Here is a 72,089-nt window from a genome sequence, read left to right as displayed (position 1 = left end):
TACAATATCAGAAAAAAAAAGTTGTGAACTGCATTAACATTTTTATTACGTGTATTATTGGGATATAGTAATGGAATAAACACTGAACATTACAATAATTACATATTTTAAAATAAGAAACAAAAAATACCCAAATGATCATATGGAAAGAGAAAAGATAACCTAGCTAGCCACTGGATGGCAGAATTGCTCTATTTAACTATAGCATAACTAGGTTCTTTATTCTTCAGATGCAAGAGAATAAACAAATCAATCTGGATGAAAAGTAGTTACCTTATATGCAGTCTAGTAAACACAAGTAATCAAAATCTCACACCAAGTAGGAAGCATGGTTTATTGTTACATAATTTATGACATCCCTCAACCACTGCTAATTTAATAGATCAAATAACCAAAACAATTATTTGAGAAATTACCACAATAACAAACTTTGCTTTCATTTCTGTTTATGCAGCTCCATTATCTTTAAATTCATAAAAAAAAAAAAAAAAAAAAAAAAAAAAAAACTAAAAACACCTGAGAAAGTAGAAATATAAAGGTCTAACAAAATGAAATTAAGCTTCTTGCCCAAATGCTTTCAGTTTTTTTTTAAAATAAGTAATAGCTCCAAACAGTCAAGTTTTTCAGAAATTTTGCCCAGTTTGCTTTGAGGTCTCTGGTTCATGGCACATGGCATCAAATGTATTTAAATTACTTGATATTTTTTTTCTGAAGTTTTTTGGGTCTGTGCTTTTTCTCTTCCATTGGGGGAAAATTGGGAAAGATTTAATGCCACAGCCCAGAAGGCTATGACATATAATGTTTGCCTCCAATGAGGTACCAGTTATGGAAGTATTCGAAGGAAAGAGCCATCATGTAAGGCTGATATACAACCTTGGTAGTACCATAATAATACAGCAACAACAGCAGTATCCTTTTGATAGGCTTTGCTGCTTGCTCATTAGTGACCTCTGCTCAGCACTCAATTTTCAGCTGTGATTTTGACTTGTTTTTCAGGGACAGATATACACCCAGTGACAGCTGCAAAGTGGGTGGCCACCATTGTTTGCCCAAATCAAACAAGGAAGAAAGCTTAAGAACTGATGATTTAACTTATTGCGGTTTCCTAAAACAAACAAACAAAAAACAACCAACCTACCACCACCACCACCACCGAAAAAAACAACAAACAAAACAACAAAACTATAACACAATAACAGGGAGAGAGATTTGCTCAATCACATTGTTTTACAGTTGGCCACTTGCCTTTAATAACTCTGAAAGATGACAGCAGCCTACAGTTCTTAAACAAAGAAATTTCTCCAAGTTTTAAGTGGAATAAAACAGTATGTGGGTTCACAGGACATGGAAAGAGTGGTGTCCCATTGCCCTGTCCAAAAGCTGCCTGTTGCTGTTTGGGGCATCAGCCTGCCGATGTGCACATGCATTGCTTCAGTCTCTGATCTGCCAACCAGCCACACGGGGACATAAGAGAGGGTTTGTCACAGAAATATTGGGAGGCTTGAGGGGGATGGAGAGCAATAGTCTGCAGACAACCGGACTTCATCAGATCCATGACTTCTTTTTTTTTTTTTTTTTGATTTTCTTTCAAGTCTGAAAGGTGCAATCATTTTTCAGACGTACGCAAAAAAAAAAAAAAAAAAAAAAAAAAAAAGAAGGATTATAAAACTAAATAAATAATGATGCCCATGTAGGCTGTAGAAATCTAGAGCTCATAGAGCCATGATGGAAAGGCTGACAGCAGTAGATCCAGGGATTTGCATGTGGAAACAGTGGCAAAGGGCCAGTACCAAATCCCAGAGATGCTGCTCTCCCAGCAAAGCAAATTCTTTAATAGGCATAATTCAAAAACAGAGGAATAAACAGTATTTGTATGAATAGCTGACCAGTTCATGTGTGGAGGAGGGATCCCCTTGATGGGGAAAAGCAGTAGTACCCTTGAGACCCAAAACCACTGGATGAAACTGAAAAAATGCATGTACTTAATGTTACCGAAGACTCCTACACACACACAAGGCAAGAGCACAAAGAAAGAGCTTGCTTTTTTGTTAGGAGATGAGAAATCCTGGCACACCACTGGTAACTAGAAGACATTTAGGGGATCCTAATTTTTTCCTCCTCTAAGTGGTGAGAAAGAGGTAAAGGAGAGTATGATTCACTGACAGAGAGGGCTGCAGCTGCGCCATGTGAACCCCAGGACCATAGAGTAGAGGGCTGCGATGTTGGGGCACAAGACACAATGCCCAAATCCTGAGTAGGATCTGGGCTCATCCTGAGCTGGCCCCAGCTTGCCCTGGCCCCCAGGGATGGTGGCCCCACAAGAGTTTTTTTTGGGGCTTTCCTTGCCTGTGGCACAATGGGTGAGTAACTTCTGGCTACTTCTGCAGGGTAACAAATAACCCCGTTTTGAACCCAGTTACAGATACATGTGGGATTACTTGGACCTATTGAATCCACAGGCAAAATCAGAAAATTTTTGGTGTCTCTGAAATAAAAGCTTTGAGGATAAAAGCCTTCCATTCTGTACATTTAGGGCTTATTTCTCATAAAGAATGTAAAGCAATTGTCAAGAGAATAGAGCACATAGAATAAATATACTGTAGGCCTCTAATTTATTCTCAGAGCTTTATTGATGCCACAAAACCACAAACAGCAACAGATCCCTTCGTGTGAATTAAAGCTTATATTCAGTTACAACCATCTGTTCACAATGCATAGTTTTGAGGCCAGATTCATTATGGCCTAACTCCAAAGTTATAAATGGCATTTACATTAGAGTAACATTAGAACAATGCTTGGATGAATCTGGCTGTTTAATGTTTTAATAGTTTGTTTTTCTTTAACTGTCTGTGTTATTACCTGTTGGAAAAGTAAGAGTTGAATGCAACTCTCACTGCCATGACTCCACTAGAGGTAATGTGCTGCTGGTCCCTATAGCTGTCTAAGGAAAAGACTGTGACTGTGAGCTAACAATTGGAGTATGTTATAAAATACTACTGTTGGGCAACATATTTAGGGGGAATTAATGTTTTTATTGGTGTGCTAATCTGTCATATGAAAACTCAACCATGTGGTAGCTTTGTGGGATGTAAATATGGCATCTGTAGGAAATTTATGTGTACATCTCTACTGGCAAGCTTGTATCTTTCATGTTTGGCTCTCAAGTTTTATTCTTCTGGTCACCCAGAGGGCACATGCCCACCTAAAACAAGCCATGGAGCTCTCCGGGAGGGGAGACAGAGCCTTGCTCATTGTACACTTTTTTGTCCTTCCTGCACCACCTAAAGGTCTGTGCTACACGTTTTATGCACTAGTGACCCGCATGTCTTGGGCTGAAGGGCAAAGGGCTCTTCTGACATGGACAAGGACAACAAAACAGAGTAAAGGAAAACAGTTTGAGCTGTCCTTAAGGTGGCTGCCTGCCTGGGTTGCAACATTGACCAAGTTTCCTGTAACCATGATGAAAGCACAGTGTTATTGATATAAGCAATCTGCTATCGATTTAAGGCCTTCCAGATTTTGCCTACCCCTTTTATTATTCTGATGCAAAATGAACAATGCAAATAGCAGAACCTTGCTAATGGAGAGAATGCTGGCCTCAGGAACCTGTTGTTCCCAGGTTAGTACATAACCTACAACAGAATTAAGTTGTAAGTATTCTTTTTTCATTTATCTTTTATACATGTATATAATACCATCCCATCTCCAAGTATTTCTTGCAATCTTGCAGATAACAGACTGTGAGCATGTGGCTTGCCATCCTCATGACCTGCTGGGAAAGATGTAGGCCACTATTTAGCTATCTAAGTCTTATACCTGTGGACCTTGCCCAAGAAAGCATACATTGATTCAGTAGCCAGGAGCAAAAGAGACTGAGTTCTTGTTGCAAAGAGACTGAGCTCTTTAAGATGTAGCTGTTTCACTCATGCTTGAAAATGTGGGAAGACATAAGTCAGTAAGTGAATAATATGCTTCTATAAATATATAACTCATAAAGTAATTGAAAGCGGTTCTGTTTATTTTAGCTTTAAACATTGTAAAGTTAATTGTAACTCTTTTTTTTTTTTAATTATTATTTTATTTTTTTTTCGCTTGATTCAGTTCCTACAGGTATATACTGTACTGTACCTTGAATTTCAAGGAAGTTTAAATGCTTATGCTTATGCTTATGTTTTAGAATTTATTTTAAAGATTCAAATAACACTTTTTTTTTCTTTTTTTTTCTTTTTTTTTTCTTTTTTTTTTCTTTTTTCTCAGAGCCATAGAAATACATCCTTTACTAATCAAGCTAATAAGGAATATTTTTGGAACATATTCAGCTTCTGTCTAAATCTTGGGTTTCAACCTTTCTCTTTGTTTATTAAGCAAGTTAAAAAGCAATCTAAAGCCATCAGAGAAGGCACAGATGAAAAAGCTAAGTTAAACTCAGCTCATTCTTGATATTTTTGGTACATAAAATGGCAAATTAACATCAGATTGAGGAACCTTTTTTCTTCTATATATCAAAATTAGTGCAGTCTCACTTTAGACTGTCAAATGGCCCATTTTTGTGGGGGGCAGGAAAAGAAAACCATTAATAAAAATGTACATATATTGTCTTTTTTACTTTTTTTTTTTTTTTTTTCTCCTGTGAAATCAATCTACCTTCACTGCTGTAGAAAGAGTCTGCCTTCCTAAAGTTACTGTGAGTGGCGTTATATTCAACCTTGTTCATATAATCCCTTTGTTATATTATTTTGTTAATATTTAAAATAGCTTCAAGCCTGCAATTTGATTCTGAAATGTAATAAAATATTTGACAGTGGATTAAGCTTTCTCATAACGATACTTTTCCCTGCCAAACTCTATTTTTTTTTATAAACTATCAGTCAGTAGTTAAGGGTTCAAGCCTCTCCCTTGGTTATAGCTATCCATGCAGTTGTTTTCACCTCAAAAATTTATGAGAAGGGTTTTCCCTTCAGGATTCCAGTTTAATAAGAAAAATGTTACTGCTCCATCACCATAGTTTAGGCAATATTATAGAAACCCAGAAGGGGAAAAACAAAGAAAACAAAAGCAAAAACATTTTTGCATGACCTTGAGCAACACGCATACCCGGTTTATGGTTTCTATTGTGTTGGTTCAAGGTTTTTGCATGAAACACTAAACTGCTTTTTTCCTGGTCTGCTCAGTGCGTGTTAGTAACAGCTTGTGGCCATACAACTCCAGGCTACTTTCTCATAATATCTTAATGGGTTCATGCCTGCTCAGTGCGTCAGTGTGAAACTTCCAAGGAAAATGAGGATTTGGGAGGAGGTGGCCCTGGGGTTGGTGCAGCCTGGTTCCATCCCTGGCTAAGCAACAGAGACAGTGCAGAGAGGACATGAACCAAGCATTTGTCACTGGCGCTGGGGCACCTTGTCCTCTGCTTGGCTTTTAAATCTGGCATGTCTAGCTTCATATGGTGGACATCAGTCAGTTGTGATGTTTTTCACACGTGCAGTAAATCCCCCTTTAAATTCACTCTGAATTAACAATAGCCTACACAGTATTCTAAAGTACAGTGAACCAAGTTATGTTTTACAGCTTTGTGGACATAAATGATTGCCCTGGTGTGATGGACAGACTTCAGCTTAATAGGGGAAAGGGAAGAGAAGGGACATTTTCCATAGGAAATGTGAGTATAAACTATACGAGGAACATTTGGCACTTCTCTAATATGTCATATATGTTCCCCAAGCTTTTCAAATCCTTTCAAATTCTTGAGTGGAAAGAGAGCATGAATTACAGAAAAAATGCATAATATTTGCTCTATTATTGCTGCGTGACACTTTTGGCCTGAAGTGATCTTGTGAATTTCTATTTCAGATTACTATGGTCTTTCTCAAGAAATCTAATTAGACTTCAAAGATGTTCCCACTAAAGTAAATGAAGTCTATAATTGCAGCAGCAGGAATGACATCAGAACCTTTGGAAAGGAAAAAGATGAATACTACAAGGAAAAAAATGCAGGAAAAAAAAATAGGATAATGTTGACCATGGGCCAAACCATGCCCTCAGCTGTGTATATTATTCCCAGCCAGGGGATCTGTACATGCCTCAGAGCAGGATATAGTCCCTTGCTTTAGATGGCAAAACTCTTCCATGGCCGTATAAGAAAGACACATTCAAAAATCAAGGGCTGCAATAAATTTCACTGTACTGAATTTCTGTATATAGCTATTTGTTTAGTGAAGAAGATCCATCTGCTTTGTATAGCAGCTTGAAAATGGCAGCTTTTCCTTCCCAGAAGACTCTAAGCAGATTCGTTGCTAGCAGTACAGTTTTTCCCTTGCATACAGCAGGCCTCTTGAAGTAAATGCAGGTAATATGGAAGAAGAGAAGAACCAGGTTCCACATTTATAACAGACTCACAGACCTATTAAGGTTGGAAGAGATCTTGCAAAGTGTCTAGTACAACCTCCTGCTCAAAAGAGGGTCAACACTGTATCAGATAGGGTTGCTCAGAACCTTGTCCATCTGGATTTTGAAAACACTGAAGAACAGAGACCCTACAGCCTCTTCAAGAAACTTCCTTCAATGCTTAATTACCCTCAGAATGAATATTTTTACTTCTATCCAGATTGAAACTCTCATTTCAACTTATGTCCATTATCCACCATGCACTATGGAGTGCTTGTGTTCTTGATAACCTCCCAATAGGCCATTGCAAGCTGCTTTTCAGCCCCCTGAAGCCTTTTCTAAGCTGAAGAAACCCTGATCCCTCAGTCCCTCCTCCCTAAACAAATGCTCTTGTCCCAACTGTCTTGGTGGCTCTTCACTGAACTTGCTTCAGGTTATCAGTCTTTCTTGTACGGAGGCCCCCAGACTGGATGCAGTATCTAGATGTGGTCTAATGGGTGCCAATTAAAGAGGTGCAATCACTTCCACCATTTTCCCAGCTATGTTCCTGTTAGTACAGCACAGAATGCTGTTGGCTTTCCTTGATGCCAGGGCTCACAGCTGGCTCACTCTCAACTTGTGTCCACCAGGACTCCCATATCCTATCCAACAGAGCTGCTCCCTAACAGGGAAGACCCCAGCCTGGATCAGTGCAAGGGTTTAGTCCACCTCAGGTGTGGGACTTGGCATTTGTCCTTGACAAATTTCACAAGGTTCCTGTTGGCCCATTCCTCCAGCCTGTCAAGATGTCTTCCTTAATCCAAATACTTACCCCATGTGGAAAAGCCTGAGAGATTCATGCTGTGGAAAATATCTTAATAGATTTCTGCTGTGCTGAGTCTTACTTTCAGAGCTATCCCTATAGTCTTTTCTTGTTTTTAAATTTTCCACTTCTTAGGATTCAACAAACGTAGGAGTGCATTTGGGCCTGCACTGTGCCAAAAGGAATCTCTTCCAAAATTTTTAAGTTCAGAACTTCAGACCTTGAATGAAGCCTAGGAGTAAAATCATGATTTCCTACCCCAAAAGACCATTTTTAAGGTGTCCCTATAGCAGAGAACATGATAACGAGGACATGGTAATCTTTTTATAACTGTTTTCAGGTATACTCTTGTTTCTATCTCGTTTTAATTTTTGTCTTAGAAACAATCCTTGTCTTTGTTATAGCTGTGTCTAATTAAAAAATCAGTTTATTTATAATTCTGGGATCTTCATCTACCAAATGACCTGGTTATCAGATTATATCTTTGGCAGTAGGACAGCCTAGGGACCTAATACAACAGCTTCATCTTCTGTGTGACTCAAGCATACTCCCTTAACTCTGGCCCCCAAACTTTGAAATCACCTCAGATTTCTAGGCCCTTTATAAGTTACCCAACCACAGAATCAGGTGTTTATTTATTTATTTATTTGACCTCCTAAAAATACTTTTGCAGAAGCTCCAAAGATAGGAAGGTACAAAACCTTAATGAAGCAGAGACTGTACGTATGAATCCAGGTTTAGATACTGAATAAACTCTCCTGTGAAGCCCGGGGAATGGACAGAAATTTAGCGAAGACATAGCAGATTTTCTGAGAAACTGTTGGGATGCTGTAGGTACCTTTCCCACTGTGGGAAGTTGTGGATTAGCTGGTAGGCAGAAAAGCTAAAATGAAACAGGAGGCTGAGCTAGGAGCTGAAGAGCTTATTTCTGTTATAGGAAAATTAAAAGTATTACAGTTCTTTCAGTTATAAATTTTATCATCTCCTTAAACATCTGTTCCCATATCCATCTTATATCCCATTTACAATGTTTTTTCCCTTTTCTAGAACCCTCTATACACAGCCAAGATGCTAATTAACCAATCAAGTAACAAAACAAGGGCATTCAAGGACAACAACCCATCTGGGAAGAGTTTGGGGTGGGACGAGTGGGAGGAGGCCACCCACTCACAGGTATAAAACCAGGGGCAAGGGAATGATGCCTTTCTTAATTAGGGCCAGCTCTAGCATGGGGTGAGTAGGAGTCCAGAAGTAAATAGCTAAGCAAGATTTTTTGCTCTTGTAGACAAGACAGTAACAGAAGGAGTTGGTGACTCTATTTTTATGCCTATTTTGTGGTGTACGCACTTAGGGAGACTAATGGGAGAAAGAACAGCTGACAAAAGGGACTGCTTTAGGAATTGCTCTTGCTCCTGTTCAAAAGGATGAAAGGAAGAAAGAACTCTAGAAATGCTGTTCTTGGGGGTAGAGAGGGATGCTTATGAGTACCCACCCTGTGGGGAAACCAGTGTCTGCATGTTATGGTAAATTGGCTGACCCAGAGGAAGATAGACTGATGGAGATGTTCACTGAGGAAACCTTATGTAGCTGAGCAGTTTGGTCTTCTAAAAAGCAACTTACTGCTTTTTAAACTCTCTCTGCTGAGAGCTAGGCTTACAGAGGAGATCTCTAAGGATGTAATATTAACAAGTGAAAGGAGATGTGACTATAGCATCAGGTTTCCCTCAGCTAGATTATAAGCATGTGCCCTTTCTTAATGAGGATGTCATTCTGGGTGTAGAATGTAGAGAAAGGAAGATGCTCTCATCCAGCAAACAGACTTCTTCCTCTGGGGGGGGGGTGGGGGAAACAACAACAAAAAAAAAAAACACAAAACACCACAGATGGAGACCTGGACTCTGGGAACTTTCTCTGAAATTCTCTGAAACATTCACTGAACCCTATGCAGAACTGAAGACAGAAGAAAGGCAAAGTTGTAGTAGCAGGAGGGTAAGATCTAGAGAAAATTTCTGATTCTCTGAACCATGGATACTTGCAAACAAAGCAGAAACTATGAAGAAAAGAGATTGCTGCAAGGAATATTTCAACAGAATTAAAATCTCAGGAAAAAAAAATTGTTATAATAACCCTTAATTAGCAAGATTTCAGGTATGTAGCTGCATATGAATGTTGCTATAAATTTTTATATCCTATAAAACTGCAATAATGCAGGTGATGGTATTATAATTCTGCTATGATTACAACCTCTTTACCAAAGCTTGCTCAAGAATAACATTTCCCTTATCTTGTTAGTTCAAAGGACATTGCAGACTTAATTTTGTTGGCAAGCACCTGCATTGGCCTGGAGAAGCAGTAGTAATGGGGAACTAACCAAGTAGGGAGTAAAATTTGGCAAGATAAAAGTACATGAATTCCATATGAACTAGGTCACCAAATGTATCAAATAGCTTAAATGATAGTAATTATTCAGTAACACATTTTCCTTCAAGGTATTTCAAATAATGGTGACAGCCATTTGTTTTTTTTTTTTCTTTATGAAATAACAGTAAACTTTTCATTTACATATTTGACAAAAAGCCAGCTACCGAGACAAAATTTCTGGGCAGTACAGTGAATTCTACATTGCATGCTTTTTCATGTAGTGGAAATCTGAATAACTTTTTCAGTCAGTGAAAAGTAACGGAAGAAGTAAGAATACAATAGTTGTTTGCATAAATACTCTGTGATCTGACGGGGAACATCAACTAAGACAAATAAAGCTTTTTATGTTCTGGCTAACAAAAGGTCCTGTAAGATACCAGGTTTTGAAGAAGGGAGACATGTTACAAACGTTAACTGTCTTGATCTGTTATATCTGATAAGCTCACAGGGGAGCTTAAGGAGTTGATATTCAAGTATGCTCTAACACATTCTTTGGCTAAAGCACGTGGGCCCAGCAATTTCACAGTATTGAACCTCAGAAAAAAAACATTTCTTATATATATTTTTGTCTGGAAATTAACCTGATTGCTTTTCATTTTAAACAACATGAAGCATTCTTTGTCATATTACATGAATTGTCCTTTGGAGACTGACACTAATTTTGTTTTGCAAAATTATTTGATATGTTATCTTTTTTTTGACCTAATGATTATTTTCTTATTTAAAGTCAAGACCTTACTCTCATAAGCAAGGAATACAGTGGCTAGAGAAATACGATGTATGAAATATGATGATTAGAACCCAGTTATCAACCAAGAGTCCACTGTGTAAAAGGTGCTCTGCCTGTCTTCCATGATGTAGTTTTAATGTGTAGGACAGCAGCTAAAAAATATAATCAGGAAAACACAAGGAGTCAAGGAGATTAATACTGGGGAATACTTCAAGTCACATTTTCAACATGATAGCAGCCTAGTCATCAAGGGAAATTTGGATAAGTATAGGAATTTCTAAAGGAAGACCCTGCTGTGCATGAGAAACTAGGGGAGAAATCCCATTTCAAATGTATGTATATAAAGAAGTGAGACTATCTATATATATAGTTCATCTATTTGTATAGCATATATATGTATGGTCTTGTCTGACAGGATATTGAGCAATCAGAAATGAACTTGATACTGAAGAAACTTGATTTCAATGGAATTTTCAGTCATATAAAGGTATACATGAATAAATATTTACAAATAGTTAATGTAATAAAAATGATGGTACTTAAAAGAAAATGACTGTGTGTGTGTTGTTTATAGCTTTAAACCTTGTCAGGTTTAAAGGTTATAGTTAGAGAATGTGTGATTATTTTGGGACTGGCTAGTTCACTGAGGAACAGACCTGACTTCCTAACATTGGAAAGGAGCAGAGGAATGTGAGTGCATCTGATCAGGTTGAGAGGTGCTCTGTTTAGTTTTGCTCTACAGACTAGAACTTGTTCCTGTCTGCCCAAAAAAGCTTTCCTCATGATATATCAGCTGCTTGCTGATGAAGCCCTATGATTTAGTGTCTGCAATTTTCAAGAAAGGCATGGTGAGGAAATTTTTTTCAGCCCAATTTAGAGAGAAGTCTGGGAAGTATTTTTTCTGGCTTTTTTTTTTTTCTCCCCACAGGAGCCTGAGCACAGATGCAGAACAATTCAAGGACAGGAGACAACTACAAGCTGTACACCTTAAACATGAAGATAAGGATGATCTTGGTAGAAAGCACCATGTTTAAATTGGAGAAGTCTTTAAAATTCCTGTTTCTCATAAAGGAGAGTAAAGCAAAGATGTGTCTAAAAATTCCACAGAAAACTTATCTGTTGGCTTGTCCCCTGTCTCCATAGCTGTTAAACCACTTATCATGCACCCTCAGTGATATTCTCAAGAATGGATGTGTTAAGGCCATGGCAAAAGAGTCAGAAGAGGATTTTTAGGGAACAGCTGCTCCTGTGAGCAGTTTTGGGAGCACAGAAATCCCAGCCAGGAGCAGGTCTTGCACTTTCCAGATTGCGGAGGCATAAACAGAGTTTTGGGATGAAATGTTGGTTAGGGGCTCAAAAGGGGAACTTGGCAAGCTGAATAGCTGAAAGAAATACATCACATGCCCTGATTTCAATAAACATAATGTGACATAACTTGGCAATACTGTGTTTTTGTGGTTAATCATTTAGTTTTATCAGCTTGCATACACATCATCTTTATTAAACAGTAACTGTCCTTCATGAATCATCCCATTCAAGGCCAAGAAAATAGCCAGAGGCCATGCTATGCTCTGGGCTGAGCAGATGATGAATGGTATGAAGAAAGGAACGCTGCTTTCTGCCACCCAACACCACTTCCTCAGGAGGAAGGACAAGGAGATGATAATGTTGGGCCTCTCTAGAACTAATAAATCCGAGTTGCATCCCTCTAGAGCAATCAGATTACCTAAGTCTATGCCATGTGAATTCTGAACAGTCAGAATTGATCAGCCCAAGACTTCCAAGCATAAGATGAGCAGTCAGAAACCCATAAACTGCAGTGAGCATACCCATGCTTTAAACACAGCTCCAGACAATTTTGGTTTCTGTAAAACTAGTTTTTTTATTTAATTCATACAATATATTTAAACTCTTTGGTTTTAAACCCAGGGTAGCAGGAATGTGTTTCCAAGGTTCTTGTCTTTGTTGTAGACCTAGAAGGAGAACAAACCACCCACATTAACTCCTCACTAGTTAAAATCTCTATTAACAAAGTTTTTATTCATGATACTAATAGTTGACTTTGGCTGTCATCATGCATACTCAGATCTTCACTCAATCCTCTGTGCTGAGCAGATAACTTACAGCAGTCCCTAACACAGAACTTTCCTCCTCCCATCCTCTCTGTATATCACATCAAATTCTGCACCTACCACAATGGGAAGCATGCAGGCAGAGAAATTTTGTAATAGTGTGCACCTACATGACTGGTGTCAAAAAAGTGGCTGAAATCAGGATCTCTGTCCTCCTCCGGCTTTAGAGGCTGTAACTTAGGTTTCTTTCCTCTTTGAAGTGCTTGAGCAGCAAGCCTTTTTCTTGCCAATGGTATCTGCAACAAAATAGCAGTTGCATTACATTACAGCCAAACTCGAGCACTGTTGTGCCCTGACTGACAGCTTCATGGATGTGAATGGAAATTGGATAAATACAACGATGCCTGTGTCAAAACCCTACCGTTACCTGGATGTTTTAAAATATACAGGTATGTTCTGATTACCAGATTTCACAGGAAGGAAGACTTCATACAGATCACTTAGCATCATTCCACAATATATAAAGTGTGCAGCACTGTTTGGTGCCAGTCTATCAGAGACTTAAGGTTAGTGTTAACACTGACTTTGAGCTTACATATCAAATGGAAAAAATGAACACCATGTCTGTAGCTCAAGATACATGCTTAAATTCTATGTCTGATATAGGCTGATGTTTACTGCAAGTTGCTGACAGCATTCATTCCTTCCATAAAGAGCTGCTGTGGAAAATGTGTATTTCTCTGTGGGACTGCTTGCTCTTTGTGTTAGTAAATGCTTATGTATCTCTTTCCTCTGTGAAAGGAAATTCTTTAGCCTCCATCTCATCAGGTTTATATTGGGATTATGTTCATTGCTTCAACAGAAAAAGTAACCAAGATGCACAGATTGCCATCTATCATATAGATAGATGTGTGTATATAATATATGCGTATCTATCTAATTTTTCTTTCTAGGTTTGCTGTACACCTTTTCCCAATGTTTTCTGTTCTATTGTATATTGTTAGGGTGTGGCCACTAAGTGGCTTAATGACCGGGAACATATCAGTCATCTCTTGATTCCACTTCTCTCTTGCTCTCCAGAGCAAAACCTGGGTCTTCTTAGAAGCATGAGCTTTCCTTCACATGAGAGAAGTCCTACAACTGGTTTTACCAGTGGTGTTGTCAGGTGGTTTAGTGTCACAGCTGTCTCTGATGCATCATATATCTTGTAGCGCAAATTTTGATTGTCAGAATGTCTGAAGTCCTTTTTATGAGAAATTTTATGGCATTGTGTAAAGCATACATTATTACCAATTCCGCAGAAGAACAGAAGGTGTGTAACCCTTCCAAAACTTAAGTGTTTTCACCAGTACTCATAAAGCAACTTAGGTCTGTAGTGAGTGGCATAGATGAGGCATCTACAAGAAACTGCCATTTCTATGGCAGTAACACCTCTACCACCAAAGCACTGCAAAGCAGAAGGATGCTGTAACTGCATACTAATAACATATAGATCACATTTCTCCATGGAGTATTTTCTTGTCTCCAATAGACTGGTAACACCTCCTGGTACATTCATATTTCAATTGAGTGGGGCAAGGCAAACCAGCTGCACTCCCAAACTGCTGACTCCCCAGATTCTCAAAGCCCATCCCAATTGTGCATTCATCTGTTTGTCTGCAACTGATAAACTGGTATTCCTTGTATTTAGACTGATCTCTTCTGACCCAGTATTATTCCATTTAAAAACACTGTAATCATATAATTCCTCTTCTGGACATGTACATACATCTTAATGAAAATGCTTTACTTCTTAAAGAGGTGAGGATCTCTTCCTTATCACAAATATCCTAGGCATTAAAAATATGAAAATTCTGTATGGATTAAATATCGATTTTATTTTTTAGAGAGCAAGTACAATGATGTTGCATTAAAATAATGCTATGTCATAGTTGTTACAGCTCTGATAGAAAAATAAACATCTCAATATACTACAGTGTCAACTCATTAATAAATATCAAAATAGAAGTTAGTAGTCAACTGAAATTAATAAACAGCTATAAAAGTATACTATTTTAAATAATAAAATATTCAGTATATTTCCAGACAAACAAAAGTAGTGATTTAAAGTATCATTTAAAAGTATCATTTAAAATGGAAAATGGACAGTAAGAAGTTACAAATTTATTTAAAACCTTTTCCCTTACTAACATTCTCTATGCATAAAATCTAGAGAAACATTATTTATCTGTATATATTTTTTACAAAAGGTAGTATATGTTAAATAGAAAGTTTAAAACTGTAGTATTTTTAATAGTTGTCACACCATTGCTAAATAAGACACTTTAACATATCTTTAGGTTCTGAAGCAGTAGTAGGTAAAAGTGAAGATGTTAGCACACTGAATTCTTCTAACACAAATGACTTTCCAAACAAATCTCTCATCTTTCAACATCTCCCTTCAAAATATAACTGGAACAGCTCAAACACAATATAGGTATAAGGATGAGAAGTTAGCATTTGGATAGAGATATTATTTTAATGAATGCCAGATTTCAAAACTTTTTTATTTTAAAGGAGGTATACTTTTTTTTTGACAGTACGTGCAGAAAAGGAAACAGAGAAAATGCATTCCAGAGCAGCATTTCTTAAACTGAAGAATGTACTACTTTTATGTATTTATTTTGTTTCAAATTTTATTTACATATTTGTTTTCAGAAAGACCAATCATTCTGAGCTGGCTTGCACTCAGTGAAATCCCACTGATTTAGTTCATTATAAAATACATTCACATTGGCTACTTTTAACTGTTTTTTCCTCTCCGTGAATTTCAACTCTGTGCTATCCATGAGATTCTGTGCACTGAGCAGTGTCAAGATCATCATTGAAAAGTAATGTTGCTCTTAACTATTGCTCCATTTCTGCTTAAATAAATCTTGCTCTTCTGTTTCAAGTGGACAGCAAGAACACTGGCACTATGTTTCCCTCATAGAGCAAAGTAAACATCACCCAGCACTCGTTCAGCATTAATGTCTCTATGAGAAGTGCCCTTTCCTGGCTACAGAAAACTTGACTTAAGGCTGGCAAGTGCAGATCTTGGGGCTGGGCTGAAGTCAACGGGTAGATGCCCAAAGCATTCTCAGAAGCTCTCAAGAAGGCCTGAAGCATCCTTGTTTACAGTACTTACTGGCACCAGTTGTCTCTTTCTAGATTAAATGCAAGCATTTTTTGATGAGTAAAGATGTAAAAAGCCTGTAGAGCTGAGGACTGCAGACTGTACACTATGTATTTCCAATGCGTGGACAAGCGTTGGAAATACAGGACAGAAACAGTGTCACCCCTGCCCAGCCAGCCTGCTCTGAAAAGGCTTCCTGCCCTGACACCTAGAGCAGTATGGTCTCGGAGCACCATCTCTGTAGGGATGCTACAGGAAACTGTAAGGTGCCTTGTGTCTGCTTGGGATGCCCACTGCAAAAGCAGTAGGACCTCTCTGTTCTGGGCTTCACTATTCCTTATGGACTAAGGGTTGCTTGAAGCTGCTTCACATGTTCACTCTCCGTTTGCAACATGTGTACATTTAAGTATGCACACTAAACAGGAAACAAATATATATGATCAGACTGGGAAAATAATTTTTTCCACTGCAGTCTGAAGAATACTTTACATAGCAGGTTTTCATGACACCATAGAGAGGAAAAAATAAATCCAGTTGATTATAATGGATAAAATGTAAACTATGCCTATACAAATGTCCTTCCTTTTTAAGGTCCACTTGAAACACTGCTTGTGAACATAAGGGAATTTCAGCTGGGCACAATGAAAATTCCTCACATACCATATGCACGTTTTCTGGATGAAACAGATATTTTCCCACACACATCTGCAGTGATGTTACTAACATGCTCATGATGCTTGGAAATAATGCATAGTATTTCTTCATTTTAGAGTCTAAAAAAAATCTGAAGATGTATGTTTTAACTGCATAATAGTGTCACTTCTAAAATGTTATACAACTGATAAATGGTAAAAATAATGTGGAATTATAATTAAAAATTATACACACAGATTTTTAGCATTAACAAATCTGCTTTGAAGAGTCATGCAGATGCTCTGTCTCAGAGGAAATCTAAAAACAATCGTGCTAACCAGTTATGAGGTGCTGTCTGAGTATCTGTCTGTATATTTTTGGGTATAGGCATGCGGTCAAATCATTTGACCTTTTTTTCATTTTTAAAGCATTGTAGTATAAGAAGTTTTATTTAAAAAGTTTGAAATGTGCTATTCTGAGGATAGATTTTTCCCACCTATTTTTACTAGCATCTTTGACGCACAATACATTGAAAACTAATCTGAATTAATTTGTCTGTAATATCTAAGCACTATAGGAAGCACAGGCCTTCTGCAATTGCTGAGGAAATTCCTTGTGAATTACAGGCTGCTTTCTCATTTAAGGTCATGTGCTGAGGGAACACAGCTCCCTAAATAGTGAGGCTTTTGTTGGGCTATTCATCTCCTGCAGCAGCTCTTCTGAAAAACATGGTCAAAGGCAGAGCGAAACAAGTACCAAGTAAAGCCAGAGTTTCTCATGGATAGATTCCATCCCCAGAAACAAAGCCTCCTCCCAAGGATCCTGCTCTATATAGGCTCCCCATGGGCCTTATAAAAGCCTTGACCTGTCACATTAGCAGCAGCTTATTCTTTTTCACTAGCTCCCTCCACAATACAGCAAAACACTGAGTGAGATGCAAGAAAAGGCCTTAAAAATTATATATATTCAATATATATATATTTTTTGCCTTAGGACAGCAAGCAGTTTACATTGCAATTTTGTCTTGCAAGACTGTTCAATGCAACCAGAGCACATGAAACATTCAGGCAGGTGTGTGATAAGGAAATACTGGCCATGCCCCTTCACAGGCAGCACTGCAATGCCAACAAAGTGCTACAGGAGAAGACTGGCAGCTATGTGACGTCTGGATGATGGGCGATACAGATCAGATCTTTCTCCCCCAAAGACCCCAGTTCCATTGTCCCCTACCCGCACAATTAACTCCCTCTAACAGAGAAAAAATAATTTCTAGAGAAAAAAACAAAACAATAGCTAACACTTCAGTAAGTAGCTTAAGAGCTGTAATGAGAAGCGTATGCTGAGGAATCTTTTATGTTCAAAAAAACTGTATCAAACTGTTTAAAGAACATAACCATGTTAGCCTTTTGTTAAACACTCAGATATTCTTGAGTGAGGTTGTATTTCTTTGCTTTGTTTTGCTAAGTGAAACAGAAAATCAGAGATTTTGTTTCTTACTTGCCTAAAAATACTACCGAATTGTCAAGGACAATAGTAAGCAAACCTTTGCAGATCTTTTATCTTAATTCCACTGATACCAATGTCTCAGAGTCTGTTAACTTACACGGGAGGAAAATGGTTCTATGCATTTTAAAAAGAAAAGGAAAGTTCAAGGTATAGTTAATACATTACAGAGCAAATCTTCAGACAGAATTAATTTATAACTAAGATGTTACAATGAAGCAATCAGTAAAACCAGGGTCAGTGTAAGGATGACCTTTACTTTTAGCTGAATGGTCGAAAGTTCGGGGACTTCTTTGAGGATTGCTTCAGAAATATTTCATATATTAGTTCACAATTATTAAAAAAAAAAAAAAAAAAAAAGCCCTAAAATCTAAACCTGTTATGACAGTTTAATTGAAAGACCACTGCTCCTGTTTTTATTTTTCTCAGTCCCTCACTTGACACATGACCCAAGAAATTCATTGTGAACACTCACATAATATTCATTTGTTTTGCATCCTACCTTCCTGTCACCTCTACATTACTCAGATTTCAGTAGGAATTTAAGAAATATTGAATATGAAATATTAATACATACTAATTTCTACCAAACTGCATAGAAAGTGGTCCTATTTTGTTTGTGTTACTCTTATCTATGGCGATTACAGATTAATATTTCAGTAATTAATATTGCTAAGATGACTGCATAATATCTTATGAGATGATTTTTTTTTTTCTTTCCAGCAAGATTTTAGTGCACATTTCACAGACAATGACCAGAATTTTTTAGGGTCTTGGAGAGTAATTAAGGTAAGTAAAGGTTAGCTGACTCTTCCAATTAGCATACAGCCATAACACGTTTTCTACTGCTACAGCCAGTTTCAAGGGTAAGAAAATGCTTCAGTTTGACCTTGTAGCTCAAATTCTGCACTCAGATCAGCTTATATTGGTCCCACTATGTTTAGAAGAGTTTTGCCCATCTCTGAAGGCAGAATCTAATCATACATTTATTAAATCAATTAATGTGTTCTCTTGAGAAAATGACTCCTGTCTTCCTCACCTTCTTTCAAACTGCAGGTTATTTTTCTCATCACACTGGACGCATTTCTTAATGCACAGTCACAAAAATTGAAGTGGTTAAGTAAGAATTCAAGAAAACTAATCCCGCCAACTAATTTACTTAGAAAAAAGAGCATGTATGTAAAAACAGACTTATGTCTGACATACAAAAAGAACAAAGCCCTCATTTGGCAAAACACTGACATGTAGCTAGCAAACCAAACACATCTCTGGTGCAGTTTATCTGATTGCAATGGAGTTGATGCTGCTGACTCCAAAGGCGAAGTGAGGCCAGCAGTGATGCTATGTAGGCATCACTGTAGCATGACACTGGTGGACAGAGGAACTCTCATTTTCTGTATCCACTTAGTTTTTCAAATATCTTAAAATTCATATAAAAGTTTTTATGTTGAAACAAATAAAAAAGCTAAAATTTTCTCTCTATCAGATATAAATTATCTTTAAGTGACATAATGCATAAAAAACTATATATATATATTTATCTGTGTGTTCACGTGTGTATACACACACTACTATGCACACACACCAGTAACTAAGCACTCATTTAATCCAGTCATTTTTATTAAGCAACGAGGAAAAGCTAAGAGGCTAAAGCAGACAAATCAGTGGAATTTAGTCAACTGAGAGAACTATAAAAGTACCATTTACTCTATTTAAGAGCATTTGAATAGTTTCACCTATTGCTATAACATACAGCAATGTTAATATTTCAGTCACAGCTTTGTCCATTCCTACAGAGCATATCAGTACTAGCTACATGTACAGCGAGATCAGTGCTTTGTCAGACCTGTTCATATCTACATTCTATGCCAGAACTAAATAAATTAGAATACATTAAAGTGCTACATCAACACTAATGTTCCTGAACAGTAGTAACGCACATTCCTCTTCCAAAAAATAAAAAAAAATAAAAAAATACAGCAGCTATAGTTCAAACATAGTCACATTATGTGAATATGCTTACATGTCACTTTGTTACAGTATCCAACAAAATGCATGACACAAAAACAAACAGCAACAGTCAAGACTCTGACAGAGTGGTAACTTTTAAAAAATAGAGAATGATGAAAATAGAAATTTGCAGAAAACACACAGTCTTCAGAATTCACACTTGAAAGTTTCGTTTAATCGTAACTTGCTGATGTCGATATTTATTTCCTCTGGTTTGTCTCGTCTGTATGTTACTGTTCTTGTACAAACAGTAGGCAAAAACATCTTATCCTTGAAGGAGAAGATACAATTTTTATCAACAATTAGCTAACTTTTATGTGCAAGGAAATATTACTGAATAGGATGGCTCGGAAATCAATTACCTTCTTTGTTGCAGACACTCTGTAATCAGCTGAAGATTTAACTTTATTGCTATTCCCCTGCAGAATTATCTGCCTGATGATAAGTACAACAAGCAACCCAATCAGAAATGTAACTATAAAGATTATGGAAAACACTCTGAAGTAGCTTCGTCCAGAGAAACATTCTGCAATGAAAGGAAAACACAAGTGAAAAGCCAAGCACAAGGAATCTGCACATTCCTCAAGCACATTTATGTCTGCTGCATATTAAAAGGGCATAAATGTAACACAAGTCTGATAAAAGTTAAGGGAAAATAAGTTGCCATACACAAACTATTAAAACAAAGCTCATCAAGACCAAATGGTCAAATATTATTTTTTGAATCTATAAAAGTAAGAGTAAGGCTTCACTGTGTTGACCACCATAAATTCTCTGCCAACTGATGAGTTTACAGCTGAAACAGAGAAGATCAATTTGTGGAGGTGTGCGATGCCAAAATAGTTTAATTTTCACAAGATTAGAGCACGTATCATTGGCAAAATATGAAAGAAAACACGGTTTCTTGATTACTTGTCCAGTACTCTTTTCACTAGCCAACTTCTCTCACATAGTTGGCTTTCTTCTAATTAATATGAAGCCCAAGAGAAAAGTGTTCTCAATTAGTTTTCTCGTTTATGAACCTTAAAAGAGAAAAATGTGAAGTGACAAAATAGCCATTTTTTGTTGCAGTGTGGAGCGTTTAAGCTTTACAATATTTTATCAAAAAATATTTTAGTCTTTCAAAGTCCTCATAACTATATATATATATATATTTTGTACTTGAACACAATTTCTTGAACAGTAAAAATACTTGAACAGTATTTAAACATTGCTGAAAGTGAGGTAGGCATTATTTAATTATTCTTAATTTCTGGTAATGTCAAATTATGTATACATATCTGAAGTAATAAAACACCCAAATGCCATAATGGAGATTTATAAATATTTCTTTAAGCATTACTCAGGCAGGATTCATTATTATTAGATGTAACTTCTCACGGAGTTGGGAAGTCTATTTAGCAATGCTTGCCAGTTACATTTCCTGTTATTATTTATCTTTTATTTTCCCTGAAGCTAGGAGTGATTGCTCCCTTTTTCCTGCTTTGTTATTACAATAATACTGACACACTTTTGAAAGACATTGTAACAGTGGTGAATTCAATTATTAATCCTGACAGATTTTCATCTCTTACCAAAATTACCTAGAAAATACCACATACCTGAAGTTTGGTCAATGTAATGCAACAGGTAAGCACATGAGGTTTTACACTGGTCAAGTTTAGCTTGAGATGCATTGTTAGAATGATGGCACTGAACACAATTCCTATGAAAGAGAAATGTCATTAAAACCTATGTCTTTCTCTGCACTCCCCTTTCAGAGATTGTATCAACAAGCTGATGCATCACTTGCACATAATGTTTCCCTGTTGTTAGTAAAAACATTGCGACATTTACTATTATTTTTTTGAAATGTGATGATGCATTTTATCCCTGTGATACTTCTCAGAACTGACCAGACAGATGTAATTAAGTAAAGCGTCTCACTGGCCTCAAGCCACTTCCATCCGGCCCCTGCTCTGCACTTTGTGATGTGTGTTCTTCAGGAGGGTAGCTGAGGGTCTAGCACCATCTCTTCCCATTACAGACTCTAGTTCAGTCTTAGTCTTTCTTACCTATCAGTCTCATTGGGACACATGCTTGACTTTGGACAAATTTCAGCCAGCAGGGCTAACTGCATTTTACCTAGCACTCACCTTTTCACACATGGCCCAGCTTGTCCCTCCAGCTGAGCTATTATTCAAATGAACGTACATACACAATCATTTCTACTGCATTTTCCTTTCCAACAGAGGCCACTTTCTTATCCACTGTGGGATGCAGGAGGTTACATGTGCTAACAGGAGAGCCTAAGGACAGGGTTTAATTTACTCTTTAAGTCAGCCCCAGTCTGCGTGTCACCAACAGGATGGTCTAAATTCTTCCCTCCTCTGGCTGCTGATTTTGACTTCCTTCCCTTCCTTAAATGGATAAGGAAAAATGACATGGCTTAGAATTAGCACACCAAAACCAAGCGTAGTGGGGAATGCTGTTCTCTGGGTAAGACCAGCCCTGCTCTGCTGAGCAATGGTGGTGATAGTGCACAGGTACAGCTCTTCTTCCACACCTCTATCCTTCTTCAGGGAAGCACAAGGAATTCTGATTGAGTTTCCTACAGGCTAACATCTAAGAAAAACAGCACACATCTAGCCAAGCAGAAATATTCCTCCTGGTTTCAACGTTACAGTTAAACATCAAGTCTAGCATAAGAGACGTACCAGTTTTCTTCACAGGCTTTGTTACAAGCAGGGCAATATTCACAGAAACGGCCAAAGCTTCTTGGGTCAGTGCACTCACACTTTCCACATACACAATTTCCTCTTCCACTGCAAATCTGGCCCTTTGAATTCAGGCACTGTTTTGCTGATTGTAATGAACACTGGCAACGGTCCCCTTCCCAGCCAGCATAGCATTTACATTTACCAGCTTCACATTCACCATTACCTACAACATCAGATAATCTTGAGTCATATGCTTTTATGAAAACAGAAAGTCAGTTTTTACATGCATACGTTTGTATTGCTGATGCCTTGCTGATAAGTTTTTTAAGTTAACAAATCTGGCTGAAATTGTCACCATGATATGTATTTATGACTGTTGCTGGTTGCTTATTTGAGAAAAAGCTTCTTTCTACCTTCATCTCATCCTAAAATATTTTACTAGGATTTTCCCTGTTGCCTTGGATGAAAGCAGCAGTGATTAAAAATTACACAACGTTCAGGAATGTAGTCTTCAAGCCAAATAAATAAACTTCTCTGTAGCAATAAAGCATTCAATTCATATAAATGGCAAGCTTTTGGGAGGACGGAGTATCAAGTTCATGTGCACATGCCATTATTTTTTACTTTTTATTTTCAGAAGCATCCATTACAACAATGCTTTTCTGCCTTTCTAGAGGACAGATGACTGAGCAGGAGAGGTGGCTATGCTCTATTTATGAACTGTGGGTTGTGTAATAAGAACTTAAAATGCACACCCTCAAGGACTCAAAGGCTACAAAGAACCTCTGGTGGCCTTTATAATTTTCCAGGCAAAGAAGTGAGAGCTTTAGGGCAAAATCCATATGTTTTTCATGTTGCAATACACTTAGGCAGGTGTACAATTGACATGCTGGCAATGTTTAGTCACAGTTTTACAGTGTGGGAAAACACCTTTAGGAAATACAGAAACAGCACATAAAGCACTTGCAGGTCTAGCGAATCTCTTGAGATCTCCCCAGCTATGCCTCAGCAGTATGTGTTTCACACACACTGCAATAGCCTTTCTTGTGATCCAGGGACCCATACACACAAGCTACAGGGAGATGGTTGCATGGGATCCCCAAAGAGGCGGTGAGGATAGAGGATAGATTGCCCCTTCATCTGCCTGGGCTGGGCAAAAGGCAGGTAAAGGAATCATAGGGCATCTCAGTGCAAGGCTTTGCATTCCAGCAAGGGGCATACTCCTTGGGCAGGAGACTCCATCACACATGAGAGACCCCAACACCTCTTAGATAAAAATTTCCCTGTTTCTTCTTCCACCACATCTCAGGCTTTGTGAGCTCACAAATTTGAGAGGTCTGCTTAGGTTAAGAAATAAATTCACAAAGTTTTTGGGCTACAGAAGAAGGTTGAGAACACGAACCATAATTCTTTGTGTTGAAATGAAGTATTTAAGGAATTAGGTAACATTATTTCTCTCCATTTTATGTAAAGTTCACAGTCACCAACAGAGCAAAACCAAAGAAACTCTGCCAAAGCCCTTAGTATTACTCTCAATTTATCCTACTGTAGCAGAAAAAATTGGTCCCTCAGTTCACAAATTGGTCAGTGTAGAGTGAAATGAAAGGAGGCAGGACAGCAGAACAGATTTAAAAATACTTCAAAAATTACGTTTGAGGGGAAATAATATATTCTGGTAGAGACAGTGATACTGATTAAATCACATTTTTCCATAATAAGATTAACTTAAAAGTCTCAGAAAACAAAACAAAAGAGAAACAAAGCACAGACATTAATCCAGCAGCTTACCAGAACATAAGTTTCCCTGGTGATACGGGCAGGAAAAGTCATCCATTTCGCAGTACTTGCCGTACACCTTGCCTAGCTTGTTTTTGTAGCAGAAACATTTTCCATCTATGCAATTTCCTTGACCACTGCAAACTGGCTGGTTCGGGTGTTGCCTGCACCTCTCAGAATGAACCGTATCCCCATGAGAACTACAGTCGTTGTCACTGCAATGGGGCTGTCTGCCATCAGGAAAAGTTTCATCAGCCCACACTCTTTTCTGCCTTGCACTATCTCCACTCTGACACGCACAGCTTTTCTGTACATTAATGATGGTGGTTTCATTGAAACCAATAGGCTTAAGTATTGCATATTTTCTTCCTCCGGTTGTGTCACATCCTTTCATTGTAACTGATACATTGAAAAGAACCTAAGAAGAAATACAGATACACTTTACATCATTACAATTTCGTATAAACTGCTTACATTTTTTAACAAACAAATAAAGCAGAATCTCACATTATATGTGAGATTCTAATTTAATAATTTTCTTATTATCTGCTGGTAATAAGAAAAGATACAGTGCCCATTTGTGAAATATATTAGCAAAGATAGGCATCACAAATACGGTTAAACCATAGCAGCAGTCTACTTCTCCTGCTGCAGAAGACAAATTTAATACAAGTTAAATACCCATAGAAGTACCACAGTCCTCCTTTTATTTAAAGTGTTCATTCTGTGTAAATTATAGAAACACTCAAGATCAGCTTGAGCAAGATAAACACAAACAGAAACAGCGATACTCATCATAAAAACAATCTATAATAAATGTTCTTGTTGCAGAAAATGCCTTCTGTAGAAACAGAAAATATACAGACTTTTTCTTTGGGAGGCCCTACCTACTCCAGCTAAAACACAAAAATGGCTCACACATTAGCAGCAGCTTATTTTTTCCTTTCCTGTGATGGGAATGAAACAAGAGAGTATTGCTGCTCTTGCTGTGGTCCTGGGCAGACCAAGTGCAGCTTCGGGATGGACCCAGCACCCATCTGCTGCCCATGGCATGCCCTCACCACCATACCCTGCGTCCTTGCCTCTGGCAGAGCTCTGTGCAGCATCAGCCCCTGTGGCTTTCCAGAGCTTTGGCACAGGGCCCTGGCTCATTTTGGTGGCTGGTAACCGCCACGGAGTTGGCATCAGTGACTACCAAATTTCTGACAGCTTTGATATCTGTGATAGTTTCACCATAGCAGTCTTTGTATTTCACAGCTACCTTTATTTTTCTTTTTTTGCCCGGTGGGCTCCTGGCAGGGTATTCTCACTAAGGCTGCATAGCCTGCTGGCTGTGAAGAACTCTTTCCGGCCTCCTTGCAGAGAAAGCACCACCAAGAAGACAAGGTGAAATAAGGGCCTGACAGACACAAGTACCTTTACTTTTTACCACTAAAGAACAAAGATTTCAAGCTCAAAAGAACTGAAAATGTAAGAAACTGATTACATGGGAGGCTGAAAGCATCCACAGAGACTGTGAGCATTCATTTCTTGGCGGTCCCCCTCTCCCGCTGCGCCCCCACCCTGCTTGACAATGGCAGCTTTGTGGCCAGCCAGGCCGCGGCTGCCTACACGAACAGGAGAAGAATGCAGTGCAGAGCATGCACTCTTAACTGTCCCATCCAGGGTGCATAAAGGCTTTGTCTCTCTCTTTTTGCTTTTCTTCTTCTTTTTTTTTTCAAGTGCACTATTGCGCATGTAACCCCTCAGCTGCCTGCAGCCTCTGTGCTTGAGGCTTCTTCCATTAGAAAGTGTGGATATGCCCCAAGGATTCACACGGCAGGTGCAGATTGTGTGGGGGGAGGAAAGGCTGCAGCTAGAGAACGTGCTTTGTGTTCAACACAGAGCCCTGCTGGAAAACATGATCTTCACGTACACCGCTGGAGGATCAGCGAGGAGATGGGAGGGAAGCACAAACCATGTCTGGCTTGTGAGTCATTAAATGTGATGGGTCTGAACACAGCAGCAGAAAGATTAAACTTATTACAACTAAATAATTATGGCACCGTGAACACTGATGCTCACTAATTGCCAAAGTTAGTTTTACACCCTGAAGAGGCCATAGGATTCTTCCCAAATATAATACACTTTTGTGTTTTGGTAAGAAAAGGAAGGAAGAAGGATTAGACAATGAAAGGAATGTGAGAATTAAGGAAAAGCATTTAGCCTGTAAACAAATACTGAAAGGAGGATTTATGGTTAAAAATAAATTAATCTCTTGAGGATGGCTCATTTTCAACCGCAGTAAGCTTTAGGACCACATGCAATCTTTTACAATCAACTGGCTCAGCTTTTTATTAAAAAGAACCAGATATAAATATTTTTCTTTTCATTAAACAGAACAAATTCCAATCCTATTTCTTATGACATACACAGGGAACAACACTGTAGAGGAGTTAAGAAGAAAAACATATCATATCTCCCTTAAAGAGTAGCATCTAATCAGCAGCAAATTATTCAGACAAAATACAGAATAGTATAAAACACATTTAAATGAACATATTTAAAACTCCCATGTTTAATCTACTGTTTTGCTTTGCTATTTCTACACACAGACACAATCAAATCCCATCAGCTGAGCTGTGTGTACATTGCAAGAAGGAAACAACTCCTTGACCCCACTCTCCAGAAACACAGACCTCTTCCTGGCAAGCTAAAGGAATTAATCTACTGGTCCAAGCAATCAAATAAATATATCAAGGCACAGAGAAGTTGTTCTCGGAAGAAAATTGTGTTCCTTATATAAGCCAGACATCTTCCCCTGCATTGTCACAATGCATGATGCTCCAGTTTTAAAAGCCATTTCATTCAGTAGGTGGCACCAATCCAAATGGGGATAAATCATTTCATTAATTTAATTTATAAAATAAACTAGTTACCCATGACTTTGAGTGTACAAGAAGGCTAGCAGAGCAAGGAGAGGGAAAGGTGGCATCTCCTACAGATCCAAGTAGCACAAATTCCAATGATTCTTTTGCATTGGGTGATTATCTTTCAACCTCTTTAAGTACAAATTTCATCACAATGAACACAACCATTGTGTCCAGCAAAGGACAAAGAAGGATAGTTTTAATAGACATTAGCTTTCAGGAAAAGCTTTCAGCCTTAGTCTCATGAGATTAGTGAGAATTGAAATAAGATTCAGGAAAAATAAAACCCAAGAATAATAGAGAGTCTGTGATAATTAATCACTAAAATCCAGTTTCAGTTTGAGTAAATCGCTAGAAGATTTCACACCATTGAAACCCAACCAAACAGAAAAATAAGTATTCCAGATCGTTGAAGAAAGAGAACTATAAACATACTTCTTCATTATATCCCACATTTTTACATCCTTCCATGCCAGTTTTTTTACTTCCATCAGGACAGATTGCAGTGATATTGAAATTAAGATCCTGGATCTGGTTATCCACTTGGATTTTCACTTCAGAGATTAGTTTCTGTAACCAGAAAACAACTTTTAGTTGCATTGCATCTTAATATATAATGCGTACTAGTGACTAATACCAAGTACTGCTACTGTGACTAACTAAAAATGAAGAAAGCTCGTCTGTATGAATAAAGGAATGAATTAAAGCATTGTTTCCCATATGAAGACTTGATTACATTCCAAATATACACAACCAGTGAACTCGTAATTCTGATAAAGAGGATTACGTTTTCCAGATAAAAAACGTTGTCAGCTTTTCTAAAATGGTTTTGAGGCTGTATTTTTGGTAATTTGAAAATCTATTCCAGCAACCATGTGTAACAAAAAACACTTATTTTTTGAGAGACTATTCTGTATTTTAGCTACACATTCAAAATAAAACACTAGACATACATACAGCCATTATTATTCAGCAGAAAAAGTTACTAATGGAATTGATGCTTTAAACTTCGGATGTTTTGCGTTTGTCTCAGCAATGTTTCCTCTGAGCAAACCTTAGGGTGATATAAAGGCTACTGGGTTTGATTTATTTGGGTCAGCTAGGTCTATGTAAGTCAACAACTGGTTGATTCCCATTAGAGCTTTTTACAATATAAAATAATGAAAAAGCCAGCTACTTCGTAACTAGTATTTACTGAAACTTCTAAAATCTTAGTAATTATAAAAAGAATTTTACTTCTTTTTCCTTCCACAAATATATTAAAACTCTGTACAATTCTATGAGATGAAAATTGCACAAAAAGATTATTAAAATTCATTGCATTTTACTATTTTTAAAATAGGATATTTTATTGTTACAAATAGAAATTTAATTACATGAATCTGAACATATGCTTATCTTAGTGACTTTTTGAAAATTAGTGACTCATCCTTGGCTTTTTAGACAGGGATTTTCACCCAGGGTTTTCCACAACTAAGCCTAAGGCTTCCCTGCTTAGAAGAAGAGTGCAAGAGGCTCACTGCCATCAAACATCAACACTAAATTTATTTTCTTATGTAAGTACTTTTGCTATCAAGAAAGCAAAACATTCAAGCCCTGTTCACTGTGTGTTTGTATATTACAAGCCACTAAAAACATGATAAAAAACCTCAGAAGTATCAAGTCCAATGGAGTTAGAATGGGAAGGAAAATACTGTCAAAAAAAATGAAAATTAAGTAAGAACAAACTGGGGGTGGCTGGAGCAGGAAAGTCCCACAGAATCTTCTATTTAAATAAAAGGATTATTTTGTAAATTTTTATTTCCTCTCCTTGAATGTTTGCCCTGTAGTATACTGTAAAAACTCTGATTCACTTTAGGATGGACAGTCTAAAAGGGGCAAAAGAACCATGAGTTTCAACATTATATTTTTTTTTTTTGCCAGCAGTATTTTACAGTTTTCTGCAAGCCTTTATATTCAAAATGAAATTTCTTGATTTCATAAGAGAAAGTATAATACCAGAGAGAACTTTTATGCAATTTGATTATACTTCCTCTGCTTTTGACTGTCTTTGACTTCTGCACAACATTTCCAACATGAGACTGAAAAATGAGCACAAACCCACTCTATTGCTAGTAACAGACATGGGACTTGGCTCTTCACTAAAGCCAATGGCTGCTGAAAGCAACCAAATAGCCTAATTTGCATTGTTAACCTAGTTAACAATGATGGATGGATGATTCTATTCCATCTCCAAATAATTAATGTGATGCACATTAATACCTTGCACACAGGCTTGTAGCTGATTTTTCAGCTTTTGAATCTTGCATGTTTATGTAACTTGCACACCTTGACAGAATTCAACTGTCTAATCCATCACTTTTATTTTGCTGCTGCTGTGGGCTCCCTTTATTACATCAAATATATACTACACGTTGTTTTTTTTTCAAACCTGTTTATCCCCCTTCCCACTCACTACCAAGATGACAGTCTCCACTTTCACGCTGCCATTTCCTGCCAAGCATTTATGAAAAAATAACTTAATGCTCTTTCCCATACTATGATTTCCAGTGGAGAACTCCTCCCAGAAGTTCACAAAACCATTTCCATTGTTTTCCCTCAAATCCCTATCAAAACTCTTCTTTGCTGTAATGCCTTAAAACCCTGAGTCATCACACTGCTTTGTGCAAAGCAAATGCTGCTTTCCACAATACCCTGTTGTCAAACTGCATCCTTCCTGTTGTCCATTTGCTAAGAATTCATGATGTAAAACCCTCTATATACCACTGCATCTTTTTGTTCTGAATTTATATAATGCCCAGATAGCAGTGCCAGGTTTATAACTAAAGATCTGAGATTCCAAAATGCAAATGAGACCGACTTTTCTTTTGAAGTAGCATGGCAAGAGGTAAAAAGAATCGAACATCATATTACGGAGCATCCTTAGTAAAGAAAAAGTGCCAGCCCTTGGCTTTGAGACCCAAACAGCCTTTGAGATTGGAATGGTTATTGTGGGGCAGTATCACCCACCACCAACCTGGACATTCAGAAAATTAGGAAACTTATCCTGGTGGACTTCAGATAGGAGTCAACATTCTGGAAATTCCAACTTTAGGCTCTAGACTCTGAAAGGTGAAAAAATCCTATAGAAATACAGCATCCAACACCGTCATTCTGATCATACCTGATAGGCTTCTACCACCAAATCATTGAGATTTGCTGCTTGTGATTCTATTTGTCTTGCAACAGTACCAGGCAACAGAGGTAATAGATCCTGTGAAAAATACAATAATTTATGCACAGTTTTAATATTTAATATATTAAATATATTAAAATGTGTTTTCAAATTTGGAAAAAGAATTTGTTTTCTAACCTACTTTATACCAATGGAACTGGCTTCCTTGAACTGCAAAAATAACATTGATGTTATTGTCAATCAATTTTTCAGAGAGCTGCCCAAGAGATGGATGCTCCTGCAAAATACAACAGAAAAAAAAATGAAGTTTAGTAGGGGAAACCTTACATTTTATATATGACACAATACAGGACTCCAAAGCCACTCTAATTCTTATTTCTAAATGTACAAAGGAATGCTAGGCCTACAGCCAAAAGAAGGTGGGACTGCCCAAATTAACAGACCGTGACAGAAAAAAATGAATCACCAGCACATCAAGTCAGCTGTGACAGGCTTCTCTGTTGTCAGCTAGGCAGTGGTGCTGCACACTGGGAGGACCAACTGGACCCTTCACACAGCACCATTTTGCTGGTTTGAGCCTGATGCTCATGAAACAGCAGCTGAATATGGTGTTGTCTGGAAGAACAGGATTCCTGAGAACAACAGGTGGGTTCTTGTGCAAAAGTCAGGGAGGAGGAATGACATCAGATGGGGTATGCTTTTGGGGGTTGCAAGGTGAGCCATTAAGTTTGTTTCTCAGAAAGGTGTTTTGGCACCAGGAATCAGACACATCAGCTAAATAGGTCAGGCTCTGGCAACATCAATATCCTATACCTGTCTTACAGCTGACACCTTTCTCCAAGACTTGCCTTAGGAGTGATGCCTCCAGCCATCACTGCAATGGCCTGCTACAGTTTCTGAACCATGCTGGTGCTTGAAGGTTTCATGAGTTTCACATCTCTCCTCCGTGTTGATATTGTTCTACTGGGTGAACTGACTATTATAGCATGTCCTGTGCTGTGACCTGCCCTCCTCTACTTCTTGTTGAAAGATCTGTTGTGGATTTGGGAACAAGAGGTGTGTGGCTATCCCTTCATTCAAGAAACGGGGAACCACAGAGGTGTTCGTGTGGTCCCAGTAGGCTTCATACATCTGTGCTGCGTGGCATTCCTCCAGTTCCAGTACTCTAAAACAAACTGTATCTGAAAGTCACTGCTGATTTACCATATATGTGTCTGTGAATGCTTCCTAAGAGATAATTTCAACATTTAAAATTCATGACTAAAAATAGGGAAGTGACTGGGGCTTTTGCCTGTGTTTACCCTCCCCGAGTTTTCCTCAGGAGAGCAATAGACATATGTCAGGTTTTTCAATGTCTTTCCCCCACATATTTCTGCTGTCTTTCTCTTCCTGACATTTTTCATCATCTGTCCCATATTCTTTCTCTCTGTCCCTCTCTCCTACACAAACACCCTCTCCCTGTTTTCATGCACAATTCATTACTCCTCGGAGTGCCACTTGTTATTCAAGGCACCCTGCAAGTCAACTGCTATCCTAACAGTAATTTGAAAGCCAGGACAGCAGAGAAAAAGTTATGCAAGGGGGTAAAATCCATTTTCCACCACATTGCACTACTATAAATAGCCTTGTATAGAAAGAACAAAGGAATTCCTTGCTGCGGTTTGATCTTAGCAAGGATCTCAACTTACTTATTCTTGATAAGAGATTATATTTTTTAAGATAAGTGATGTATGTTAGGTAATACGGCCATAAACAGGCCTTCCTACAGCTGCAGCTGTGGAGCATGCCATATATGAGGGTCCAGAGAGCATAAATACCAGTACACAGCACATTTACATGTGAAGTGCAGCAGCAGTGGCCATGTTGCCATTTTCACAACACTGCATTAAGGCCTCTTCCCTTCTCCGTGACCACAGACCACAGGGACAGGGCCTCCATTGTCCTGCACAAACCAACATGCCACATGCACCAGGCTGGCAGATCACAGATGCACCAAGTGGTCCCAGGACATGTCCTAGCAAAGCCAAATGTTCTACAAACACCTCCTGCACCGTGGGGCAGTGGTGAGGGATCATGAGAGGGTGCTCAAATGAGTCAGTCTGCTGGTTAACATATGACACTAGCCATGTCCAAATGCCAGCAAAGTGCACCTTCAACATCTCTGCAACTAATGGCAAAAGTTTGAGACTGGTGGCATCAGAAATGGGTTTCCAACCCCTGATGAAACAAAAGCTTATTCAGATGGAGTTTACTGAAGTCAAGAGATGATACGCATAGACATGTGAAAGTTGTAGGGACTGGATCCCCAAACCACGCAGCATGCTTACAAGTAATACTGGACTTCCATCTGTTTCTTAGCTCTAACTCATTACAGTGTCCAGTTTGGTTAACAGTACATTAAATTCTCACTTCAGATTAGAAAGAAAAATTTCCTTCTTATTAGATTTTTTTTTTGTAAGCATCAGAAGAACCATACTATCTTTTTCATTTTAAGCATGTAAGGAGATGACATAAGGGACTGTTGATCACTCAAGGAGCCTCATATTGCTTGCTGTAAAAAAAACCTCGGTGTACATTTTTATCTTATCTACTCCCGCTACTGCTTAGGAGAATGTATTCTCATTTTAGATCTTTTTTCTTGTTCCAATTCCATCATTCGTTTTATTAGTTTAACCTACTATATTATTTCTAGAAGATAACTAATACAGACATTAAGTATTTCAGAAAGAGAGTGAACCAAGCACATATCTAATTAAAATGGTCTAGATTTCTTGCTTACACTTTTTCTGATCTCTGCATAACTACTTAAAAAAAGTTAGAAAGAAATAGGCAGAAAAAATAATAACTGGAAAGATTTTTTTTTTTTTTTTTTATGAAAATACATAAAGCAAAGTCATCTTAACTGCAACAAGAATAAGATAAAGTATGCCAGAATTCAGTCTTCTCTAGACTACCAGGCACTAAGAATGAAAGCAGGAGCACCATGTTATTACAGATGACTCTTAAAATTAACATTTCATATCATAATTGCACTGAGAAGGAAAAAAAAAAAAAAAGTAAAACTATGTTTCTTCTTTAAATTTTTTTTGACAACCTTTCAAGACACCTCATTTAAATATTACTTACAGAGATAACCTTTTTCGGGTTTTACTTGTTCATTTGAAGTTTCTTCCTGTTTCTTTATGGATCTCTGGCTAATGACAATATGACTAAAATAATATATACTATTATAGGCTAATACTATTATAGCAGTGAGAAGAAAAAAAAAGGCAAGAAACTACCTGCCCTTATAGATACTATTGTGTGTTATCATCTCAAATCTATTCCAGAAAATATCTGACACTGAGAAAGATTTCCATTTTAGACCTTTTCTATCACTAAACTTTATACGTGGGTCTGCAAGAATTAGTCAGTGGTTGAAAAAGTATATGGGCCAGAAGCCATGGGTCAAAATGTGCCAGGTCTTTCAAGGTCTTTTCATATGGCTGGCAAAAGAAAGACAACCTAATTTCACAAAAAGCATGAATAGCATCAAAAATCATAGAGATTTCTTACTCTATATGGGACAACAAAATCATGATTCTTCAGCCCAGAATTCAGAAAATCATTTAAAACCCATTCTTCAGTCAGCCATCAATCTGTCACTGAAAGAAATTAATTAATTTTGTCTGTATTTTATATTGGTGAGGTTTTACAGACTACAAAGAAGTTAATTTGCCAAATTGGATAGATTTTTTATTTTTTTTTGAAACTGAAAATATCTATATTAACAAAGAAATCCTGAATCCCACAGAAAGATTTTTATCTATAGCAATTGTGTAATAAAGTGGATAAAAAATAGAGATAGGGACGTCATAACAAATAAGTATGCTCTCCTTTCCGGAAGGAAAATTTCTGGATTCTTTGCTTTGAGCAGAATAACGGAAGGGGTTGTTTTTATCCCAGGGACACTGTAAAAATAATGAAACTGAACAGACTAGCAAAAGGGAAATAAATAATCCTGACATCAGTGAGGGAATATCCAAAAGGTGACAGAGGGAGTGCATTGAGGGAGTGCATTAATGCAAGAACATCAGATAATCGGAAATCCAGACGGCCTTCCTGCCAGCACATGCTTAGTTGCCTCCTCCATTCAGCAAGGTCCCAAACACCCACCTATTCCTGTAAACCTCCCACATTTCACGATCGCACACCATACAGCCAGCCGCTACCTCCTGCTGCCTCGCAGTAAACACCCTGCACTGGGACTAAATTCAGGGCTAGCCTGGCCTACACCGAGCCCTCACTGATCTGGCGAGGAACACAGGCTTGATGCTTCAGCTAAGTGCAGTGAGCACTGAGAAGAAAACCCTGATGTGCTCTGTATCACAGTTCATATTACCATTTTCTGATGCTTACATAACAATTAAGCAATGATTCAAATGATTCACATTTCTTAAATGAATGAATTACATTCATAAAAGAAAACCGTGCAATTAAATAGTAAAAATCATAGAGAAAAAATTCTTGTATCTCTATAGCTATCTTATACTTGAAGAAATCTTTTTGAAAGCTAAAAATATCTGCTGAAGTCTTATTGTTTGTTACAGTGAATTTGAAGCAACTTTTTACACAGGTATTTTTTACCTGTGTAATATTGGTTTTATACTGTGAGACTCAGAGAATGCTACATTAACACAACAAAGCTTTGTGGCACCAAAATGTTTTCTAGTCCATCAAGGTTGGATTAGCTCATTGGTGCTGTACGTCTTCAGTTTCACTTTTACAAAGCTTTCTCAGTCAATGCAACTATGAATCTTCTGACCATAAAGCATGACCACCACCCTTGTCTTATTAGTACAAACATGCAATTTATACCTGCTGCTTCTCCTGCAAAATATTGCAGAAACTTCCTATTTATACTTTACAGAAAATGTGTGCCATTCTAATGAGATAGTAATAAATAAAAAAAAAAAAAAACACACAAAAAAAACACATTAAAACAACAGTAATATATTCTTCTCTGCTCTGTACTGTTAATTCAGACTGAACAATACTAAATCCTAGATACAAAGGATGTCAATATTTCCATGTGATGTATTCTTTATTTTACATCTTGTCTACCTGGGAAAATATTAATTTAATAATTGAATTAAAAGCAATGCTTTGCACTGATCCAAAAACCTCATTTACACCACTTCCCTGAAGGTAGAATGTATGACATATACCTTACCATACTCGTAGCTTTGACGTACACATTATCTTTCAAATGACAGTTTCCATCATGGGGAATTACAATCCCTGCTAATTTACTATCAAGGGCCAGATGGGAAGTTTGATCTGTCATCACAAGAAGTAGTCGCTTGGCTTCTTTGCGCCATCCGATGTGGCTCTGAAAAGAAAACAAAATTGAACATAAGAAAGTGATACTACTTTCTAAAATGTTAAATAGCAAAATGGAAGATGAACATAGAAGTCTACTTCCTGGTATTACACTACTCAGCAGCAGTGAGTTTAAACCAGGATATTTAATGCATTCAATCTGCCTTTGTGTGGAAAGATTTTTCACATCCTATGTCTGAAAACTACTTCTGGGAGTCAAAGATCCACTTACCACTTGCTTTCTTTTTTGAAAGAAAATTCCTCAAAACATAAACAAGCTGTGCATTATACAGTGAGCTTCAGTAACAGCTGCCACATTGTTATTACATACAAATGCATATGCATAGCATCCGTATAATTCTCTGGGATCCCAAAAGCATTACAACCAACAAATATGCATTAACTGGTATTGGTACTTGGTGCCCGCTTCTATGTTTACTTTCTATTTATTTGCTTGATATTCTAGTCATTCTCTAATTTCCTTTTCCTACACTGCTTTCCAGAAAGGACTTTTGCATATGATCATCCAATCATTAAACACACAGCTTGTGTGTCTTCATGCACCTGCAAATTGATAAAATCTTCATTATGCACAAAAATACTACAAATACCAATATCTCAGAGGATTATCAGCAAAGCAGTATCCGCAAAGGTGAATTGAATGTGCTTTAGGAATTCAGTGATTTGAAGGTTTGCAGGGCAAGCTTGTATCTGGGTTGGGTGCCAGTTTTTATTTTTCCAGAACGTTTATTTTTCTGCAAATAATAATGTCTGCTTTAAGTCAATTTATGGAGAGGCAGACACAAATCACTTTATATTCTTCTTCATTCTCCCTCTCTATTATTTTGTTTCCTTTTTCACTAATTCCATTTTTTCCTCCCTTTTCCTTCTTCTTTGCTCCTTCTTCCTACAACTCTCTTGTCTCTGCCACTTCCCTTAACACTGCCAGGTATCATCCATCTCATGTGAAACCTATCTGCAACAGTCCATGCATTCAGCCAGGGTTCAAGATTTATTCTCTCTTTCCTTTCTTTGCTTTGCAGAGAGGGATTTAGGCCTCTTCTCACACTTTTTCACTGCCAGCTCTGAACAGGGAATGAGTACCTAATAACAGTAGGGATAATAAATGCAGATTACACTTATTATTAAGCTTACTGCTTACATGCAGGCACCAGCCTCACTCAGACAATCCTAGACAGCATTCCCCTAAACAAAGGTATTAAATTGTTTTTATAAACAACTTATATCTTTAAAAAATCCCAAATTTTCCTCCAACAGCATGGAACCTCCTTGCTCCTAAGACTCCATCACTTCACTTTGTCAGTTCAAGACTCCTACATTCATACATCACAGCAACCAAAATTTCAAAGTTGCTCCATGTACTAACCTGATACTGCTTGCAACAGGGATGTATGGGTTACAGCAAGTTGGAGCAAGTTATAAAGTTCCTTTGTGGGCAAAAGGAGCACACATTAATATAAATTATGGTAGTTATGAATTGTACATTTTTCTCATCCATTTTTGTTCACTACTCAATTAGCATGAAAGCCTCTCCATTCTCACAAATGTTTTCGTTTATTGTTTTTGGAAGCATAGATTATTCTAAAACTCACACGTCCTAAATGTGGAATGTATCCAGTGAGAAACACTGAATTTTAAAGATTTTTTCCAAAGCTTCAGAATATTTTTTAACAGCTGTAATAACAGTTTCCATGAAGAGTGGATTTATTTACCTGTGTTACATCTCATAAAAATCTGAAAATAACATTGGAGCCAAACTATTCATTTTTAGCACAGTTTGCATTCCTTTTTGGCCTTGACTCCTTCTACTGTTCCAAAAGAGAATGTGAAAATTAATAAAATAAAAGAATTACTCTGACATCATCTGCAGAGACAAGAACCACACCAAAAGCCTGTGATTTGGGCAGGAGCTGAATTACTTTCTGTAAGAGGACCAGAAAGAGTTTTAGAGTAACCCCCCAAATCAGCCAACTTTCAAAATTTCTATTGTACTACTAGGCATACAAGGAAGATAACAAGGAAAAGAACCTTTAAGTGCAAACAAATTACTGTTATTAATAGTCTTAAATCTTGGGAACCACTAATGCAGATCTTTTTGATCCCTTTCTGCATGTAAGAGATGGTGATGCAATTCTGTTAATATAGAAAATGTTAATTAATTTTTAGTTGATTTGCATTTTGTCAAGTATTAACTCATCAAAAGCTTAGGTAATACTGAAGTGCATTTGTTCTTTGTATCTATAAAAGATGTGTAACTGATTCTTCAGTTTTCAGATACATTCTTAAGAAGAAATGCCAAATGGTATCTCTTTAACTGGGAACTAAAGGAGGTCTTCAATGATTTTTAACACTGATTTTGTGATTGACCAAAAGTAATTCATGTCTGTTCAAACAAGAAGCAGTTGCTTTCACTGTCCATCCTGTGCTGTCTAGACTGTTTAAAGCCATACTTAAAGAACATCATTAGCTAATACTGATAAACATTTCTTTATGCTGTCCTTTTTCAATTTCAACTGGAAAAAAGGGAAAAAGGGAAATAACGGAGAAAGAGGAAGAAGTTTTCAGGCCTAGAACTGACAGTCTGAATTCAGGAACACTGAGCACAGTTGCACCTACATATATATATATATATATACTTGTCTGAACTGCCATTTGGTCTTTTGTTGATAACGCTCCTTACCTGGCACACAGCTGCTTGGAGCATTGCATCAAAGCCTCCTTCAGGTGTATCAATATTCCCAGAAATTTTTTGTTTATTCACTGCATTTCTGAATTCTGCTATATTGTCAGTCAGGGACAGAACGTGAATATAACCATGAGGCGGCATACAATCTAAATTATAATCACTGTGCAAAACAAAACAAAACAAAACAAGATTTAGAAAAAAGTCTACCACGGTTGTCCACGTTTTCCATTTGAAAGAGATGTAAATATTCCTTATCAATCCACATAAAATCTTGTTACTCGTGAAAATGTATATATGAATGGTAAAAGAAATTATTAAAGAAAAATAACTCCACGTGAGATTAAGTTCAGTTGGAACTTGCTCTAATTTAAAATGAACAACAGATTTTTTTTAGTATTTTATGTAAATGCATACAATACAAAACAAGTGAGCCCTCACTTAGATAAGTGTTGAATGGCAGGTATAAAAGGTTGAATGCTTGAGAAAAGAAATTCAAGCCAGAAAAGTCCTAGGTTAGAAAGTACAAACCTCTTTAATGAATCTAGGCAACATACATCCAAACTCACTGAGAAAACAACAGTTGGCTATAAACACAAAACATATTCAAATAGACTAAAAAGATGTTGTTTGGCTCCTTTGTACAAACAAAAAGAAATGCACTTTTATTATTTTTTTGATACAACAAACTTTTAAAAAATCACTTAGCAGATATTTCAGAAGTAATCATTGTATAATGATTCTCAGCATTTTCTTAGGAACTTTGCTGGAGAACCAAGGCATAATGAAATAGAGGCAGATTCTAAAGAGCTTTTAAAATACATATTCATAATGCATATTTGCATAATTAAATCATTTATCAGTTCTACAGTAAATACAGAAAGATTACATACCTGCATTGGTTATGGATTCTACCTGGGTGAATGCTAATATAGGGTGACACAGTTTTATCCACATAGGATCCAAATCCAAGTCGAAAATCAAGAGAAATATTTGCCATCTTTTTAGATAAAGCAAATCCAATGGAATTGAGTTTCTCTATATTGTTGTGCATAGAAGCTGAGACATCAACTAAATAATAAAGGTCCACAGGATACTTCTCCAGAGGACGAACTTTTAATATAAAGTTTGCTTCACTTCCTGATTCAAAGGAAAATAATAAGTTTACTTACTTTGCTTATTTTTGAATGTACACTCTTAAAAATGTATCATTTTTGCAGCAACCTCAGCACAAAATTCTTTATGTCAGCAAACAGAAAAATGAACAAACAAACAAGAAAACCTCCCAAGAGTAAATGAAACCTTGAAGCATAGCTCAAAAATAAGCTATAAAGGAGTTCTTTGTAGAACATCTTGCATTTCTTTTCTCACAGGAGTATTTTTGTGAAAATCTGACTTCTCTCCATTTTCTTTTAAACTCTGGGTTATGCAATCCCTTTGGCATGGTACCAAAAAGCAGTTACGACTCAAAAAGGACACAGATTTGCATACAAATTGTGGCCAGTCACTTCAAGGCTGATACTTGGAACCATATTAGCATATCCTGCAGTCTGTCACGTGTATCTAAAACTACACATTTCATAAAGTGAGCACAGCCTGAAAAACTCAGGTAAGTTAGGGATCAAACCAATTCAGTTCCAAGGATTTGAAGAGAATACTCAGTAGAATCCAAATAAAAATAAACAAAAAGGTTTTAATGTTAAAAAAAAAAAAAGTAAAAACTGACCTCTGTTTATCACGAGATAATAAATATCTGCCTTTCCTGCAGAACCGCATCACAGATGTAATAAAAATGTTGAGGCCTTGGAAGCCCCTAAAAGATCATACCTACATTGTTTCTCATCTATTTTCTGTGACTGTGTGACTATTCTGTGATTGTGCAGTGCCAGTAGAGGGTGATGGGACTTTCACTACAGGCAGTGGAGATATTTCAGTGGAAATTTCAGTGGAGAGTCATTCAATGCAATGACTTCAAAACATTCATTATTTAACGACAACCAAAGTGTCAGCTATCTTCGAGAAGAAATAAAAGAGTAGGGCCTTTGCATGATGAGTGACTCAATGAAGATACAGCAAAGGACAGGAAGAAATGATACACTACCAAAAAATTATGCAGCTGTTCACTAAAACTATCTTAACACATTCTGAAATAGATTTACTTTAAAAAAAAATAAAAAAGAAATAAAAAAAAAATTCGACCTGTTTATGTCATTAACTAGTGCATATGACATTGCTAGATAGTGTAATGAAAGTACGTGTAAGTGAACTGTGTCAAATTCTATCACAGATCTGACTCAAAAACGTTGAATGTGCAAAGTAGTTTTCAAATGGGCTAACTAAAAATATTTTTGCTTCCAATGTTCTTTCAACAAAATCCACCTGAATTTTTCAGGATTTGTCTGTATGAGGTCTCACATTAAGAAAATAGAATTTCAGCTTGCTATGTTTCCTCATTGCCAATTTTTTTTTTTTTTTGCAAATAACCTTACAGTATTTGTTTTGCATACAGAGAGTGAAGCCTGTATTTTCTCCCAAGTAAATCATGACAGTTTGGATTCATGTAAACAGTGATGAAAAAAAATCGAATCAAAACAAAAACATCTTTGGTCTGCATGGTCAAATTTATGCTTGCCCCACGATGGCTGTATATCCGTGTATTTCCTTGTGGATTAAAATACAGGCAGAATGTCTACAAGACTGAAATTCCTAGAACTACAGAGAGAGAGTATCTTTTATTAATAATAAAATATTTTTTTTTTAATAATAAAAGATTCTCTCTGTAGTTCTAGGAATTTCAGTCTTCCTCCTTCAAGCAAAAGCTTCAGCAAAGCATATGGAACCCCAAACTTAATTTCAGTACTGGCAAAATGGTTCATTAAGCCAATGTTTAGAAAGTGAAGTGTTTTCTATGAATCCAGCAAGTGTCAAAGCCTTCATAACTAAATGCAATTACAGACTTTTCTATAGCTATCTCAGTTCCTGAGACCATTTATCAGTATAAAGCAGACCATCAGTCACTTCTTTGAAAGAAGAGTAGGGAAAGGAGAAGGGTGATGCTGCTTTTCCAGTTTTATTATAAAGATGGTAAACCAGATTTCCTTTGCGCTTTACACTCCTGCAGTTCCTTTCTTCTTCCTCATAACTGACAGAGAATTACTTTTATACAAAGGGAGATACAGTGAAGATCAGTGAGATATTATAGTACTTCACACATTTCTCACTCATTTAATGTTTTTCTACCAGCAATTGATCACTTCAGTAGAGGGCAAATTGAGGTGCATTAAAAATCCCTCAGATCAATAAGGAGATGTAGATACTGTTAGGGCCAGGTGTGTCATGTTAGGAACTGAATACCTATGTCTTCTTTATGAATCCATCCCTTTCTTTCATATTGGCTGTGGTGCCTTCACAGTTGTCTAGTCTTTGCACTTAAAAGTAACCAAATTATTAAGAAGCTTATCAAATGATGACTATAGGAATTAGAAATTTTAGCCCAATATACCTCCTGTAAGGAATACGTTTTATACACATGTAAGGGAAAGTTATTTTGAAAGGAAAAATAATCAAGAAATCACAAGAGAAAACAGAAAAGACTATCTAAAATCCCTTTTCCACTTGATACTTGCATTATTCTGACCATCAGATATGTTTGACAGAAACACTTCTTGCTTAAGACCATACTTTAATATGGGAGCAACACCATCACAGTCCTACAACGCAATGTTACAGCATCATTCTTCAAAATAATGATTCCAGCTGCTTCTTAACAGAATATCTGTATTAAATATTATTGTATTATATTATCCATGTGTTAGAGATAACCCAACCTGGACGCAGTTGGACTGAAACTTTTCCTGGTGTCACTTGTGTATTTGTTTCTTGATCACTGGGTATTGTTACACGAACTGTGGGATTTTCTACAAGATCTGATTGGCAGCCTCTTTTCATTAAGTTGGAAACAGTGTCACAGCGTCCCTTCTGTGTTCCATCGGCCATGAAATCCTGTTTTATAAAAGACCAAAACAACATAGCAATCCGAACTGAAAAAAAATAACAGTAGTATCTTCAAAGGAAAGAGAAAAACAAAATAATAGTATTTGAAACAATAAAATAAAATATGCTACTATAATTGCATAAATTGTAGAACTAGTTTATGAAGGCCATATGTTTTACATAAGTGCAATGGCAAAATATTTAACTTAGATGTTAACCTAATTGCTACATTGACTATTTTTCTACAAAGAACAAAATTTCTGTGTGTGAGAAAGAGGATCTTGCACAACGAGAACAAGATGACTTTGGAGAAAAAGGAAACTATGTACTGTCACTATGTCACTAAAAATATTCTGTGCTATGCTATGAATTAGTTCTACCAAGAAAATGTCATTCACATAATTTCTAAACATGTCGGTTTTCAGAGGAAACCAACAGTTATCTTAGGGTAGTATTAAAAAGTAGAAGCAAAAGTCAGATTTAGGTTTACCTAACCTGCATTTATCTGTCACAGATGTTTAAGCTTTAACCCATAGCCTGCAGAAAAGCCAAAGACCAGCTAGACTACATCATTCCATTCCTCAGAAAGAGAAAGCTAAATTCGACCGGACTGGAGAGTTTAAGATGCCACCAACATGAAAAAAAGCCTCGGTAACAACAGAAAAATGATTTGTAGTAGAATGGTGTCAGAAGCAGCGTGTCCTTTCTTGCAGTGAAAGGGCAAAGTTGCCAAGACTGTGGCAACATGACACAGTGCGAAATTCCTAACAACAAATCTGATGATTAGCATGATCCTGATCATGCAAGTGACAAAAAAGGCTTGACAAGATTCTTTGTACTCTTTCAAAGCATTAATCCATCTCAGCCACAGCTGGAGACCAAACAATGGACAATCTCTGATATTTCAGAGGCAGATGGGGAAAATAAACAATCAAAAAGTGCATAGAGCCAACTGTGTATTAGAGAATAAATTGTCATTCAGATCCCGAAAAGACCAGAGAAAGCCCCTGAAGAATGAGACTTGTAAGTCATGTATCTTGTTTTCTAAGTTCCTACTCATTTTTGTAGTTTACCTCCGGTACTGTTTTTTCACAATCTTATTTAGACAACAGAGAATTAATTTTTTTTAGGTTACTGCTATTTATACAATCTTTTTGATTTATATAACTTCAGAGAGGTAGATTTTTAAATATACAAAGAACTTATCTACTCTCACTCTTATCACTGGTGATTGACAGATATGTTCTGAAGTTCACCATGTGGGGGTATAAAATCAAAGCATTTCAAGTGTTTTTCATGGCTGCTTTTATTATTAAAAACATAGTTAGGTAGCCACACTAAGCTGAAAATTGCTCCTGTAACTTTACTCTGGGAAATTTCTATCTGAAATAATATGAGTTTTACCACTCCACAAACACGGACAGCGTGTTAGGTGAGCGGTACAAGAGGGTTTGACAAACCCCTGCCTTTGATGAATGGCTCTCAGGATTGACGTGAGAAGCAAGGTAAGAGAAGCACATCAGAAGTCAAACCCCGTCAAATCTGGGCATCTGGTTAGAAGGAACCCTCCTACAGCTCCATATAACTGGAATGCTAAGAAGCACTGTTCTGTGACAAACACAGATGTTGCAGGGTAAAATTGTGTCCTCTGCTAAGAGAGGATATCAGGTCACAGTAATGGACCACTCCACATTGTAATCCATGGTGCCATGTATATATGCCCTGAAACAGCTCTTGGACAACAAGTTCTCCTTGCCTCCATTCATCCTCACATTACCTATACTTGCATCACCCTAAGTTAATCATTCCAAGACACAGTATCTCTGATAAACTAATGCCAGTGCCTTATGCTCTTTTATCTCTTCCGTATATCTGCCCTAGGAATTTATCTACCTTCTGTGCTAACCGGAAAGCTACCAGAGTGAATATTTATGTGACCTTCAAGACCATATAAACTTGCAAGTGGCAGCAATATTCTTAAAAACCTTGCTCCCCTGAAGTAATTAAAATGGTCCATCCTTACTTGAAATCACATAATCATCTGATTTTCTCTCTTAAACATATCCAGAAACAAACAAAAAAACAAACAAACAAAAACATATTTTTACAGTTGTCAAGGAAATAATAATTTCAGAACAATTCTCTGTATCTGAGATCTGTCTTCCGTGACGAGTCTCAGAACTGATAGTTTCAAGTGTCAAAACAGAAAAGTATCATTTTTTCCATTTGTGATGAGGGACATAAAATACGGTAAAATCAAAGTTAACTCCACTATTGCTAGCTATTGCTAAATGCAATAGGCATATATATAGACTTGCTCTGATAATATAATAAGGACTTAATACAAATTACTGATAACTAATTTTATTTTTGAAGCCAAAAAATGTTGAACTCTCAAAGTTACTATAAATCTGCCAAACCCATCTACAAAGCAGATGGAACACATTAGAAAGTTCTCACTTTATTTAAAATTACTGCAATTTTCCAAATAAAAGATTGCATTTTCTCCTTTGGAAACTAAATATATTTCACATGATTTCTCAGGTGCTGTCTCCAGAGGTCATTTAAAGATTTTCCTGCTATTTCTCACTGTAATTTTAACAGTTTAGAAGTCTTTTATCTTTATAAAGATCAGAAGCAGCTAAAATTTAAAGTAAAAAATAAATAAGAAAAATGCCATACCTCTTGAGCACACCATCCACACTCTGGACCCAAAGCAAGACACTTTGTACATGTTACTGCATTTGAAGTGGCACATCTGTTTTCCGCTGCAATGAAATACAAAACCAAACATTCATGATTTATGAAGGTATGTGGGAATTGTAAAATACCTAATTTTAAACCAAGATTTCAAAAATTACTTCACCAGATTAGCAGTGATGACAACATATCCAAACAGAAGTAAAACAGAACAAAGGCAGCCCAGTGAGGGAATACTTGGAGCATTTTTGGTATCTACAGTCTAGAACTGTATGTATGTATAGAATAAAATCCATTCTCAAGGCCGCATTTTTAAAACTCCAATTTAGAATAATTTTGAAGTGAAAGTACATCTTTGGCATGTACCTTGCTGATTTACAGTCTAACAGAAAACATTTACCAGGTAGCTTATCTCTTCATAGACATTTTCCTCTTAAGTCATTTACACTTGACTAAGTTATTCATTATTCATTCTTCATGGAACCCAAAATATTTTCTCACCTTCTATAAATATACCCTCTGCATTTTCTGGAGTGAATAGTTTCCCAGAAGAGGCATATTTTTATTTTTATTTTTTCAGAAGCCAGTACAAATTTATCCAATATTAAGTATGTCACAGATTGAAGAAATAATTCTGCACTAACAACTGCAGAAAGCTGTGCCTACTAACAGGCAAAACACCTCTCTTTTTAGAGTAATGAGAGTGACTTCTCACAGTGAAAAGCATCATTAGGAACATATTTACTAAAATATTTTTCCATCTTTGTTTGATCGATTTCAGCTATGTATTCAAAGATGAGATCCCCTGTCACATGAACAGCAAGTGCTAGTAGATACCTCTGAATAACAAGTGACCCGAGGAACTAATCACAGCTTGCAAGTTATTAGCATCAGCAACATATATACCATTATCAGTATTAGCAAGACTGAAAAGCTTAATACAGCACAATTGCAGCATTATACTGATAACGGGTTAGCATTGATTTCAAAGGTCAGACCTACATTTCACATAACCTGCTGTTTACAATTTTTGCAATGTAGTCAATGCAAGAAAAGAAACATATGAAAGGGAGGAAAGTTGTTACAGATGTGATCAAAACAACAAGCTGGAAAGCAGCCTGAGAAGGTGGTGGAAGAGAGGAAAAAGTGCTTGAAGGAAGAGGTGGGCAGGGACAGATAAAGGAGAGGTTGCTGAGGAGAGAGAAAAGAGCAAGACAAAATCCCAAAGGTTTTTGTACGTTTGTTATAAAAACCAATGCAACACATTTGGCTTGGATAGGAAATGAGAGCAAGCTCATTCGGCACCAACACAAGAAAACTTCTCTGCGTGTATAAGAAGACAACTGCACTTGATGTTCTGGAGTCAGAAAGAGCAGAGCTGGGGGCTACAGAAAGAACTACCAGAAACCACAGGAGAGGAGGCAGTGAGGACTCCAGGTAGGTACAAGCAGGCTGCAGAGCTTAATGCAGATCTACTTCTGGCCAGACCTGGGAAAGCACAAATATGCAGGAAGAAAAGCTGTTGATGGAGTACAACTAAAAGGAATGTAACTGTTCTTGGCTTAGAGACATCTCTTCCACCTTCAGCTGTATACCACAGACAGCAGAGATGAAAGACAGCACAAGAGAAAGTAACATGATGCATTCAGTAGAAGTGACAAGGAAAGACTGGAAATGCTGATTTGCAGTACAGTGGTGGCTAAAGACCACCATGAGTCAAAACAGTGAGGAGATGACACGAACTTTAAGGTCACTAATCAAGCAATGATCCATCTTAGAAGACAGAACTATTCTGATAAGAATAAATAGTTGGCAGGACAAAATGAGGGGCTTCTGGATCTAGCTAAAAAGATACAGAATAAGATAAATTAATTTCCGGTCATCAACACGGGTAAACCAAAATAAACCAAATAATGAGTTTGGCCTAATTCATTTCCTCCAATAGTTTCTGAGCCTCTCCTTGCTTAAAATATATAGTCTCATCCACATAACACAGGCATTGTACTCTCCCAGATTTTCACATTTCCAAAAATTAAATGCTATTGAACATGTAGAAGTCATTCATGTCCTACTATAATGTACACATGCTAAAAATAATAAAAAGTGTCTAAGACTGGAACAACAGTATGGTATTTCCAGATGCATCAGAAAAACGGTTGAAAAATAATTGTTCCAGATTTTTTTTGGTGTGGTTATCAAATCTACTAAGGTCTGATTTAGTTTGTTAATATATGCTGCTAAAATAGAAGGTGTCCTTTGTGTCTCTCTAAGCTGCTACAGCATAAGAAGAGATCTTAAAATCCAGTTTGGGTTTTCAGTGTGATCATGGCAGACTAAATGCTTTACCAAATGAGACACACAGTATTGCTGGATGCAAACCCCTCTGCTGATAACTCTCCAGTCTCATGAGCTCCATTTTCACAACATGAAGTCACGCATTGGCAATTGACGAGCTTGGTACCATTGGTTCAAAAATTTGATTTTTTTTGGAATAGAGAGAAACTTGAAGAAGGTTTATTAATGCCCAAGACACATTTTGGCTACATAACTACTGTAGTTCCTAAGTACACAGTCCCTTATAGCAGTAACATTTACGGACATGCTTTCATTCACCAAATATTTATTATTTAGTTATAAATGTACTCTAAAACCTTAACTGATTTAGTACGAACTTTTCAGTTTCTTTTAAAAATCATATGTTAAAACAAGAAACATTTTTTTATGAGTTGGCTCAACAAAGAACTGAGATTTTTCCTGCCACTTCACCAAAAACAGAGTCCAGACAAGAATGCGTTACTGCTCAGCCAAAGTTAAGGGCAAGTTTCTACTGGCTTCGTTATAACTGATGTATGCCAAAAGGTATTTTCAACAAGGGCCAAATTTTGTGCTGGGAACTGTGCAGGCATATGCATGTAATAAAAAATGAGTGCTGCAGGTTAAACTACACTTTTCCAGCCTCCCCCACAAAATACAACTGGGCTCCAACTACTGAGCACAGGTGTGGCAAGCCTAAACCTTCAGCAACAAGAGGGATCCAGGCTAGATGAAGATCCTGTATGTTATAATCATATCCTGCCTTCCTATTGTGAAAATAACTTTATCATGATCAGAGTATTTATCTGAGAGATGGAATAATAATAATGCACGCTAGGGTTGGAGAGTGCATGTTAAACAGCCATTTATTTTTTTTTAACAGACAGCACGTTGTTCAAGTACAGCCAGGAATTTGGACTTACATTGACTTTGCTGTTGGTACACGTTTGTGCTGTTTTTGGAGGGTGCACCCTTTGTTATCTTAAAGCAAAAAGACAAAACATAACTAGAAGCTTATACTCCCTGATCATGGTCCTCAGACTGCTGTGCACTACTTAAGGCAAGATACAACATTATGTAGCCTCAATGGTGTTTTTTTGTTGTTTCTTTGCTTCTTTGTTTCCCCCCCCCCCCCTTAAATTCTGCATCCAATCTTGTCCTGCAGCAGCAGTTAACCAGGCTGTCCCTCTCCATTGATAATGTAGCCTCTGACAAAGTGCATGTAGCATTGCTTCTGAAGAAAGCTGCAGCTCTCCTGCAGTATTCTGCAGCTGCCATCACCTTTCTGCTTTCCTTCAGAGGCTGTACAATGTGATCCCTGCAGAGGGGACAGCCAGAATCTGTCCCAGCAAACGCGCAGCTTCTCCATTCACTTTGGCTGAATGTGCAGATACAATGAAAAGCATTGTAAAAATGTTACAGAGGGGGAATTTTTTCCATGATTATTGTGTCTGACACTTACTTGCTCAGATTACAAGGAAAAAATGAGAGCCTGTGCTTTCACTGCCAATCCTAAAACCTAATCCTGGAATTAGGGCTTTCTCCCCCCTTTTTCCAAGAGAGAAATAAGCAAAGTCTCTTTACCCCTTGTGCACAATGGCATACTTCAAAAACATGCTTTGTCACCACTTGTTTTTCCCAGAGGGTTACAAGGTACACCTCTGAATAAACTCTTCCAGGTCCTCTCTCTTGTCCAAAAAAAGGGGATTTCAATTTGAAAATTGTGCATCTATTATGCTGCAGAACAAATTCCTAAGATTACTTGAACAAAATTACCAGACAATTTCTCTGCTTTTCTCCCTCTCCCATTTCTTACAGTACAGACTTGTTAATTTCACTGCTGTATTAGTGGTTGTCCACATTAGGTTCACTACTCAAATAGGAGCTAAACTGTACACCGATTTGGAAATATTTTTTATAAGCAAGAGAAGCAGCTGTATTCTAAAACTGAGCATGTAAGAGATGTATATTCTATAAGAAAAAGAAGGTGTTTAAAAGAAAGGTGCGAAAGATGATTGGCAACATTAAATCCTGAGCACTGGAAAAAACTTCTGTAAACATGTAAACAAGTCAGTAAAAACACCTTTCCATTAGTCAGTCAGTCAATCAGACAAATAGAAAAACACCCCACCCCAGGTATCCTTTTCCGTTCAAAATTTTTTTTTTTTTTAATCAAGAGTTACAGTATTCCTTAAAAGAAAAGCAGAATATACTGAAAGATAAATACATGATGTGGTTTTAAAGAAGATAGATAAATGAGACATAAATAAGATGTATACATATATGTCCAGATAAATGCAGTGAAAAGCACTACTGATGACCAAGTCCTGATGACCACTACGGGCTCCCATTCCTAACTCTGCCAGTATCCTACTGGTAGTTCTTGGTTTCCTCAGTCACTCTGCATTGCCATATGATCACATTGCTCTATGAGCCTGAAGGGCATTAATGAAAACCACACAAATGATTTTAAAAGTCATCAAAATGTCAAGTGATGCAGCAGTCTGCCTCAGTACAGCAAAGTTCATGTCTTTGAGTATGCAGTGACTTAACCAAGAGTTTCCTTTTTTTTTTTTTTTTGCACATTGTGCGAGCTCTAAGTCACAACACTTCAGAGAACTGATGCTGGATGTCTGCTGAACAAGGCAAAGGGGAAAGAGGAAAAGGGAAGAAGAAAAGGAGGAGACCTTGGGCCACACTGGATTAGGACAGTTTGAACAGAAAAGTACATTATTGCTGATGCTGGGATTTGTAATGCTGATGCTGGATGCTGTGCAATGGCACATGGAATGGAGATCCCCAGCAGTGTTAGGAGTGTGCACACTTCCATAACTAAGGAATGATGCAAGGCTTCAGGGAGGTACTCCTGACACCTCCCTGAACCCACATGTATATCTTTCTTAGCTTCATCTCTCTGGTAAATTCAATTATATGAATATTGCACTTCATTCTAAAGGAAAAAAACTTGAGAGCAGAAGCCTCAGATTCAAATAACTCCAGTTTTTCAGGGTAATGTATCAATTTTGAGGATTTTTTTTTTTCTATCAGAAAGTTGCACATAGCATTTTGGAGAAGGTACTGCCTAAACTAGCTACTGGTGCAGTAGTTAGGACTCACAAACACAACATTCAAACTGCAGTCTCAAACACAACCTTGAATGTGGGAGACAGAGCTATTGACTACTCCAGACTGACTTTGTTCCCAAGTCACAATATAGAACGAAAACAAGCAATGTGACCTTGGAAGTTTTCACAACACGCAATTTTTGTTTCTTGTCCAACTCTACTTGTAGCCTCTCCTTTCCATGAAGCTCCCTGCTTTTACAGGAGATGGTTAAATTTTGTTGCTGCAATCCATTGCCTGCAAACAATGAGTCAAAGATTATTCGGTTTCTGAAGCCAACCTATTCTGTCTCTTGCAAATAAAAACACACAGGACAATTTACTCTGATTATATCATTAGAAGGGACTCATTTCCCACAGCCATTAGCTTTTATGGAACAGGTTTGATGGCCCTGTTTGCACAGCTTTGCACCAGTAAAAATGTAAAGCATATGGAACCAAAGGGTTTAAATCTTTTTTTTTATTATTATTATTATTAAATCTCTTGATTTAAAGGGAACTTCAGGATGCATGGAGCTGTGTTAATTCCCGTGTTTTCTAAGAGAGAACATAGGCATGGGAATCATTATACTCTAGTCATTTCCAGCTGCTAGGATCTCCCTAGGAGTTGGCCAGCTTGGCTACAGTCACGCTGCTATAGTGAAGCCCTGAATGGCTACTGCCGTACCTCATGGCTGATTTCATTTCTTTTGTGTTTGTAAGCACAACCAGCAGTAACACAAGCGCAACCCAGAATGGTTAGTACATTCCTGTGTATACTATATAGGAATATCAAACTAGACCCAAGATACTTTTTTTTTTTTTTTTTTTTTTCCAAAGCATCTTCTATAGCTTCAGATCCTTTGACCCCAAATCACCTCCTTAAGTTGCCTTTCTATTTTCTACCCAGTACGCACCAAATTCTGGCTTTCCACCCCATTAAAACACTACGTCTTCTTGCTTCTGCACTTGCATTCACAAAGCTAGGAACAGTGTAGAGTATTGGCAACAGCTCAGAACTGTTTCTTCACCAGGGGCATCAGCACGGACTACCTGCTCCACAGGTTCTTCCTCCATAGCAATGCAAACAACTAGCTTGACTTACTACTATCTGTATACATTGTGGATTGGAACAAGTTTATTCTCTGTTCCAGACTGTAATTCTCAAAGCTGAATATCTAGAGGAACCAGTCCCTCAATTCTGAACACAATAAACTAAATTTTGCTTTACAGAAGTTTTACCTGAAACAAAACAAAAGCCCCAAACCACTGCATGCTTACATATAAACATGAAAAGCTGTGTGTATGGGTATAAAAGGATGAAATGTCAGGGTTAAAAGAAAACACTGAACTCACAATACAGAGATTATACTCACAATTAGAAAACCTCAAGAGTACCAAGTTAAAAGTAAGACTGATATCAAAGAGGGTAACCACTACTCTTTATGGATTTGTAGTGTGGAGTGCACAAGTTCTGGAGGGAGATATATTCAGCAGCTCTATTTCAAAAATGCTAATGCCTTCTGGACTACCAAATATTAGCTATTTGTTATTTCAGTAATTTGCTTTTCAATAGAGTTTTGCATATTCCAACACAGTCATTGGCCATGAGAACAACAGAATGTGGTAAAAACTTTCTGGGATTTTCTTTTATTATACTGTTGTTGTTACTTTTATTCTATATGAATGCAGAAACAGTTATAAGATGTTGTATTTTAATAAATGTGTGATAACACAGCACAAGACTTTTAAGATACAATTTGACCGTTAACAGCTGAAGCATGAATCCTTCAAATTTGAGTGCAACTTCAGTGCTTTTCTGAATATACACATCAAAACTGGATGAACACAAAGATCTTCTACAAGAATAATGAGACATGGAGTTTCTAACATAGGAGACATGCATTCATCAAAAACATTCCAAAAAAAATGAAAAAAATAGCAATTATTGCTACCTAGGAACAGGCACTACCCAAGCTCCATATAAGCCTGTTAGGTTTTTGTAACATGGGGGTGAAGACTACATAAAACATGACTGCAGGCTGTAAAATATGCAGACTCATATACTAACTCCAACTACTGGTGCACATACGCTATTTGAATGCAAACTTCTGCTTGTGTTTCTGCAAGTAAGTACTCACATATGTGCATGTTTTGCAGGTGCAGTTTAAATGCTCTGTAGGGGACAGCCTTCAAATATGCAGCTTCAAGACTTTAAACAGGTAGTGATTTATATAACATTCTGAAGTCATGTCACAGCATTTTTGACAGAAAAATGCAATTCAACAGCTTTGCTTAGATTGGAAGAGCATGCTTGCTTATGTCATTAGTTGTATTTAGGTCATCATTCATGCCAAAGTGTAAGTTGTCTCATGTTTTCTTATTTCCTGGGAGTCTTGTTTATACAAGAAGATGGGATTTTGCCATGTTTAACCTCCTGCTTTCCAGCAAGAAGCACCCATCTCAAAGAAACAAGTTGTCCTCAGCACAGTACTAACTCCTGTCACCCTGCAGAGGTGAAGTGGAAATAAATCATACTTAATTACAGTACAGCAAGTGGAATTCACTTAGCTCAACTCACTTGAACACCAATAAGGAAAAGAATTTATTTTGGAGAGGGGAGGTACTGGTTTAATCAGATTTGGACGATTTTTGTGATGCCACCATACATCATGAGGCTCTATTCATAACACAGCTACAACAACAGCAAAATACCAAAAATAATGAAGTTTTTAAGATTTGAACTCAAAAACACTGTGTCACTAACAATTCCCAAGTCAGTGGGTAGAGAATGGGCCCTAAGAAAAATAAAAATCCAGCATCCAGGAGCACTGTCCCACCTGCCTGAAGCTACAGATTTTCCCTCCTCCAATAATTACAGTTAAAATCTCTCTTATGTCTTTTGATAATTACAAATACTTCAGACTCATTACTGTCACCACGGGTTACAGCAGGCAGAAATTACTGCAGGCATATGACAACAATGCCATGGGAAGCATAAAAACATATGAAGAAAAAAGACAATTATGAACTTTGCACATTTTTTAGGCAAACATAGACTCAGCTAGAAGTTGCCTTTTTGGCAGCTTTCTAACGCTGTAAATTCCTATCATCCTGAAGCACTTACATTATGCTCAAGGGGTTATGCTTTTTCTGCCACCAGAACAAGAGGGAACCCTGAATGGCTGGCAAGAGGCTTACTCTTCTTCTTGAAGAAAAGTTCCATTACAGTGGACAGTGAACTAATTCATTAGAGCCCTACATCATTCCCAAAAACTAAATAGCCCAAGTCCATTTATGCAAGCTGCCAAAGAAAAAAACGTTTTTATTTGTTAATAAAGTTCAAGTGCCTAGAGAAGAATAACAGACCATAATCTATTTTGTCCATCAAAAATTATGCCAATTTAAGCAGATTAAAAAGAAGTACTACATCTATTTCATTGGTTAGACAAAAGTCAACAATCAGTAATGGACACATACAGTTGAAGACAGATTTTGTTGGAAAGAAGACATAAGTAGAAACACTGAGGTCTTAAGAATTTGACTTTAAAAATTATATTAACAGAAAGGACTTGATGTTCTTTTCCAGATTTTTGTTTCCAGTACATTCAACTTGAGAAGCTATTTTTTACACCAAAATGTCTGCACCATTAGCTACTGTAAAAGGAGAGTTCACATCCATACTTCTTGAAAATATATGATTTTAGTGTCATGAATGTATTTTAAGATCACTGAGCAACTTTTCAATCTCAAGACAAAGTCATTCTGCTTGTCCTTCTTGGCAGACCCCATTAAGCCACTGCCTGAGAAACACCTGTCCCAATACTGAAAAAAGCACGTTTTTGCTATGGGTAGTTTTTAGATGCATATTGGTCATAAACAAAATAACTCATGTATATAGCATAGATTTTATTTGTAAAATGAAATTAATGTTTCTTACCTCACATCTATTTCAAAGGCATGAGATCTCTAGCTTATACTAAGAACTTACTCTCAAGTATACTAATGATGAATCTGACTTTCTGAAGTCTTGATAAACATCAGCAGCCATTTTCACATTACGCAATTTGTAAATGATATATTTCTCTTCTCACACCTCCTACTGTAGATTTGCAATACCAACTGATCCAAATCCAAGACTGAATTAACACATACATCTCATTGTTTTTATTATTTCCATTTTAAAATTGTCTTAGTTTGGTAGCTCTCTGTTGTACTACACTAATACCTGGAACTGATATGGTTTTGTCTTCAGGAGTCATTCATGTGAAAAGTTCCTTTATGTTCTTAGTTTGTGACTGAGTTCTTTTTAGGAAATTGAAAAATGGTGCTGGCACTTTGTGAAGCATATGGGAGGTTACAAGACTCACTAATGTTTTCATGTCCTGTTTATGTATGTTGAACATGCAAACAGATGAGGGTTTATTTGATGAAGATTTTCTTAAGCTTCCATAAATTCAAGCATTCTAATATCTTACTGATGCTCTGAGGAGGTAAATCAAACTTAGACTGTTTTTAATGGAAAATCAAATTTATTCATTCAGGCATCTTGACTAGTGGAGTATAATTCCTGCTTGCTCAATTGTTATTGCAGCTTCAGCCCTTGAAAGCTTAAGTACCAGAGAATAAGCTACTGCCTATTCAAACTGTTCTGAAGAGCATTCCTGTTGCATGCAGTCTTCAAGCTGCAGCAACATGTCCATAATGACATAAAGCCAACCTTCCTGGTGCACCAACAGTTTTATTTTCTTTTTGTATTGCTCCTCCAGTTTGTGAATTGCCCATCTCTTTTCTCACAATCACCCCATCTTAAACATCTGTAGTATGGAAACATTGCAAATGTTATACTTGCAACCACCTATTTCATTCAATTTGCAAAAACCATAAAATAAAGGACTACTGCATAACCCTCTCCCCCCCCCAAGAAACATATGAAATTGCAACAGATTATGAGAAGTATGCAATCTGCAAAGTAAACATATGCATACTTTTGGCATAATAGCTCCACAGGCAACACACAGATAAGCAAACTTCCCCACAGCTATTCCTCAGAAGTGCAACCCACTGCTATATTCCCTCTCAAACACTCAGGTTGGCTTTCCCAAGGATGATCTAACACCCTTAGGGAGCAGATCACCCACACAGGCTCAGGAAATTATAAATGGTCTTTCTCTTCTCCTTGGATTGCTTCAAGACTTAGGAAAGGCAGAACAGCCTCCGTGCTCAATATCCCACGCAACACAGCTTCCACTGCACCCTAAACAGAAATGGGCTGGCACAGAAGAGAAATCAAGAGACAAACTCAATGAAGATGTACCATTTATTTCAGTTTTGTTTGTTTGTTTTTTTGTTTGTTTTGTTTATGCAAGGACATTTCCTGACCACTTTGCATGGGTGATTTGAATAGCTTTTCATAGTCCTTTGAGAAGTGACACAGTAATGATTTATGAAACTTTCTAACTAGAAGGAACACACATGAGAATATAATGTGACAAAACTGGCAAACCACCAACAAACCAGATGAGAGAACATTAGTGAATTATGTTTGGCATCAGAAGTCCTGCTGTTGGGATAAATCAATGAACAGTTGTCCCTGCTATCATCACAGATCCTCTCCTTTCCCCAACCCCCTAGCTTGTCTTCCCAAGTGGTGCTCTAAAGAAGACTGGAAATACCAACTTTTAAAATGTCAAGAGATTTGTCAACCATGGCTATGTGCTAGAATTGTCATATGACTGTTCTTTAATTCTGACACTGGAGATATAGACTTTCATGCCATCCAACCCCTGTGTGTACATCACATGTAAACTCTGCTTGCTTGAGTTTCATACAAGAATGACTCTGTAGGTATTTTGAAAGCACCACCTTAGCATTCAAATTTCAAAAATTCAATATGCTTAAAAACTGCTTTTTAAGACAATACTGGGATTTGAACCTATGTCCTCTGTTAACCCAGACCAGTCAGTAATCCTACAGTATTTTAACCCCATGTATTCCATGTGGTTATACAGCAGATACAAACTAAAGACTTTTATAAGTTTAGTTTCTGAGTGAGCCAAGTGAACTGACTCTCTGCACCTCAGTGCAGAAGTTACACAACAGATTAACAAAATGCACACGTGCTCTTGCTGTAGAATTCAGCTTTTATTCACTTCACTGCTTTACGTCCTTAGGAGTTTGTCAGTTTTCAGTGTTCCATAATAAATTCAGGATCTGTGTAAATCACTACAACCCAATTTCATTTTGAATTAGTCTCATTCTTACATCAGGTATTTGTTTTAGTTGGCTTAGTGAACTGCAAACTTCCCTTGGTAAGACTTACTGAACAAGGGACCCTTTGTAGAACAGAGCAACACTAACCTTTTATCTGAGCTTACAGAACCTTTAATTTGGGACTTGTGGCTTTACAGTGTTGTGAGATTTCCTTCTGCACTCCTCTTAACTGCAAACTCGAGGTCAAGTTGTACCTTTTCTTACACCCAGGCAGTAAACTCACATCCCAAATTGTAGTTTGCGGAACAAACACTTCAGGTAGCATCAAACTGCACTTTTTTTCAGTTAGAAGAGCAGCAAATGCTCCAACAAGAATAAATAAATTACAGTCCCATGTACATTTTATATTCATTCCAGCTTCTTTCAAAACTGGAGACTCAATGCAACAGATATGTGGTTTCTGCCAAATCCGCACATAAATAAACTAAACTTGCTGATGGCACGGGAACAGCATGATGCTCTTCTCCATGCCCAGCACTGTCAAGGCAGAAGCAAAGAGGAGTGGCTGCTTCAACAAAGCTGCTGTGCTGCCAAGTAGCTGTACACGGAGCTGCTGCTCCGCATTTCTCCAGCAGCAGCCTGCAGAAGTTCAAGGAACTCAGGTGGTGCTGTGCTGGCTGAAGGAGCTAACACAACCAAAATTAAAAAGCCATGAGAAGTAAATAATTACAATCATAATCAGCATCCAAACCCCTACCATTTATGTGCTTGCTCAAAGAAAAACAAACCAAAATACTCTTCTTGCTTCTACTGTGGCTCTCGCCTGTAAAGTGATTATGTATGAAGGAAAGAATTCAGTGTGACTTTCAGCTTTCATGAATTAGCAGAGGTTTCAAATAAAGAGGAGAGAAAAAAAAAGAAAAAGAAAAAAAAAGATCTATCTGAGTTACAGACTGCCTGATCTGGTAGCTGTTGTCACAATAAACATGTAACCCACGACTTACCATCCATGTGTATTTTCAATACCGAGCACAACAAAGAAAGTAAGCACCTTTTGCAGCCAAAGCCCCAAGTATAATCTTCACCTATGTCATACTGTTCTCAAGTATTCTTTGCACTATTGCACCCAGGAGCTACACTCATAAGCAGGCACACCACTGCACTAAGGCACAGCACTCTCCTCTCCATAAAGTTTCAATTAGCCTTTAAACTCAATTATACTGCACAGAAAAGAATCTGGAATGCTGGATGCAAGCTGTCATGTTTCATAAGCCATTTAATAATATTATATTTTATTTTTTCCTATTGACATTTAGTTTGGTTTTGAACTCAAAATATGAAGCCAAAAGAGCAAAATAAATTATCCTGTGAAAGTTAACAAATTATTCCATTGTTTTTAACAGCACTGGGCAAATCCCACTGAATTAGGCATGAATTTGTCACATATGCAGCAAGGAACTTAAAACTAATACATTGTTCCCATTGCAAATCTTATTTTTAGAGGTTAGAAGTTCTAAACTCGCTCCAGGCTTAAGCATGGGATACGCATTTATTCCAGAAGGGGAAAAAGAGAAAAAAAGAGAGAAGGAGAGAGAGAAGGAGAGAGAGGAGAGAGAGAAGGAGAGAGAGAAGAAAGGAGGAAAGGAGGAAAGGAGGAAAGGAAGGTGACTGACAACTTGCTCTGCGTTTCTGATCACGACCAGCTGGATGAGGGAGACCCTTTGTGGACTACCGGACTAACCTGATGGCTCCGTCCGACAAACTGCATGACCTGAGGGACACTTGCACAGCCTCCTCGCCCTGCCCGCGACGAACCTGATACCAGGGTTATTTTTGGGAAGCCGTGCCACAGCCCGAGGTGCTGCCCGCCTCGGCCAGCGCCCTCTCTGCCCGCAGCAGCACCCCGGGCAGGGGCAGGCGCCCTCCCCACACCTCCACCCCCTTCACCGGGAGCCCCAGCAGTGCCCCCCCGACACCGCCGCCGCCCGGCCGCCCGCTGTCCCCCCCGGGACGCGGCGATCCCCGGGAGGCACCCCGCTAGGTGAGCCGAGCCGCTCGGCGACTTACGGCGCTGGCAGAGTCCCGGCACGGCCGCCAGCAGCCGGGCCGCCCCGAGGAGGGCCCCGGGGCCGCGCTGGCACTTGGGCACGGAGACGATCCCCGCGGTGAGGCACGCCAGCAGCGGCACCCACATCGTGCGGCGCGGTCGGCCCCGCTCCCGGTCCCGCTGCCTCTCCTCGGGGCCGCGGCTCGGCGGCGCGGCGCTCTCAGTCCCGGCCCCCGCGGGGGCGGCGGCGGCGGCGGCGGGGCCGGGGGAGGAGCGGCGGCGGCGGCGGCGGCGACGGGCCCGGCACAGGTAGGGCGCGGGGCGGCGGCACCTCAAGGGCAGCGCCCGCCGCTCCCCGCGAGGGGCTGCCCCCCCCGGCGGCGGCGGCGGCAGCGGCGGCGGCGGGGCGGCCCCGGGCGGGCGCGGAGGACGGCTGCCTCCATCCGCCTCCAGCCCGAGCGCCCTACCCTGCCCTGCCCTGCCCTGCCCGGCCCCGCGGCTCCCGCAACGAAACGACCGCCGCCGCCGCTGCCCTCGCCCGCCCCCGCCCCCGCCCCGCCGCCGGTGTGCCTCGGGCCCGCGGGTGTCCCCCCCTCTCCGGTTGCCGGGAGGCTGCAGCGGGGCAGGGCGAGGGCGGGCGGAGGCGGGGCGGCGGCGGGCGGTGAAGTCACGGCGTCCGCCCGCGCCGCTTTGTTCGGCGGAGGATGGCGGAGACCGTGGGGGGCGCCCCTCGCCACCGTCTCGGGACCCCCCCCCCCATCATACACAGACCGCAATCACCCCGCCGCCCTCCCCTCGCGATTTGTGTGTGCCCGGAGTTTCCGCCCCTCCGGGCGAAGTGGGTGTAACGCAAAGGTTATAGCCGTGCCCTGGGCGGCGCGGAAAGTACCTCGCCGTGCGGGCACGGAAACCCCCGGCCCGGGCTAGGTGCGCGGCCTCTCGGCCTCCTGTCACCGCCTCCCCGGCCAGGGCGCCGCTCCCGGAGCTGCCGTGGCGTCCCCCAGGCAGGTGACACGCACCTGTGCCGGCCTGACGGGCCCGGGTCCTGTGGCCATCACCGTGTCACCGCCTCGTTTGTAGCATTACCGAGCAGGTGGCACAGCGAGCCGTATCCTCAAATAACGCCTCAACGTGATGTGCCAGTCTGTCAGCACAGGGCACAACATTAAAAAGTCATTCACGTGCATATGGCATTAAATGAACTGTGGTCAGCTTTGGGCCCCTCACTACAAGAAGGACATCGAGGCCCTGGAGCGTGTCCAGAGGTGGACTATGAAGCTGGTGAAGGGTCTGGAACACAAGTCCTGTGAGGAGCGGCTGAGGGAAATGGGGTTGTTCAGTCTGGAGAAGAGGAGGTTCGGGGGAGACCTTATTGCTCTCTGCAACTGCCTGAAAGGAAGGTGTGGGGAGCTGGGGGTCAGCCTCTTCTCCCAGATAAACAGTGTTAGGACTAGAGAGAATGGCCTCAAGTTACGCCAAGGGAGGTTTAGGTTGGAAATGAGGAGACATTTCTTCTCAGAAAGAGCAGTCAGGCATTGGGACAGGTTGCCCAGGGATGTGGTGGGGTCACTGTCCCAGAGGGTGTTCAAGGAAAGGTTGGAGGTGGTGCTTTGGGTCATGGTTTTGTGGGTGACATTGGCAGTAGGGTGATGGTTGGACCAGATAATCTTGAAGGTCTCCTCCAACCTTAATGATTGTACGATTCTAACACTGTGCTCTCTTACAGTCCTTACAAGTAAAAGGCTGTCAAAGCATTTTCGGACCCTGTGCCAAACTTTGTGGCACTGACATCAGGATGGCTTATCGACTGCATGTCAAAGGTCAGAAACTGAAGATGCACTGGGTTTGTGCAAGGTCACTGAGGAGGGGATGGCAAAGGAGCAGTCCTATACTCCCACTCCAGGGATTTTTAAATGCTGTATCATTGTTCTGCTTCATTTTGGAAAAATCCCCTCTTTCAGACCTTGAGTGTCATTCTTAAAGCTGCCACAGCTCGAATGGGGATATGGTGTGTGACAAAACCATACACAGTGATGGTCACATAAAAGGGTAGCATCCACATGACTTCAGATGTGGTGGCATTCTTGATCTAATCACTCTATGGTTTCAGAAATCACAATTTTAACACTATACAACGATGAGCAACTTGTCCCATGAGGACTCAGATTGGTGTAGTTCTTTGAAATGACACATTCGTGGCAGGCAAGCTAAACTCAATTGACTCCTGTTCATGTTCACCATGATGTCTAAATCCCACCTCATGATGTTGCAGATTCATGATGATTCAAGTTTATCTTGAAAAGGGTCCAGAATAAGACAAACAAGTTCAAGGAAATGTCTTAATAAAAAAAAAAAAAAAAAAGAAAATCCAAGCAGAAGCAAAAGTTGCAGATAGAAAACTGGGATTTTTGCCTGCAGAGTCTAAATAGTGTTGAAGGGAGGAAGAATATGCGTAATACTCCATACGGTGTATTTTGTATGAACATTGTTGTCAGATCAGAATTTGAATGCTCATAAAAGCATCATGAATAAAATGGTTCTGTCATCAACAGCATGAGTTGTCTTGTGAATTTCTAATCATAACCTAGTCATTTCATCATACAAATAGGAAATTGAGTCCTTACAAGTACCACTTCTTGAGAGAATGATGTGCAAGGATTTGGCATTTGGGCAGACAGGCAATATCTACAGTGTAACATGGAAAAAATGGACAACTTTCATATAAAGTCTGAGAATAAGGTAACTAAAATGAACACTGAGAACATAACTAAAAGGTCAGATCAATAATGGCTGAGAACTATTCACCATGAATACTGAAAGACATGGATATCAACAGTAAAAAAAAAGCCAAGAGTTGAAGGTGCCAATAGTTGAGGCCACTGTAACTGTTCAGAGTAGTCTGCTGGTTTATGTAAAATGTGTCTTTCCCTTACTTCTTTACCTTCATTCCTCACATAGTGGGAGACAAAGACTTCAGAAGATACACTCTGTAGTGATGGCATCTTTAAATACACTGCTGGTTAGTGTTTGGAATGCAGTAATATAAGCTGCATCTCAGAGGATGTTACGCAGATTTGGATAGCAATTCAAGTTTTACAAATTGACAAACTGAATCGTGTAATGTCACATAGGAGACTTGGAACAAGGAACTTAAGATGACTGGAACTGGATGTAAGCATCAGTCTGTCGTTCTACCCACAAGACCATGAATGCTTGAGAAAATGTCATTGTGGAATCTCCGTCCTTGGAGATAACTGAAACTCAGCTGAACAAGTTCATGGGCAACCTGATCTTATTGGTCATGTGTTGAGCAGAGGGCTGGCTGGGCCTCTTGGAGCTTTTTTCAGCCTAAGTTACTCTGAATTTCTATGGTGAAAGCTGTTTAATACTCTGTTACTATATTGCATGTATACCTTATTTCATGAAGTTTTAAAAGGGTGCTTTCTTTATGGTACTTTGGGCTTTGTTTTCCTGCAAAGAGGATATGATTGTCTGTTACAGCATTAGCCCACAGCCTCTCTTTTCAGGAAACAGTTTTGAAAATGTTGAATCTGCAATGAATGTTCAGTAAAGCTGGTCAAAAAACCCAAAACATTTCTTACAAAACCATGTTCCTTTTTTGGTTGAATAATCCCGACCATCTTTCATGTGCCATTTCATGGGGGAGAATCCAAACCAAGATTGCAAAGGGGAGAGTGATGGTGTTTTACAACTTCTAATACGAAAACTTTTTAAAATGAAAAATGTGATAGGTGTTCATTAGCTGGTCATGTGATTTCTTAGATTATCATGACATCTTCAATACTGTTAAAAACCCCATAGAAAGCATTTCAGTATACTTAAATTGATTGCATTTCCCTCCAACTTCTCTACTTTTTTCACATTCCTATGAGACCTCACTTTGAATTGCTACTTTTTTAGTTAATAATTTAAAACTTTGCTGGGGCACAGTAATTTTTCTGAATTTGGCGGCTTCACTTGATGTTACTGACATTAATGTGCAAATTCAATTCTTTTTTTGCTATATAACTAAATAAAAGGATCACATGCTTGTCTGTCAGATACAATTACATTCGCTATAGCTTGGGTTCTTTTAAACAATATTTGAATCTAAACTGCATCTGTTTCGTATAAAGAAGTCAGTGTATTTTTCAAATCTTTTGTAAGCCATCAGTTTAAAATGATGGAGGAATTCAAATTCAATTGCTGTTCCCAAGAAACTGATTGCCAAGAAGTCATAGACCTCTCTTCCAGCAATGTGGACTGTGAACAATCCACCTATGCTGACTTTTTTTATATTCAGTAAAATTCTACATAAAATTCCAACTTCCCTGTACAATACACAATCATATTTTTAAACAATATGTACATCTTTTCACTTTGGCAAGGTTGTGATGCATATTTATGTAGGATGTTAAAACTATGCACATTTTTTCTCATTTCTTGTCTCAGTCCTCAGTGTAAAAACTGGCAATGTCATCATTTAAAATAGAATACATACTCCCCAAAATAGTACTTTTCATCATACATGTATTGTGCATTAATACCTACCTTAATTACCCAACCATGCTATTGGACTTCCTGATGCACATGCAACAAAGAAAAAATGGTGTGTTATAAGGAAAAGCAGTAGCCTGAAACAAACAAACAAACAAAAAACCCACTAATATTTAGAGTGTATCCTGAAGTTTCCATTGATTTCACATAGCCATCTTGTGGGCTTACAAATCTTGCTTGGGTATGCGACTTCAGTGGCTTCAATAGGCCTGCATGAGATGATCTAGCAACATTTGAAGCATTGTCTTTCTGAATTTAGCTCCTTGACACTTACAGTTTGGACAACATTATGCAGAGATAGGTGGGATAACACCTTTGATTTTCGATACATTCCAGCCTAATTGCATTTGCGTATAGTATGTCTAACTGTTGTTCTTATTCACCATTTACTTGCATGGGTTTAAGTGTAAGGTGAAGCTTTTTCTGGGCTGTATGCCAGCAAAATTCTCTCCTTTCCACTTTTCTATATACAATTACTTGCAATACCCCAGCAGTACATTTCTCTTCCTTTCTTACATGACCAATTTTAATATTAAGAATTCAGTTAGTAGTACTCTGGAAATCCCAAGTATTGATCCTGTGTGCTTCAGTGCTTGCCAGAAGCATACTAAAGCAGATGTGTCTAATAAAACAATAAACCTGAGATATTTCACACCATTTCAAGAATTTCAAAGCAGTTGGATTCTCAGCCAAAGTGGTCAGTGCACAGTTGTGATCTCACCTAATACTCCATGAGACAGAGACAGCAGTGAGTCCTTGGGTGAGAAGGTATCATTCTGTTTAGGGTTCACTAGGTCAAAAACAGTGATTTAAGCTCTACGCAGACACTTGTTTTCTAGGACATCTGTAGTACAGAGGGCTGATCTGTAAATTAATATTCAGGGGTCCTGAGTGAAGATGCCATTGTCCTCTGTTTAAAAAAGAGTAAGAGGATTTTGCTAGAGACAAGCAAGCAGAAGAAATTATCAATATAGTCCAACAAAGATGCTCGGAAGCATAAAAACATTTGTTGCAATGAATGGTCAAAGTTTAGGACTGTTTATTGAAATCTTTTAATAATCTCTTTCTGGAAGTATTTACTGGAAAAAAAAAAAAAAAGAAAAAAAAAAAAAGAGCACAACAGCAGCATAGTCAGCTGAGCAGATGTATTCCGAAACAAGAACATTTTAATTGTTGTCACATGCAAAGTTTTAAAGAACACTTACACTGAGATGTTTCGGTACTTCCACTATGCTTTTTTGTGGGACGGAACTTTCAGATAGAAGTATTTTCTTCCTTTTGACAAATAACCATATGGCGTGCTTTGAGAGCCTTTCTCCTTTATGATTGCAGACAGAAGCGCTCCTCTGTGGCCTATTATTAAAGTATGAAATTTACCTGGGGTTCTTCTAGATGCTGTCATTAATTTTCTCCTGATACTACATCTTAGATTTACAGGCATTGCAACTTGATTTCTGGAAGGAACAGGACAGAAGGGCAGAAAGCCGCTGGGTAAATTATTTCATTAACTTTATTTCAGTGGGACTTTTGTCTGAGGACTGAAGACCTGCCCCTGTGACACAGATCTTTGTGACATTTTCCTGTTTTCCTTCATGGACTAACAGAAAACTAAAAATACAGAGTTCTATTTAGTTTTTTATCCACAATATCCACAGAGGACTGCAACCCACCCTGCAAAAATCAATGAAGTTTTGAGATTAACTGCATGTTTTTCCAACTCCACAGAGGATGGACAAGAGCTAGATTTCCTCTTGTTACATGGAGATGTAGATCCACAGGCACTAAGGCTGCTGAACTCTGAAAATATACATTTCAAAGGACTGCTCCTGAAGTAGAAAAATAACACTGTAATTTCTACAAAGGAGCAGCAGACACCCTGAAATTCAGCAATTTTGTATATATATATATTTTATTTTTTTTAATATTACAAACTAGAACTACATTTACACTGACACTCCACACATTTTTCTTTCTTTCACCCCCACCCTCCTGTTGACTGTCCTTGCCTTTCTCTTGGTACTTGATAAAGGTATGCAATCACCACTTGCTGATGAGAACCAATTGGGTGCCAATCAAGTGATGGTATTACATTTTCTTATTTATTTTTATTTTCCTACTTCCCCAAATTTTATTTTCCTCCCTTTTCACATTGAGGACAATTACTCCCATTTTGCCTCCCTCCTCACCTGCATTAAAACTATTTTCACTCTTCCATGTCATGGTTGTTTCTTTTTCAAGTACTTTGGGCAGACCTTCAGATGTTTTGCAGGCCCCTTGCTTTCCCCATCTTCCCCCCTCTGCTTCTCTCACTTCCCCAGTGGAGAAGTCGATTTCTGACGTAGCAGCTATCTCAGTGTTGCAGTGCTGCAGTTTCACCTTCATCCTCAAACCACTATGATTTCATCCCTTCTCTGCCCCCAGGATTTAAGATATTGGGTTACCAAAGGGGGGAGGATGAAATATTCCATAATAACTCAGAAGGTCTGACAAAATTTTGGAAACTTTCAGAGAAAATTTCCAGATAAGTCCTTGTCACCATTAGCTCACTCATTTTTCCCAGAGGTTTCCTATGTAATGTTTTACAAGGAACTGGTAGAAAGAAAAAGGTAAGACACAGTGGTAAAATAGCAGGAAATATTTTTTTTGGATTTCTGAAAGATAAATTCCCTTGTGAGAAACTATTGAGGAAATTAAGTGTTAGAGGTTGAAAGGGAAAGTTAAGTTGTGGTTTAGAAACAGAAGTAGTATTGTTTAACAGAAAATTAAAGTGCATTTTTTAGCACAGCATAGCCTTTTTAGATCAGACTTTAAAATATCATACAGTTACAAATCAAAGTTTTGTAACTGGGTGATTAATGACTACAAATCATTTCTCCTATCCATAGCTAAGCTGCTAAATCTGGTGCATTGAGCAGTGGCTGAGTGGAAAAATCCCAAAGGCAAACTGTGTGTGCGTGGCAGAGGGGGAAGTGGGAGGGGTGGGGAACAGGGACAGGGAGGGTATGTTTTTCCAGAATTATCAAAGGTTTTGAACCTCTCTGATAGGATTTCATCTGCTCTTGTCCTCAGTCTTGAAATGTGGTGTGCACATTACAGCCAGGATGCTCTCCGGGAAATCTTTATCAGGATATCCCCACTCCTCTCTCACTCACTGCTACCATGACAACTCAAATAAATCAAGAAATGTTTAATGGCCAAAAGGAGAAAGAATGGAGGCAGATAGGGGCATTTAGAAAACAAAACAACAACAACAACAACAAAATACAACAACAAAACATTACTGATTTTTGTAATTTTTTCAAATATGGGTCTGTATACATCTCCTGACTTCTCATATCCTTCTTACCCATAGATTGTTATTACTTTGGCATAGGGAGATGTATGTTTGGGCAGCACCTAACACAAGACATCCCTGCTTCTGAAAAAAAAAAAAAAAAAAAAAAAAAGTTAAAAAAGTTAATCCATAACAATAAATCTTTCCTTGTCTGATTCCAGGATCCAGTAGAGCTGGAGTTACTGGTTTTACTGCTTTTTTTTTTTTTTTTAATGCTATAGTAAAACTAAAATTCTTTTTAAAATAATGTATAATTAACTTGTGGAATTTGTTGGCTCAGGATAAGAACTTCTTAGGATTTAAAAATAGATTAGATATTTATAAGAGTTTTATGTGCCTTTACACTAGCCAGGATAAAAGTTCATAAAGGAGACAAGCTTTTATACTGCAGAACAAAAACCAACTGCTGTCAGAGCCTGCAGGGAAATTTCCCCTGCAGCTGTATAGTGGTCCTTTAAACACGATTTCTACCTTTGCTGAAGCATTTAGGTGGTGGAGTCTCCCTGGAGATGATCCTAAGCAAGCTGCTCTAGGTGGCCCTGCTTGAGCAGGGGATTGGACCAGATGGCCTCCAGAGGTCCCTTCCACCCTCAGCTGTTCTCATCTGATCTGGGACTGAAATCAGTGAAATCAGGATAAGGCATGAAAGGGATCACGGCATTTATATGTTGCTAAAGCACAGATGTTACTTTGTTTGGGATGGGCACTTCCAGCCACAGTTGAGGCAGTCTAGGCATAATTAAGTTGTTCAGCAACATATAAGGAGTCAGTATAAACTGAGGGCAAAAATTAAGGTCAGGCTGGTAGCATATACTTGGCTTATACTTGGCATATACTTGGCTGGAGCACACAACTGTCTTAGGATTTGGCCAGACCTTACCTTTTTATCTCAAATAAAAAAATAAAAAATAAAAAATAAATGTTTTACATAATTAATGTACAGCCCAAACTAGTAATTTCTTCCTCTAGAATTTAGTTAATGTGTTACTAACACATTAACATACATATATATTAGTGTGTGACACACTAATGAACATGAAGATGAGGGGAGATAAAGGTTGCAGAGTAATTTAGTAAGCCTTAATTGTTCTTGAAGATCAATGTTTCTGATTAGTCTTCTTCTTTGGCACTGTTTCCCATCACCTGTGGTCTTTAATTTAAAACTGTTTGTATTAGAAACAGGCTATAGATCAAACAGAAGCATTAAGATTAATGGATACATTGCTAGGTGAAGTTGCATACCCTATGTAACATAGGAGGTCAGAAATGATGATGATTATAATTCATTATCAATTTAAATTCTATCAATCTTCTAAGCGTCCACTCTTCTACAGGCAATTAATTCAGCTATAAATATCTAAAAGCTTGTGAGGTACGGTGAGTCCCACAGCTCTTGCGGTAACTCTTGAGTCCGGATGTATGCTAGATAAAAGTTTAGGGGAAAAATACATTTTAGCAGTGGGGAAAAGCTACTGTAGTACAACAAAATTATGATCTGGGCCTGGAAGAAAAAACGGAACACAAAATATTATTTTGCAGATGTATTCTGTCTGACTCTGAAACAAGTGAGGATTACATTACATTACATCAAACGAAGCTAAACACTGAACAGAAAAATACAGGTGTAAAACAGAAGTAAAAGAGAGAAGAGCCAGCACCAAAAGCAGTGGTGACATGCACCTTACCTATGCACAAGCTGTCATAAGGATAAATGCCATGAAAGGCCACGATCTCCAGCAATGTGATCAAGGTAATAAGCTCAGATATATCTGTGTGTGCTACAGAAGATGTAGACACATGGACCACTCAAAGGGACAGAAGAGAATAACTGGACATTTTGCTCTTAGCCATTAGCTGTCTTCTGAGGAACACTTCAAAGACACTATGAACACAGCTTGAAAATGCAGAGTTATGAGTTTACTGATGACTTGTGGGTTTTCATTTTTACAATGGGGGCCAAAATGAGGCTGTCACTAAGCTTCTTCCCATGTGTGGGTGGAAACCACTAGTTCTCTGTAGACTCTTGGTTTATTTTTCAGTTCATCATTGTCAGTTGGTCAGTCCATTTCCCTATAAGAATATGGGAGGCATCTTTCCTGTAGGAGGAGAGGGTAAACTGAAAATAAAACACATCAGATCCCGTGGGAAGTCAAAATAGAGTTGGATGTGTGAATCAGGATTAAGTTTTAAAACCAAAAATAGCAGAATTACAGTTCTTTGTTATCCAGAAATTCTTTAACCTTCTGGCAATATAGTTTTTTTTTTGTTTGTTTGTTTGTTTGTTTTCACTTGAGGTATTTCTTACTCATACTGTTTCCAGGTTTGCTGTTTGCAAATTTCTCATCACAGGATGAGATTTTTCTCATCATATGGGAAATTGTAAAAAAAAAAAAAAAAATGGTAATTTTACATTATGCTGTGTGACTGCAGCTCTTCAGAGCCTTCTTTCTCCTTACTCACTCTTCTTTCTCCTTGCTCTAAATTCTACAGTGTACCCAAAAGTATCAACAAGCTTGCACTTCCACAAGGAAAAAATAGTGTTCATCGTGTAATGCTGTGATGCATACGTACGTACATTAGAAAAAGGTTTCCTAATATGATTTCATTATATACATTCATTATATACATTTCGTTATATACATTTGATGTTTTATCGAAATTCAATTTTCAAGACATTCAAAATAGCAGTGAAAGCTGTATTACCTACCTAGTGCAGACACTGTGAATGAGAAAAAAATGATTTGAAGTGATTTGATGGAAGTTATAGGTAGATGTAGCCAGATAGAGAGTTGAGGCAGAATTCTGCCTGTAGTGCAAAAAGGAGTCTATGGCTAGGGTTTTCTTCTCCACCTTCTCCTGCTGTTTCCAAGTGCCATGAATTTCTGAAGAGCACCGAGAGAATGCAACCACTCCTCTGCAGAGGGCATAAGACCTACACAAACTGCTGGCGGCCTCCACCCAAATGCTGGCTGGGCGCACAACCCAGTTTTGCTTTGGAACCATCCATAGCTCAGCATGTGTTTTTGTTGGTGTTGTCATTTTGTTTGTTTCTGTATTGTTTCTTCATTCTGGATTTTTTCTTTTATTGAAACGAAGTAATTTAAATTAACTTTTATATTTTTTTTCACTAATATTTAGATTGGTTTTCAAATCCAAAACATATGCAGGAAGAATAAGTCCTTTTTGTTGTTGTTTGTTTGCTATTTTATTTTATTTATTTTATTTTTTATTTATTTTATTTTTATTTCCAGGGAAATATATTTTCTCCTTTAATCTCTTTCAGCAATAGCAACTGCTGTAGAGACTGCTTGTAACAATAGCAGGCAAGCATTTTTCCATTCCAAACATAGGAATGTAGTCTGATGGTATCCCTTTAGAGGAGTGTATGAAACCTTTAGGTGGCAGCCAAGGGCTACAGTTCCAATCCCCAGATTTATTAGCTGTGTGGTTTATGGCATCTGCTTTGAGTGGCAAAGAGGATATCTAAAAGAAGAGTGACTTTCTAACTCATCCAAAAGCAAAGTGGGAGAAATTTCACATAGGTGCTTTGTTGTTACTATTACTATTACTATTATTCTTTATTCTTTATTATTTATTATTATTAATTTATTTTATTATTACTGTTATTATTATTAGTAGTAGTAGTAGTATCAATGTGGATATATCTGGATATATGGGAATGCACCTGGGAATGGAACTGGGAATGGAACTGGGAATGAAACTCTTTTTGTGGTCTGTTGCCCTCCTGGCCACCCTCTGCATCTTTCAAAGTACTCTTAAAAACACACTGTAAAGACTCACATCTTACTCCTATTGATAAATCAGTTGTAAAAATGGCATTCAATAGAGTGCTTCTGTGTTATATTCAGAATGTGAATAATACCTTGGGTCTATACCTAGGAGGAGGCTGGAAACACTTGGCAGTCCCCTGACATGTACCTCCTCTGCCCATCACAGCTGCATTTTAGGGACTGCGGACCCCCTTCCCTCCTGGGCACAGAACAGCTTTGCAACAATCCTGGGAGATTTAGGGCATTCCATAGGAGGCCATGTCTCCATAGGTGTTCATTTGATGTATATCTTCAGGAATTGTATCTTCAGGATTACTGTCACAGTCTTCCCCCATGCTGCTCTAATACAAAGTTTTCTGAAAGCATTTTTTTCATAAAGTGGTCTTAAGGTATATCCTCACAATACCTGACTAAGATGTCTAGAGATGTCAAAATGTTTGTTAATGAAGATAAACTCTTTTGAAAGAAACTGCCCACTCCAGAGACTTTTTCTTAGGAAAGAAAAAGTGGTTTTTACAAGTAATTTCACAATGTTTTTTATTTTTATTATTTTTATTTTTATTTTATTACACTTCTATCTTTTATATGAAGAAAACAGTCACATTTCTATTTTTTTCTATAATCATATTTCTATGTTGTGGGTTAAAAACACAGAAAATTAGAGGTTTACAAGTAGCCTCATGTGTTTATTGTACTGTTTTCAAAGTTCTGCTTTGCATAATTAACAATCACATGCAGCTACAAATCACTTTGTTTACCTCCACAGTATAATGCAGTATGCATCTTCTCACCATCCCACGGATAGGCTGAAGTATTCAACATTGCAGTGCAAGCAGCCTACATACGTGCTGAACAAACATCCAAGTTCAGAAGTGAGACAAGTAATTGTGTACACTGATTACAGACCAGATGTTAAAAATCAAGTAGTTTAACTTAAATGACTAGCAATTCAAAGACAAACAAGGTCAGTTTACATCAAGATTTGCATTAGAAAATATAATTTTCCTGGAACAGCTTGTAAATGTGTATGGCCTGACTGAGTATGTGGATAAGGAGATTTGTTTTCTGCCTGCTTTTTCTTGTTTCTTTCACATTCTCAATTTTGCAAACATACATAATTGTGGGACAGGCATAAGTTTTATTCCCACTATTTCTGAATGTTCAGGTACAAGCAAGTCTCTCTCCTGAAGACTTACTGCTGTTGTAAAATACACCTGGACTGATGATAATACATCTGCCTCCTTGCAGAGCCTGTTAACTGGCTTGTGCCTAGTTAGCTCCAAGCGGAAGCAAAGAGATGTGAGCTTGCCTGTTCCCACCTATGGAGAGGTGCCTCACTTTTCTTAACACTGTTATGCCCTTACTTCCCCATGTTGTTGCATGGTAGATCACCTCCTGTTGTACAAAAAGGGAAGGCATCAGACTTCACAAATTCTTTGCATTTTAATCATTCACTCCTATTATTCAGCCAAAACATCCTTTCATTCAAGCCCATGCTTGATTTGCTATAAGATGTCTTTTTCTTCTGCCTGCATTTGTCTCCAGGAAGCACTGAACAGGGCCTCTAGTTCATGGGGTTGAAATTTCTTAGTAAATAGAATGGTCTGAGTTGATGTGGAATGCAGCCAGAATATTACAAAAGATGTCCTTGTTCATTCAAAAGGCATCAATAGATGTTTACATGGCAAGAAAAGGTAAAGACAAAAGTCT

General features: G+C 38.2%; 1 protein-coding gene across 1 annotated transcript; it reads right to left on the bottom strand.

Annotated features, from left to right (window-relative positions):
* Positions 1-19,812: 19,812 nt before the first annotated feature.
* ITGB8 (integrin subunit beta 8) lies at positions 19,813-58,851 on the bottom strand. The gene is made up of 14 exons (XM_084306922.1): positions 58,718-58,851; positions 45,006-45,091; positions 42,158-42,332; positions 39,224-39,470; positions 38,328-38,493; positions 35,478-35,636; positions 30,447-30,542; positions 30,254-30,343; positions 27,526-27,660; positions 24,194-24,599; positions 22,403-22,628; positions 21,308-21,411; positions 20,069-20,232; positions 19,813-19,976 (listed from the first exon to the last, which is right to left on the bottom strand). Exons 1-14 carry the CDS (start codon positions 58,842-58,844, stop codon positions 19,854-19,856), a joined length of 2,304 nt encoding a protein of 767 aa, XP_084163048.1. The 5' UTR covers positions 58,845-58,851; the 3' UTR covers positions 19,813-19,853.
* Positions 58,852-72,089: the final 13,238 nt, after the last annotated feature.

The sequence above is a fragment of the Netta rufina genome (assembly GCF_964035555.1).
Source record: "Netta rufina genome assembly, chromosome: 2".
NCBI lineage: Eukaryota > Metazoa > Chordata > Aves > Anseriformes > Anatidae > Netta > Netta rufina.
The sequence above is the reverse complement of the archived record's forward strand: the minus strand, read 5'-3'. Positions and strand labels throughout refer to the sequence as shown.

Coding starts and splice junctions, on each gene's coding strand:
- ITGB8 (XM_084306922.1), bottom strand. CDS start 58,844: ATGTGGGTGCCGCTGCTGGCGTGCCTCACCGCGGGGATCGTCTCCGTG. Junction 38,494..39,223: donor AGAATCCATAACCAATGCAG/GTATGTAATCTT, acceptor TGTTTTGCACAG/TGATTATAATTTAGATTGTA. Junction 20,233..21,307: donor TTACATTGACCAAACTTCAG/GTATGTGGTATT, acceptor CTTTCATTGCAG/AATGTTTCTCTGGACGAAGC.